This window comes from Bufo gargarizans, unplaced genomic scaffold, assembly GCF_014858855.1.
Source record: "Bufo gargarizans isolate SCDJY-AF-19 unplaced genomic scaffold, ASM1485885v1 fragScaff_scaffold_320_pilon:::fragment_2:::debris, whole genome shotgun sequence".
Lineage (NCBI taxonomy): Eukaryota > Metazoa > Chordata > Amphibia > Anura > Bufonidae > Bufo > Bufo gargarizans.
Window position 1 is genome coordinate 22,320 of NW_025334091.1, and position 72,089 is coordinate 94,408.

The window sequence follows — 72,089 nt, forward strand, 5'->3', positions numbered from 1 at the left end:
CTGCAATAAAATTGTTATCCACTGACAGCCTAATATACCTCCATCCCACATAATCATTTGTTCTTTTATGTAAGGTAAATGCTTAATTTTTGGGGCCTGTTCTTCCCTGGCCTATAGTAAAATTGTTATTCAGTGACCGCCTAATGTAGCTCCAACCACATAATCACTTGTTCATTTCTGTAATGTGAATGCATAATTTTTTGGGGCCTGTGCTCCAATGGCCTACAGTAAAAATGTTATTCAATGAACTCTTAATAAACCTCTAGCCACATAATCACTTGTTCTTTTCTGTTAGGTAAATGCATAATTTTTGAGGTCTGTACTCCACTGGCCTACAGTAAAATTGTTATTCAGTAAACTCCCAATGTACCTCCAGCCACATAATTACTTGCTCTTTTTTTGTCCAGTTAATGCCTACTGTTTGGGGACTGTATTGCACTGGCCTGCAGTAAAATTGTTACCAACTGACAGTCTAATATACCTCCAGCCACATATTCACTGGCTCTTTTCTGTCTATTGAATGCATAATTTTTGGGGCCTGTACTCCAATGGCCTGCAGTAAAATTGATATCCACTGACTGTCTAATATACCTCCAGTCACATAATCACTTGTTCTTTTCTGCCCGGTGAATGCTTAATGCTTGGGGCCTGTACTCCACTGGCCTGCAGTAAAATTCTTATCAATTATCCAGTAAATGCATACTTTTTGGGGCCTATCCACCATTGGACTACAGTAAAATTGTTGTCCACTAACCGTTTAATATACCTCCAGCCACATAATCACTTGTTCTTTTCTGTTAAATGAATGCATAATTTTTGGGTCCTGTACTCCACTGGCCTACAGTAAAATTGTTATCCTCTGACCGTCTAATATACCTCCAGCCACAAAATCACCTTTTCTTTTATGTCCGATGAATGCCTAATGTTTGGGGTCTTTACTCCACTGGACTACAGTAAAATTGTTATTCTATTAAGTCCTAATGAACCTCCAGCCACATAATCACTTGTTCTTTTTTGTCCAGTGAATGCCTAATGTTTGGGGACTGTACTCCATTGGCCTGCAGTAAAATTGTTGTTCACTGACCGCCTAATATACCTCCAGCCACATAATCACTTGTTCTTTTCTCACCGGTGAATGCTTAATGCTTGGGACCTGTACTCCACTTGCCTGCAGTAAAATTCTTATCCTCTGACCATCTAATTTACCTCCAGCCACATAATCACTTTTTCTTTTATGTTCGGTGAATACCTAATGTTTGGGGCCTTTACTCCACTGGCCTACATTAAAAATGTTTTTCAATGAACTACTATTGAACCTCCTACCACATAATCACTTGTTCTTTTCTGTCCGGTAAATGCCTAATGTTTGGCGCCTGTACTCCACTGACCGCCTAATATACCTCCAGCCACATAATCACTTGATATTTTCTGACATGGAATGCTTAATGGTTGGGGTCTGTACTCCACTGGCCTGCAGTAAAATTCTTATCCACTGATCATCTAATTTACCTCCAGCCACATAATCACTTGTTCTTTTCTGACGGTGAATGCCTAATGTTTGGCGCCTGTACTCCACTGGCCTGCAATAAAAATGTTTTCCACTGACAGCCTAATATATCTAAATCCACATAATCACTTGTTCTTTTCTCTCAGGTGAATGCTTAATTTTTTTACATTAAAATTGTTATTCAGTGACTGCCTAATGTACCTCCAGCCAGATAATCACTTGTTCTTATCTGTCAGGTTACATAGTACATAAGGCCTAAAAAAGACATTTGTCCATCCAGTTTGGCCTGCCATCCTGCAAGTTGAATGCATAATTTTTAAGGCCTTTACTCCACTGGCCTACAGTAAAATTGTTATTCAGTGAACGCCTAATGTACCTCCAGACACATAATTACTTGTTCTTTTCTGTCTGGTGAATGCCTAATGTTTGGGGCCTTTACTCCACTGGCCTGCAGTAAAATTGTTATCTACTGACCGTCTAATATACATGTACCTCCAGCCACATCATCACATGTTCTTTTTCTGTTGGGTGAATGCCTAATGTTTGGGACCTGTACTCCACTGGACTACAGTAAAATTGTTATCCACTGACCGTCTAATATACCTCCAGCCACATAATCACTTGTTCTTTTTCTGTCAAGTGATTGCATAATTTTTGTGGCCTCTACTCCACTGGCCTACAGTAAAATTGTTCTTCAGTGACCGCCTAATGTACCTCCAGCCACATAATCACTTGTTCTTTTTCTGTCAGGTGCATGTCTAATTTTTGGGGCCCGTACTCCATGGCATAAAATATTTTTTTCTAGGCTCCAGCAGGACACATTTTTGAGAGTTTCCCTTTAAGACCCATGTCACTGTCCATGTTGTGGGACTATTTGTGCACTTCTAGTAAGTATTTGGTGACTGCAAATATGACCTGAAGGTTTTTCAGGTTTGCCTGCCATTAAAGTGAAGGGCCCGCCGCTAACGTGCGGTTCGCGATCATTTGATCGTCCGTTACTATTGATTAACAACTTGTTCAAAAAATATATTTACAAGTGCCAGACTAGGCAGAAAACCTATCTTGACCCAGATATTAAAACTTCACTTTTATTAGATTAACTCTAAAAAGTGTATATGCGTCTTACAACCTTTGATTAGACTAAGACAAACCAAAGAGTGAAAAGTTAAAAATACAAAGCACCTCAAACTCAAGCAACAGTAGGAGCGTGCACTACATGAGGGAGAGAGAAAAACATGCACTATCTCTCACTGGATATCCCTGTAGGCTGAATGCTACTGTATCTGGAGGGGCTACACGCTGCCGTAACAGTGTCCATGGTTCACTACACACTAGGAGAGGTTGTCATAGCAACCTAGAGGGTGATGTAGAAACGGAGAGGGGCACAGCCCACTATGTATAGATATCGCAGGGAGCGTGTGATTTATTGACTGAGATGGTTAAATAACTGAAACCACGTCAGGGACTCAGTAGACAACAGCTAGTGCTCAGATTAACTAAGTGGTTGAATCACACCAGACACCATCGGCCATATAAACGTGAGGTTTAGGTAGCCAGTGAGGAGGTGCAATGCAGTTAAAAACTACTACTGCCCCCGACATGTTTCGCCAGATTTCTGGCTTCTTCAGGGACAAAATGGGCAGCAATGAATGGACCCGGACAAAAGGGATTTAAATCTTGTGATTTTATTGATTGACAAAATGACAGGCCAAACAAACCCACTACACATAACATAGCCAGCCAATCCGGGCCATAGACACTCCCCCACATTCGTCCCAATATTTCCATACTGAGAGAATGCAGGCGTATATTTAGATTGGGGTTTTAGAGTTGATAGTGGAGCTTCAACTGAATCCTGAGCATTCTTATCTAGAGTATCCAATGACTCTAGAATAGCTAGAGCTTCTTTTTCTCTAGCCTGTATATAATTTTTTTTTTGATGTGGGCTCAACAGCCTTGTTTGTGGGGACCTCTCACTTCACCCACGAATAGCAAACTCTCTCTCCTTAGTGTTAAGCTAGTCCTACGGCTGTTTGCAGCTAGACTCCACCTAGCATCACGGTTGACTATAGTCACATGGCAGGTTTTTTGTCTAACGTACCGCCATCTAGTTTCAACATCACAGAGGCAGCACAAGTTTTCTCCACTGGCTGTCTCCCCATCAACACCACTGACATACAAGTGGCCTTTAAAGAAATCTATAAGACCTATAAACAATATGTCAGAGCTCAGTGGGAAGTCACCAGCTTAGACACTTACCAGCAACAGGGTATGCGAGTCAACATTATTCCACACTCACATCAGGATGATGCCACCTTTATAAAGGGTTGGCAACAGTTACTAACAGAGATGCAGCAATATCTGTTGGATTATGAGAGGCTCTCACTGCTAAATACAGCCAAGCAGTTGGAGCAAGAAATATCACAGATCCAGAATTTTAGACATAGTCCGGACTTTGCTGCACAAGAGTTGCAGCTCCAGAAACATATTGAATCGTTTTTAAACTGAAATAAAAGAGAGGAAACATAACAAATACATCAGAGATAAGAGGGATTTTGACACTGGTCAGATCTATCATCAAAAATACAATTTTGGCAAGAGATATAATATCAACAAGCAAAGTGCCTCTCAATCCGATTTTTTGGAATCTGATTGGTCAGAGTCAGATACTCGCCCTATTAGAAATCCAGGGGGGTCTAAGCGTAGATACCGAGCTAGAGGTCAGTCTAGTCAAAGGAAGGTATCGGTCCCTCAGACAGGCGCTGTGATACAAACAGGGCAAACATGGCAAGGTACCCAGAGGTACAATCCCGTTTCAAATATCATTCCGCCAATGCCCATCTCAGCACCACCAGTCAATTCACAGCAGCAAGGACCATCCTTCCCATCTGGATTATCTGGTGCCTCATGTGCTCCATCCATGACAACGCCCGCTGTGACAGCATCGACGAGTCTTCCCTCTTTTTTAGGTCAGGGCCCTGCCCTGAGAGACAGGGAGAAATGGGCATGCAATGTCAAGACATAGATGACCCACTCAGAGTGATTAATCTCTCAAGTTTTCAGTTAGGTCCTGGGCATCTTCAGGTACTTAGAAAGGGTTTATCTTTTACACCAACACCAGCTTTCCAGTGTTTTAACTGTGTTAAGGATATAAACCTCTTCGCAAGAAAGCTGGCTCTCCATAAATCCTTTAACCAGCAGTCCAGGGACTTCCAGCGTACACAGGCTCTATCTATTCTAGAGTCATTGGATACTCTAGATAAGAATGCTCAGGATTCAGTTGAAGCTCCACTATCAACTCTAAAACCCCAATCTAAATATACGCCTGCATTCTCTCAGTATGGAAATATTGATACTTTTGTGCAATTAGTGACAGGCGATCTAAAAGCCCTGAGCACAAAAATATCGACCGCACAGTCTAATCTGGAGTTGGACGAACAACGGGCATTAGATGAACTTAGCCTAAATGACTAACTGGTAATCAAACCCTCGGACAAGGGCGGAAATGTCGTCCTAATGAATAAACCGGATTATAAAAAAATGGTTGATGCCCTGATTAGGCTACTTTCACACTTGCGCTTGATTGGATCCGTTCTGAACGGATCCGATCATATTAATGCAGACGGAGGCTCCGTTCAGTACGGATCCGTCTGCATTAATAACTTAGAAAAATTTCTACGTTCGCAAGTAGCCTGAGCGGATCCGTTCAGACTTTCAATGTAAAGTCAATGGGGGACGGATCCGCTTGAAGATTGAGCCATATGGGCTCATCTTCAAGCGGATCCGTTCCCATTGACTTACATTGTAAGTCTGAACGGATCCGCACGCCTCCGCACGGCCAGGCGGACAGCTGAACGCTGCAAGCAGCGTTCAGCTGTCCGCCTGTCCGTGCGGAGGCGAGCGGAGCGGAGGCTGAACGCCGCCAGACTGATGCAGTCTGAGCGGATCCGCTCCATTCAGACTGCATCAGGGCTGGACGGAGGCGTTCGCATCCGCTCGTGAGCTCCTTCAAACGGAGCTCACGAGCGGAATTGCGAACGCAAGTGTGAAAGTAGCCTTAAACAAACAGATACTTACCAGTTACTGGATCTCAATCCAACACATAGGTTCCTAGGAGAACTAAAAACAATACTCTCTGCAGCTAAGGAGGATAATCTTATCTCTAAAGAAGAATTTAAGTACCTCTTTAAGACACCCCACACATTGCCACCATTTATGCTATCCCCAAGGTGCATAAACAGAGACGACCAGTACCAGGAAGACCTATTATATCTGGCAATAACAGCCTGACTGAAAATATCAGACAGTATGTCAATGTATTTATAGCACCTTTTGTACCGAGTCTGCCCTCATATATTAAAGACACTAAGGATGTGGTCATCAGGCTCCAGGATAATCAGGTTACCTCAGATACCAAATTAGCCAGCCTTGATGTTGAGGCTCTATACACCAACATCAGACACAAATTAGGGATCAAGGCAGTTTCTTCATTTCTCTTCACCAAGAGCATTCAGTTCCGTGCACATAATGAGTTTCTCTTGACTCTCCTCACTTTTTTACTCACACACAATTATTTTCTTTTTGACGGACTGCAATGAGAAGTAAGTGTGCACCAAATTATGCAAATTTATTTTTAGGTTAGTGGGAGGACACTATTGTTTTTACACCTGATTATTTTGAGTTTACACAGAACATTCTATTCTGGGGCAGGTACATTGATGATGTACTACTAATTTGGGAAGGCCCCACCGATAAGTTTCACCAGTTTGTTTCAGCACTTAACCAGAACACTATAGGGATGGTTTTCACCTCCGAGATAAATGATAGCACTATCACTTTTTTTGGTCTTAAACTCACCCTGGACCCTGATGGCCACATCCAGTCTGAAATATACCGTAAGCCTACGGCTACGAATAGATTATTACAATGGGGTAGCTATCATCCCAAACCCCTGAAGATGGGAATTCCTGTAGGGCAATACATCAGGGCCCGCAGGAATTGCTCTGATGAGGAAACCTTTCTTAGAGAGTGTAACACTCTATATGATCGGTTTCGCGCTAGGGGGTACCCGAAAAAGGTTCTACATAAAGCCTAAGCCAGAGCAAAGAATACTGATAGGAGGGAACTGTTAAAGACCAGAACCAACGACCCCAAGACACCTTTGGTTAGGTGTATTGGCACATATGATGCCCAAAACAACCAGATTTTTTGAATACTAAAGAAACATTGGCATGTACTGTGGGCAGATAATGACCTAAGGACAGTCATTATGCATGGAGGAGATTACAAGGTACTAAAATTCTGGGGAATATGCAAGAAAACCCTGGGTGCTAGGAGAGGAGATCTTGACGCCATCCTACTGCAAGAAGAAACCAGGTGGATTTATCGACTGGACAGCCTGAGTCCAAAAGGGCTCAATGAAGGATTTGCCTTCACCGCATTTCTTGGATAATTAGGAGAGTTTGTAGCTTGCCATTCTGTGGTGCTCTGTTTAATTTTTTTTCATTTTTCTCATGTTATCTGTTACACGTTTTCTATTAAATATTTGACATTCTGCCAAAGAATTGATTTGTTTGGACCTTGACTATTTATTTTATTGTAATACATTCATGGCTACTATAGTACATGCTATCTGATCCACCATTGTGTTCTGCATATTTGGAACAGTTTTTGTGAGGACACAGTGTTGTCTGAGGTTGGCTATTCTATCACCACTGTGTAAAAATGTGCCTTTTATTGTATTATGACTAATATTCTTTATACCCTAATTTATCTTTCTCCCCCCTACGTCCAAGTTTGTGCGCACGTATGAGTAGCGCAGCGCACGCGCAGTTTCCCATAACCAGTTCCTTGAGTTAGGGAGCATGCGCCGTTAGGTCCCCCACCGATGACGAGACTAATGGGCGACGGATACATGCACATCACTACCTGGTATCGTGAACACAGCCCAAGTGTTTGCGCAGCCGCAGAGCTTCGCTTGTGACGCGTATGGTGGGCGGGATCGATGGTGCTCCAATGGGACGAATGTGGGGGAGTGTCTATGGCCCAGATTGGCTGGCTGTGTTATGTGTAGTGGGTTTGTTTGGCCTGTCATTGTGTCAATCAATAAAATCACAAGATTTAAATCCCTTTTGTCCGGGTCCATTCGTTGCTGTCCATTTTGCCCCTGAAGAAGCCAGAAATCTGGCGAAACATGTCGGGCCCCCCGTAGTAGTTTTTAACTGCATTGCACCTCCTCACTGGCTACCTAAACCTCACGTTTATATGGCCGATGGTGTCTGGTGTGATTCAACCACTTAGTTGATCTGAGCACTAGCTGTTGTCTACTGAGTCCCTGACGTGGTTTCAGTTATTTAACCATCTCAGTCAATAAATCACACGCTCCCTGCGATATCTATACATAGTGGGCTGTGCCCCCCTCCGTTTCTACATCACCCTCTAGGTTGCTATGACAACCTCTCCTAGTGTGTAGTGAACCGTGGACACTGTTACGGCAGCGTGTAGCCCCTCCAGATACAGTAGCATTCCGCCTATAGGGATATCCAGTGAGAGATAGTGCATGTTTTTCTCTCTCCCTCATGTAGTGCACGCTCCTACTGTTGCTTGAGTTTGAGGTGCTTTGTATTTTTAACTTTTCACTCTTTGGTTTGTCTTAGTCTAATCAAAGGTTGTAAGACGCATATACACCTTTTAGAGTTAATCTAATAAAAGTGAAGTTTTAATATCTGGGTCAAGATAGGTTTTCTGCCTAGTCTGGCACTTGTAAATATAGTAATAATAACCTTACCCAGGTTGGTCCTAAATATATATATATAAAAAAAAAATTCAAAAAATAAAAGTTTTGCCTGCAGCTGAGGGAACTTCAATTTGGGTTGCAAGATATTGTCTCCAATATATACCTCAAATCTGGATGTTTATGTCATCGTCAGCTAGCAAAGTGCAGATTGAGAAAGACTAGCTTTTGGCCTGTTACTAGAGTTTGAAGCTTGTAACAACTGTGAAAGTGCATCTTGTGTACCATCTTGCCAGTCCGAGCATAACTAGAATTGTCCTTCTCTGTTTACATTTGAATTTTTTTGTAAAATAAATGTTCTGCTGTGGAACTGTATCATTATTGTTTCCTGTACCACTATTGCACAGAAAAATGCAGGTGCCATGACTGACAGTCGAGACTCTGCCTTAAAACCTACATAATAAAGGGCACCTCAACCGTCATCAAACAAGAAAAGCCCTGAAAAGGAAGAAGGTGCATTCTTCCCACCACTGTACGCTGGTCAGAGGGGGTTTCAGAACTATGATTACAACTACTACTACACCCATTCGGCTACTTACAGTCATGGGTGCCCCTACTCCACTGTCGCTGCATTAGTGGTTTTCATTAAATCACTTATAAGAACAAATACTATACCTGGTCTTAACCAAAATGCTGAGAAATGGCCACATAGTTCTGAAATTCTGTTTCACAGAATTCAGGGATTCTAGGGGACTATGTATGCCAGTTGACATAGATTCTAAACGTGCTCAAGTACATGAGGTGCTACTCCACAAGGTCTCTTCATTAACAATATCTTTCTTTGATATTGTCCATTTAGTGTTTGCAATGCTACAGATCTGTGTGGTGGCAGAATTCAGTGAATAAGCAATGCTGATCTCTCAGAAGGTGTTAGTCACACCAAGTGCACCAATATAATAAAATTTACTACAGTAGTTGTATTCACTAGCAGTTCCATTTATAGTGGACTTGCCTATGAGGTTATACTTAAGGCAAATTTACACCGCAGAACTGTTAGGTCGATTATTGGGAATGAACATACCACCTGATAACTCCTGCTTGTTCCTGATAATAGCAGGGCCATCTTTAACAAGGGGGAAAAGGGGCAGCTGCCCGGGGCCCAGTTGCTCCTGGGGGGCCCAAGGCAGCTACCTCTTGAGCCCTGGTAGCCACTGCCACAGGTTTTAGGCTATCAGCTACACAGGCGGGTGCTGCCATGCCTGCCGGTGTTCTGCAAGATTTCTATACCTTGCCAGAACGCTATACCGGAAGTGTTGCGACCGCACCGGAAGTGACGCAGATGCACAGGAATCAGCTGAAAATTGCAGCGCTGCGGGATAAGGACTTCATGCGCATGTGCAAAACCGTACACCGCGCATAGCTCTGCTATGTGGTGACCTCGATATTCTGCACTCAGCTCTGAGGTAAGGATGAACTGCTCCTTATGATTTGTGCACGAGTGTGGTAGAGAGCTCTGATGAAACATTTTGTGCTGGAAAATCTACCTACCCCTAAGTGGTGTACGGTTTCGCGCATGAAGTCCTTTTTTTGCTAATCCAGTGGATGTGTGCTTGCGTAGCACCGCACACACCCTCCTCCAGCTGATTTCTGTGCGTCTGCGTCACTTCCAGTATAGCGTTCTGCAAACTGTGAGAGCTGTGATTCTCTTAAGAGAAAGGATCTTAGATGACATCATCACCATGTGACCAGTAACCTAGCAATATTGCTGGTCACATGGCTATGAGGTCATCAAAGGTCCTTTCTTTCTACCAGGAGTATTGCTACAGGAGAAGTTTGCCTTAACTGTGGAGTTTTTTGTGAAGATTACATCAGGAAAAGGTGACAGGGTCTGTTATACTAATATACTGTATGCTAATGTGTATTGTGGGGTGCTGTATACTGTGGGGTTCTATACTGCTCTACTGTATACTGTGGGGTGCTGTATACTGTGGGCTGCTATACTGCTCTACTGTATACTGTGGGGTGCTATACTGCTCTACTGTATACTGTGGGGTATTGTATACTGTGGGGGGCTGTATACTGTATTGTGGGGGTGCTTTATACTGTATACTGTGGGGTGCTTTATACTGTGGGGGGCTGTATATTTTGTGGTGCTTTATACTGTGGGGTGCGGTATTCTGTATAGTTTGGGGTGCTGTATACTGTGAGGTGCTGTATACCGTGAGGTGCTGTATACTGTGGGGTGCTGTATACTGTGGAGTGCTATACTGCTCTACTATATACTGTGGAGTACTGTATAGTTTGGGGTACTGTACAGGGGCGTACATAGAAATCATTGGGCCCCATAGCAAGAATTAAATTGGGCCCCCATGCCCGTTCCTAGTCCCTCCCACTATACGCCCTGGCTCCTCTCACTACCCTCCCTAACTTCTCGACCTGCCCCATCTCATGTAGCAGTATTTTGCTCTACAAAATTGCCGTAACCCAACAGACCCATTATAGTGAATGGGATCTGGTAGGTTCTGGCGGTTTTTAGCATATTTTGGTAAGAATCTGGGGCATTACATGATGTAATACCACCAAACTTTCCTGTTGTCCAGCATGGCCCATGCGCAGAGACATGAGAAAAGTGTGAGGAAGTGAGTGCTCTCCTTTCCCATCCTCTGTGTCATGCAGGACAGCTGGGAGACACTGACATTACTTGCTATTCTGCATGACACATGTGCAGAGACATGAGTCTCTGGGAAAGCTGAGTGAACCCCTCCTCCCTGCCTTTCCATGTTCTTATTATCTGCATGTATGCCTTGCAGGATAGCAGGAAATCTGAGTGACATTACATGATGTAATAGCACCCAGCTTTTCTGCTGTCCTGCATGGCACATGTGGAGAGACATGAGAATAGTCTGAGAAAGTTAAGTAACACAACTCCCACCTATCCTCATATTTTCTCATGCCTCTGCACTTGTGCCATGCAGGACATCAGGAAGCTGAGTCACATTACATAATAGCACCCAGCTTTCCTCCTGTTCTGAATGGCATATATGCAGAGGAATAACCTGGGAAAGCTGAGTGACCCCCCTTCCTCCACACACATACACCTCTGCACTGTCCCGACTCCTCACCTACAAGCCATCACTTACTTCATTACTGGTCGGGTTGTGGCAATCCAGAGGAATCAGACGGGAGGCAGAGCTAGGAGGTGGGAGGTGGGGCTAGCAGACAGGAGACAGTTAGGAAGATAGACAGGGGTGGGCATTCTCCTCCACTGCGGGCCCCTCTTCCTCATGGGCCCCATAACAGCTGCGTGGTCTGCCTATATGGTAGGTATGCCACTTGTGCTGTATAGTGTAGGGTGCTGTATAGTGTATAGTTTGGGGTGCTTGATACTGTGGGGTGCTGTATATTGTGGGGTGCTAGTATGCTCTACTGTATACTGTGGGGTGATATACTGCTCTACTATATACTGTCTGGTGCTGTATACTGTATACTGTGGGATGCTGTATACTGTGGGGTGTTATACTGCTCTACTGTATACTGTGGGGTGTTGTATACTGTGGGGTGCTGAATACTGTGGGGGCTGTATACTGTATTGTGGGGTGCTTTATACTGTGGGTACTGTACATTTTGAGGTGCTGTATACTGTGGGGTGATTTATACTGTGGGGGCTGTATATTTTAGGGTGCTGTATATTGTGGGGTGCTATACTGCTCTACTGTATACTGTGGGGTGCTGTATAGTGTGAGGTGCAGTATTCTATATAGTTTGGGCTGCTGTATACTGTATACTGTGAGGTGCTGTATACTGTGGGGTGCTATACTGCTCTACTATATACTGTGGGGTACTGTATAGTGTGGGGGGCTGTATAGTGTATAGTTTGGGGTGCTGTATACTGTGAGGTGCTGTATATTGTGGGGTGCTGTATATTGTGGGGTGCTATTCTGCTCTACTGTATACTGTGGGGTGCTATACTGCTCTACTATATACTGTGGGGTGCTGTATACTGTGCGGTGCTATACTGCATACTGTGGAGTGCTGTATACTATAGGGTGCTATACTGCATATTGTGGGGTTCTGTATATTGTGGGGTGCTATTCTGCTTTACTGTATACTGTGGGGTGCTATACTGCATACTGTGGGGTGCTGTATACTGTGGGGTGCTATACTGCTCTACTTTATACTGTGGGGTGCTGTATACTGTGGGGTGCTATACTGCTCTACTATATACTGTAGGGTGCTGTATACTGTATAGTGTGGGGTGCTGTATACTGTGGGGTGCTATACTGCATACTGTGGGGTGCTGCATACTGTGGGGTGCTGTATACTATAGGGTGCTATACTGCATACTGTGGGGTGCTGTATACTATACAGTGCTATACTGCATACTGTGGGGTGCTGGAGTGCACTGTAACGCTAGGGTGAGCCGAGCCCCAGGCTCCTTCCTGAAGTGCAGAGCGGTGCCCACTTCCAGCCCTGAGCTCAGCTGCCCAGAGCACTGATCCTGAGCCACTGGAGTCTTCATAACTGGAAGTATTTACAGTCAGTCATTCACTGTACTCTACCAGGTGTAAAAACATAAATAAACACCTATAAGTGTACAACACAGCCGTGTTCAAATGTAAAACATACCAAATCATACAAAACATAAAGATAAAAATGGCAATGAAGACACAGGACTAGCACTGAACTGCTGGTAATGTAGCAATATAATAAATCCAGTAAATCCATCTACCCCTGACAAGTGCCAAGTAGGTATCAAGTCAATAGGTAATAATAAAGTGCAAAGTGCATGAAAATGGGGATAAACGTGGTAAAAATAGCTGCTCAATAAATACAGACCAGTAAATCCTGACCCCGACACGTGTTTCGCTGTCGCTTCTTCAGGGGATAAAAAGTGTCAATCAATCTAAAATCAAAGGGGAAGATAAACAAAAGACAAAAAAGGGAGAAAGGGAGAAATCATGAATAACACAGAATATTATAGACATCAACATATAACCGTTAAAATTCTTGCTAGAGAGAGAAACACCTCCATGAAGTGTAATTAAAAAGGAATCAATTCATGACACGTTTAGCTATAGAACCAACCTAAGATGATGATGCTCCTAGATTTTAAGAAAGGGAGCAAAACTGAGACCCTCATTTAGGCCCAGTGGGGTGACTGTATTTAGTCTGAAAATCCACTTGGCTTCCCTCTGGGCCAATAGCTTTTTCCAATTCCAACTCTACCAGGTGTGTGGATTTTTTGTTGTGGTGGAGGCCTGCATGCTAGGGTGTGGAAAGGCGGGATTCAGGGGGCCCAAGTACATTTTTGCCCAGGGTCCAATCAATATTAAAGACAGCCCTGGATAATAGGTACTTTATGTAGGGGGTAATAATTCAATTAAGAATTATTAATTATGGTCATAAAAATAATTAACCATAAAAAAAATGTATAAAATTTGTCATAAATTCTTAAAATCATGACCTGGTGAATTGTAGACAAACTAATCGATACAATTCACATCTGAATCCGACTATTTCCTCAGATAATAAGTTCTTTTGACGTGAGATGAAGTTAATGATAAAAATGTAGTCCTGCATTATACAATAGTACACAGGCATAAAAATATGCAGGTTTATTGGTTACAAGGTTATAAACATATATAAGTAAATAAACACAATGATACATGCAAATGAATATATATATTGTTAATATAAAGCATTACAAGCTTAACAATACATGTGAGTGGAAATAACTTGTCACATTATAACAAAGCAATTATTAGGTTAGGATATCAAATAGGAACATAATTTATATACATTACTGCTGTTCAGAGAAAACCTCATGATATCAAGATGGGCATGTCTAATCCTACATATCAATATGGAATGCTAAATACATTCCGCCCCCCTCTAACCAACTACACATCACATGACTTCAAGATGGGCAAATCCATCCAAGGATATAGCTTAGAAGAGATAACTGTATTCTTCCACCCCATCCTGGACTATTTTCACACATATGACTTTGGTAAGACTATTAAGACAAATAACAGGGATATAGGATTTTTGCTAGACCATATCTTAAATGGTAAGGACTTTAAACAAGTCTTTCCTGTGGGAATCCATCACTTAGCTTGGCGAAGAATGTTCTATAAAAAAAAAAAAAAAATCATCATCCTCTTTATGCATGTTGAATTACTCCAAGCTGTATAGGCTCGAAAGCCTACTACCAATTAAGCATATTAGGTGATGTGCATCTCTGTAATGAGAAGGGGTGTGGTCTAATGACATCAACACCCTATAATAGGTGTGCATAATTATTAGGCAACTTCCTTTCCTTTGGCAAAATGGGTCAAAAGAAGGACTTGACAGGCTCAGAAAAGTCAAAAATAGTGAGATATCTTGCAGAGGGATGCAGCACTCTTAAAATTGCAAAGCTTCTGAAGCGTGATCATCGAACAATCAAGCGTTTCATTCAAAATAGTCAACAGGGTCGCAAGAAGCGTGTGAAAAAACCAAGGCGCAAAATAACTGCCCATGAACTGAGAAAAGTCAAGCGTGCAGCTGCCAAGATGCCACTTGTCACCAGTTTGGCCATATTTCAGAGCTGCAACATCACTGGAGTGCCCAAAAGCACAAGGTGTGCAATACTCAGAGACATGGCCAAGGTAAGAAAGGCTGAAAGACGACCACCACTGAACAAGACACACAAGCTGAAACGTCAAGACTGGGCCAAGAAATATCTCAAGACTGATTTTTCGAAGGTTTTATGGACTGATGAAATGAGAGTGAGTCTTGATGGGCCAGATGGATGGGCCCGTGGCTGGATTGGTAAAGGGCAGAGAGCTCCAGTCCGACTCAGACGCCAGCAAGGTGGAGGTGGAGTACTGGTTTGGGCTGGTATCATCAAAGATGAGCTTGTGGGGCCTTTTCGGGTTGAGGATGGAGTCAAGCTCAACTCCCAGTCCTACTGCCAGTTTCTGGAAGACACCTTCTTCAAGCAGTGGTACAGGAAGAAGTCTGCATCCTTCAAGAAAAACATGATTTTCATGCAGGACAATGCTCCATCACACGCGTCCAAGTACTCCACAGCGTGGCTGGCAAGAAAGGGTATAAAAGAAGAAAAACTAATGACATGGCCTCCTTGTTCACCTGATCTGAACCCCATTGAGAACCTGTGGTCCATCTTCAAATGTGAGATTTACAAGGAGGGAAAACAGTACACCTCTCTGAACAGTGTCTGGGAGGCTGTGGTTGCTGCTGCACGCAATATTGATGGTGAAAAGATCAAAACACTGACAGAATCCATGGATGGCAAAGAAAGGTGGCTATATTGGTCACTGATTTGTTTTTGTTTTGTTTTTGAATGTCAGAAATGTATATTTGTGAATGTTGAGATGTTATATTGGTTTCACTGGTAAAAATAAATAATTTAAATGGGTATATATTTGTTTTTTGTTAAGTTGCCTAATAATTATGCACAGTAATAGTCACCTGCACACACAGATATCCCCCTAAAATAGCTAAAACTATTTTCTTTGGGTTCATTGAGAACATGGTTGTTGTTCAATAATAAAATTAATCCTCAAAAATACAACTTGCCTAATAATTCTGCACTCCCTGTATATATATAATAAGCAATCATTTAATGTTTTGCTAAATTATGAGTCATGATTCTTCTGCAGGTAGAATGTAGCCTCACAATATCCTAAGACTACATCTCAATATGGAGATAATCAATTAATTAATGAATTAATTTATTTATTTACAAACCGGATTCCCAAAAAGTTGGGACACTATACAAATCGTGAATAAAAACTGAATGCAATGATGTGGAGGTGCCAAGTTCTAATATTTTATTCAGAATAGAACATAAATCACAGAACAAAAGTTTAAACTGAGAAAATGTACCATTGAATCATATGTTGAATCAGAATTTCATGGTGTCAACAAATCCCCAAAAAGTTGGGACAAGGCCATTTTCACCACTGTGTGGCATCTCCCCTTCTTCTTACAACACTCAACAGACGTCTGGGGACCGAGGAGACCAGTTTCTCAAGTTTAGAAATAGGAATGCTCTCCCATTCTTGTCTAATACAGACCTCTAACTGTTCAATCGTCTTGGGCCTTCTTTGTTGCACCTTCCTCTTTATGATGCGCCAAATGTTCTCTATAGGTGGGATGGGAGCATATGGGAGCATATGTTGTTCTAGAACCTGAATATGTTTTTCTGCATTGATGGTGCCTTTCCAGACATGCAAGCTGCCCATGCCACATGCACTCATGCAACCCCATACCATCAGAGATGCAGGCTTCTGAACTGAGCGTTGATAACAACTTGGGTTGTCCTTGTCCTCTTTGGTCCGGATGACATGGTTTCCCAGATTTCCAAAAAGAACTTTGAATCGTGACTCGTCTGATCACAGAACAGTCTTCCATTTTGCCACACTCCATTTTAAATGATCCATGGCCCAGTGAAAATGCCTGAGCTTGTGGATCTTGCTTAGAAATGGCTTCTTCTTTGCACTGTAGAGTTTCAGCTGGCAACGGCGGATGGCACGATGGATTATGTTCACTGACAATGGTTTCTGGAAGTATTCCTGAGCCCATTCTGTGATTTCCTTTACAGTAGCATTCCTGTTTGTGGTGCAGTGTCGTTTAAGGGCCCGGAGATCACGGGCATCCAGTATGGTTTTACGGCCTTGACCCTTATGCACAGAGATTGTTCCAGATTCTCTAAATCTTCGGATGATGTTATGCATAGTGATGATAGAGGCAAAGTCTTTTTTTCAATTTTTCGCTGGGTTGATATTGCTCCTCTATCTTTCTGCGCAACATTGTGGGAATTGGTGATCCTCTACCCATCTTGGCTTTTGAGATACACTGCCACTCTGAGAAGCTCTTTTTATACCCAATCATGTTGCCAACCCAATCAAATTTACTTTTTCCAGCCTCCTATTGCTACTTGTCCCAACTTTTTTGGGTTTTGTTGACACCGTGAAAATTTGAATCAACGTATTTTTCATTTAAAATGATACATTTACTCGGATTAAACGTTTGATCTGTCATCTACGTTCTATTACAAATAAAATACTGACATTTGCTATCTCCACATCATTGCATTCAGTTTTTATTCACAATTTGTTTAGTGTCCCAACTTTTTTGGAATCCGGTTTGTATTTATTCACCAATCTAGATGGTATAATTTCTCCCACACTATCAAATTAGTCTTAATAAAATTAAATATCATTCTCTGTGTCTCTTACCAAGTCCTAGTAGGAATCTCACTTCTGCTCCTAGCAAAGCTGGGTGGTCCATCATAGCGCATCTCACCATGGCTTTCACCTTGATAGACCCCTCTAGAGAGCTTTACTTGTCTCCTTTTTTTCTCCTCTTGTGTTTGGTTTATGATCACAAACTTATCAGTAAGGCACACCTTCCTAGTTTGGAGCTTTCCAATCATTGTCAGATGGGCGTGACCATTTATAAAAATATGACATCATAACCTTACCCAGAATGCACTTTTGCTACTGTTGTAATGTCACCTACTCATACCTAGGTGGCACTGCTGTGTAAGCTATTTGCATCATAGTATAAAGGGTTAACTTATGCAAGTCTGAATAAAACATATTCTATACATTTGACCTTAGAACAGTGGTTCTCAACCTTTCTAAAGCCGTGATCCCTTAATACGGTTCCTCATGTTGTGGTGACCACCAACCATTACATTTTTTTCCTTGCTACGTCATTTTGCTACTGTTATGAATTGTAATGTAAATATCTGATATGCAGGATGTATTTTTATTGCTACAAATTGAACATAATTAAAGCAGAGTAATTAATCACAAAGACAAAATGTTATATATTGTCAAATATTTATTTCTAATTACAAATAAATGAAATTTTGTATTGAAGCCCCCGTCCCCCCATCATCATCATGTGCCAGTATTTAGTCGCCCCCCCAATCATGTGCCAGTATAAAGTCGCCCCCCCCAATCATCATCATGTGCCAGTATAAAGTCCCCCCGCCCATCATCATCATGTGCCAGTCAGTATTAAGTCCCCCCATCATCATCATGTGCCAGCCAGTATTAAGTCCCCCCCATCATCATCATGTGCCAGCCAGTATTAAGTCCCCCCCATTATCATCATGTGCCAGCCAGTATTAAGTCCCCCCCATTATCATCATGTGCCAGCCAGTATTAAGTCCCCCCCATTATCATCATGTGCCAGCCAGTATAGGTCCCCCCCATCATCATAATCATGTGCCAGTATTGTAATAAAATAAAAAAAACACTTATACTTACCTCAGTGTCAGCGATGCGATGCAGGCCTCTTCTGGTTTGTGTCCTGTGCTGTAAGGCTCAGGCGGCGTGATGACGTCATCGCGCAGCCTGCGCCGGCCTCTGATAGGCTGCCGGCCTAGTGCGCAGGCAGCCTATCAGAGGAAGGGGAGGGGACACAACTTTCCCTCCCCTGCACCTCCGCAGCACAGGCAGATTACAAGGGAGATGAGCGCAATGGAAGCGCTCTTCTCCCTGTGCTTGACTGCGGCGGCAGCTCACTTGGGGGGCGGGAACGGGGGCATTTTAGTTGGGGGGACACATGGGGGGGCACAGCATGATGTAGGGGGGGCCGTGGCCCCCTCTGGCCCCCCCCTGGCAACGCCACTGCTCACGAGGTAGGGTAGTATAACGCTACACAGGCGCCCCACAATAGGAAGCCTCAGGCGACCCCCCGGAAAGTGCCCCTAGGTTGAGAACCGCTGCCTTAGAAGCTTTAATTCAAAGCTATAGGGATTAATTCTGACACTTGTAGCAATTAGAGACAGACCTCTAGGCGTCTCTCTAGAATGTTTCTCACACTGTTGAGTTATGGACCATGATGATATGAATGGCCTGATTTTCTCACAGAGATATCAGTAACTCCTGTCATACCAAAGATGTTATTAATTGTTATTAATTGTTACAAAACACACATCTTTACAGACACTCTTTTTGAGACGAATATTCTCCTAATGTGAAATAATGAGAAATATATATATAATATACTGGATACATTTTGTCTTCATAACATATAACAATATAATATAAAGTAATATATATAGAGATATATATATATATATATATATATATATCCTACTGATTGTCTTATCTTGTCTTAACGAATACATACATATTATATATTTTGCTTCAGGTAATTATCACCAGCTGCATAGAGCTTATCTTTACCTCCCGTCATAAATTTAGTAGACAAGGAGGATTCTTCTCAGACTGGTACATTCATGAGAAGAATAACACTAAAAAGTAGAAACCTTTGTACGACCTTACTTTGGCCTACTCAAGACATACAAAATTGTAAATATAGTCGAGCATGGCTCTTAAAGGCAATGAACATCCATCTTGACTAGAATGAATTGGATATCAATGCTTTTACCTATGAAAAGGCACAACAGTGTAGATGTGCCGCTGATCGAGAAAATTATTAGTTGATGCAGCACATTAAATTATCGTTTCTGGGTAGCAGATCCTGTGGTGTAAACAGCGATCTGCTGCCCAAAACCATGAATTTGTATGAAGATGAGCAACTACAGTAGACATCTCTTATCCCCATAAAGTGGAACGACTCCTGCATGAAAATGGAGCTCTTTCCTCCCCTAATGAGCAGGCAGTTATCAGAAAGGAACAGTTCCTTCCTGATAATGACCCACTTTCCAGGCAGTAAATGCACTTTTACACTTACTTTGTCATGTTCTAGCGAGGGTCCTACCGACCGCTAGAACATCTTAGGCAAATACACCAAAGCACACCTATATATGCCCACACTGATCTAACAAAGACCCTTGCTCTACAAATTATCACGAGCCACAGAAAAAAAGTAAAAATTTCATGTTTTTATTCGTACAAAATCTCAAATATTAAAAAATTGTGTTGCTGTATATTATTGAAGAAAACCCCAACAATGCAAAGTGCACACTAGCGGTGTGAGCTATTAGCATACTGTATACTCCAATGAAAAGAAGGCAAAAAGTGCATATACATAATCCAAATATACACGATTAATTATGACCAAAAAGTGCAACTTGATAATAGAAATATGAAAAATCTAAAACATGATTTTCACGTGAAATTAACTAATTACAATATATATGTGAACATGAAAAATATCCAAGTAATAAGTAAAAACTATGATTGCGATATACATTCATAAACAATTAAGAATATGTATAATAATTCATTATGAACATTGAGTGACAATATTTAAAGTGACATTGCTTAAAAAAATGGGAACAAGTTGCTTAATAGTCGCAAGAAAGCAAGCAGAGAAAAAGAACATGACAGTGAGCATAACCAAATACTTTAATAACAAGATACAAACATGGAAGAAAACTAGATCAGCAGGTAAAAGACCAGTGGCAGGAAATACCACTGGACCAAGTGCACCGGTTTTACTCAGGGCCAAACCCAGAGGGCAGAGACTAAGTGAGCTCCGTTCTTTACAGAGCCCCAGATGGTGGGGATGAACTTAGCTGAGGGCTTACTGGTCACACCTCCAAGATGGTACCCGTGCACTTGGCCACCAGCACACAAGTAGCTGCCTGGACCCCATATGGAATGGGTGCATGGCGGTCACAGACAGAGCTGCCCAAACAGGCAGACAAACAGATGCCTGGACCCCATGCAGAAAAACACATGGTGGTCTCAGGCAGAGCTGCCCAAACAGGTAGATAAGCAGATGCCTGGACCTCATACAGAACAGAGAACCCAGGAACGGGCTCTTTTGTTTACAATCACACACTGCCGGGCGGAAGCACTAAAGCCCGCCCATAGGTGGGACTTTTTCCTGTGTATATGAAAAAATAGATGTGTGGGTGATTTTTATTTTTTTAAGCTGGTGGTACTTCAGCTCACAGTAAGTGCTGGTAATGAGTTGTCATCAGTATATTGAGCTATAGGCCTGTATTATTTATAATGTTTATCATTCTTTATCATTTTCCAATTTGTAAAAATTACGGACTTTGCTTTTTGGATAAATTTTCAAGAGGAGAGAGAAACATTACAGTTGGCATCCCTGGTAATGCACATTCTAAGTTTAAATAAAATGGGTTGTCTGGTTTAGGAAACCCATTTTCAAGTTCAGAATTAGGGAATTATCATCAGGGGACACTTCTGCAGTGATCAAGTGGATCCCTGCTAAAGAATTAAAAATAGTGTTAAAGATACGATTGATAAATTTCTACTGTTTTATGGTTATACCTCCATTTCAGACTGCTTTATGCTGTTTATAAACCAGAAGGCTGGTTTGTGGAGTTAATTTTTTGTTCCTAAATATGGTTGCAAGGAAGGGGTGCGCTCTCCCGATCGAGAAGTTAGTCTAGCTGAGTCAGTTCCAGCAATGGTGGTAGTTACAGTTACATGGAGATCAGAGAATGCATTTATATTCAATCACGCATGAGTAAGGGGGCATGACCCCCGAGACGTTGCGCATGAACTAGTGTGATACAGCTCTGCGTCCTCTGAACAGAAAGTGCCTGTGAGCCATATATGTCTTTTATCAAGAAGAATAAAGTTACAAATATATTGAAGGTACTTCTGAAGCGTGAGTATCTTTTTCCTCATACGCTTGATCATAATACCAATGAATGGTGGCTGAATTGTATGTCAGAAACTGAAAGATCTAACAATACATACCAGGAAGTATTCTGAGTAGGGATGAGCGAACTCGAACTGTATAGTTCGGGTTCGTACCGAATTTTGGGGTGTCCGTGACACGGACCCGAACCCGGACATTTTCGTAAAAGTCCGGGTTCGGGTTCGGTGTTCGTCGCTTTCTTGGCGCTTTTGTGACGCTTTCTTGGCGCTTTTTGAAAGGCTGCAAAGCAGCCAATCAACAAGCGTCATACTACTTGCCCCAAGAGGCCATCACAGCCATGCCTACTATTGGCATGGCTGTGATTGGCCAGAGCACCATGTGACCCAGCCTCTATTTAAGCTGGAGTCACATAGCGCCGCCCGTCACTCTGCTCTGATTAGCGTAGGGAGAGGTTGCGGCTGCGACAGTAGGGCGAGATTAGGCAGATTAACTCCTCCAAAGGACTTGATTAACTGATCGATCTGCAGCTGTGGATCATTGAGCTGCTGATCCTCAATTGCTCACTGTTTTTAGGCTGCACAGACCGTTTGTCAGTCTCATTTTTCTGGGGTGATCGGCGGCCATTTTGTGTCTTGTGGTGCGCCAGCACAAGCTGCGACCAAGTGCATTTAACCCTCAATGGTGTGGTTGTTTTTTGGCTAAAGCCTACATCAGGGTGAAGCTGTCACACCAAGTGCATTTAACCAGCAATAGTCTGTTCATTTTTTGGCCATATACAAAATCAGGGGCAAGCTGCGCCTGTCACCAAGTGCATTTAACCCTCAATGGTGTGGTTGTTTTTTGGCTAAAGCCTACATCAGGGTGAAGCTGTGACACCAAGTGCATTTAACCAGCAATAGTCTGTTCATTTTTTGGCCATATACAAAATCAGGGGCAAGCTGCGCCTGTCACCAAGTGCATTTAACCCTCAATGGTGTGGTTGTTTTTTGGCTAAAGCCTACATCAGGGTGAAGCTGTCACACCAAGTGCATTTAACCAGCAATAGTCTGTTCATTTTTTGGCCATATACAAAATCAGGGGCAAGCTGCGCCGGTCACCAAGTGCATTTAACCCTCAATGGTGTGGTTGTTTTTTGGCTAAAGCCTACATCAGGGTGAAGCTGTCACACCAAGTGCATTTAACCAGCAATAGTCTGTTTATTTTTTGGCCATATCCCAGTCTAATTCTGTCACTAAATCCATACCGGTCACCCAGCGCCTAAATACTAGGCCTCAAATTTATATCCAGCTAAATCTGTCCCTAGTGCTGTAGCTGGGCGAGTTATTTAGTGTCCGTTCAAGCACATTTCTTGTTCTGGGTTGAAATACAATTCCCAATTTAGCAATTTCATAATTTAGTGGTTTCTGCTATATCAGAGCTATTTGAAATCTATCCCTAAAAGGGTATATAATATTCAAGGTGCACATTGGGTCATTCAGAATAACTTCACACACACCCGCTACTGTGTATTTCCAAGTCTAATTCTGTCACTAAACCCATACCTGTCACCCAGCGCCTAAATACTAGGCCTCAAATTTAAATCCCTCTAAATCTCTCGTTACCGCTGTACTGTTGTTGCTGGGCAAGATATTTAGTGTCCGTCAAAGCACATTTTTTGTTCTGGGTTGAAGTACAATTCCCAATTTAGCAATTTCATAATTTAGTGGTTCCTGCTATATCAGAGCTATTTGGAATCTATCCCTAAAAGGGTATATAATATTGAAGGTGCACATTGGGTCATTCAGAATAACTTCACACACACCCGCTACTGTGTATTTCCAAGTCTAATTCTGTCACTAAACCCATACCTGTCACCCAGCGCCTAAATACTAGGCCTCAAATTTAAATCCCTCTAAATCTCTCGTTACCGCTGTACTGTTGTTGCTGGGCAAGATATTTAGTGTCCGTCAAAGCACATTTTTTGTTCTGGGTTGAAGTACAATTCCCAATTTAGCAATTTCATAATTTAGTGGTTCCTGCTATATCAGAGCTATTTGGAATCTATCCCTAAAAGGGTATATAATATTGAAGGTGCACATTGGGTCATTCAGAATAACTTCACACACACCCGCTACTGTGTATTTCCAAGTCTAATTCTGTCACTAAACCCATACCTGTCACCCAGCGCCTAAATACTAGGCCTCAAATTTAAATCCCTCTAAATCTCTCGTTACCGCTGTACTGTTGTTGCTGGGCAAGATATTTAGTGTCCGTCAAAGCACATTTTTTGTTCTGGGTTGAAGTACAATTCCCAATTTAGCAATTTCATAATTTAGTGGTTCCTGCTATATCAGAGCTATTTGGAATCTATCCCTAAAAGGGTATATAATATTGAAGGTGCACATTGGGTCATTCAGAATAACTTCACACACACCCGCTACTGTGTATTTCCAAGTCTAATTCTGTCACTAAACCCATACCTGTCACCCAGCGCCTAAATACTAGGCCTCAAATTTAAATCCCTCTAAATCTCTCGTTACCGCTGTACTGTTGTTGCTGGGCAAGATATTTAGTGTCCGTCAAAGCACATTTTTTGTTCTGGGTTGAAGTACAATTCCCAATTTAGCAATTTCATAATTTAGTGGTTTCTGCTATATCAGAGCTATTTGAAATCTATCCCTAAAAGGGTATATAATATTGAAGGTGCACATAGGGTCATTCAGAATAACTTCACACACACGCTTCTGTGCATTTCCAAGTCTAATTCTGTCACTAAATCCATACCGGTGACCCAGCGCCTAAATACTAGGCCTCAAATTTAAATCCCTCTAAATCTCTCGTTACCCACCGCTGTACTGTTGTTGCTGGGCAAGATATTTAGTGTCCGTCAAAGCACATTTTTTGTTCTGGGTTGAAGTACAATTCCCAATTTAGCAATTTCATAATTTAGTGGTTTCTGCTATATCAGAGCTATTTGAAATCTATCCCTAAAAGGGTATATAATATTGAAGGTGCACATAGGGTCATTCAGAATAACTTCACACACACGCTTCTGTGCATTTCCAAGTCTAATTCTGTCACTAAATCCATACCGGTGACCCAGCGCCTAAATACTAGGCCTCAAATTTATATCCCGCTAAATCTCTCGTTACCGCTGTACTGTTGTTGCTGGGCAAGATATTTAGTGTCCGTCAAAGCACATTTTTTGTTCTGGGTTGAAGTACAATTCCCAATTTAGCAATTTCATAATTTAGTGGTTCCTGCTATATCAGAGCTATTTGAAATCTATCCCAAAAAGGGTATATAATATTGAAGGTGCACATTGGGTCATTCAGAATAACTTCACACACACCCGCTACTGTGTATTTCCAAGTCTAATTCTGTCACTAAACCCATACCTGTCACCCAGCGCCTAAATACTAGGCCTCAAATTTAAATCCCTCTAAATCTCTCGTTACCGCTGTCCTGTTGTAGCTGGGAAAGTTATTTAGTGCCCGTCAAAGCACATTTTTTGTTCTGGGTTGAAGTACAATTCCCAATTTAGCAATTTCATAATTTAGTGGTTCCTGCTATATCAGAGCTATTTGAAATCTATCCCAAAAAGGGTATATAATATTCAAGGTGCACATTGGGTCATTCAGAATAACTTCACACACACGCTTCTGTGCATTTCCAAGTCTAATTCTGTCACTAAATCCATACCGGTCACCCAGCGCCTAAATACTAGGCCTCAAATTTATATCCCGCTGAATTTGAATACAATACATTGGGCCAAATAATATATTTGTTGTTGTGGTGAACCATAACAATGAGAAAAACATCTAGTAAGGGACGCGGACGTGGACATGGTCGTGGTGGTGTTAGTGGACCCTCTGGTGCTGGGAGAGGACGTGGCCGTTCTGCCACATCCACACGTCCTAGTGTACCAACTACCTCAGGTCCCAGTAGCCGCCAGAATTTACAGCGATATATGGTGGGGCCCAATGCCGTTCTAAGGATGGTAAGGCCTGAGCAGGTACAGGCATTAGTCAATTGGGTGGCCGACAGTGGATCCAGCACGTTCACATTATCTCCCACCCAGTCTTCTGCAGAAAGCGCACAGATGGCGCCTGAAAACCAACCCCATCAGTCTGTCACATCACCCCCATGCATACCAGGGAAACTGTCTCAGCCTCAAGTTATGCAGCAGTCTCTTATGCTGTTTGAAGACTCCGCTGGCAGGGTTTCCCAAGGGCATCCACCTAGCCCTTCCCCAGCGGTGAAAGACATAGAATGCACTGACGCACAACCACTTATGTTTCCTGATGATGAGGACATGGGAATACCACCTCAGCATGTCTCTGATGATGACGAAACACAGGTGCCAACTGCTGCGTCTTTCTGCAGTGTGCAGACTGAACAGGAGGTCAGGGATCAAGACTGGGTGGAAGACGATGCAGGGGACGATGAGGTCCTAGACCCCACATGGAATGAAGGTCGTGCCACTGACTTTCACAGTTCGGAGGAAGAGGCAGTGGTGAGACCGAGCCAACAGCGTAGCAAAAGAGGGAGCAGTGGGCAAAAGCAGAACACCCGCCGCCAAGAGACTCCGCCTGCTACTGACCGCCGCCATCTGGGACCGAGCACCCCAAAGGCAGCTTCAAGGAGTTCCCTGGCATGGCACTTCTTCAAACAATGTGCTGACGACAAGACCCGAGTGGTTTGCACGCTGTGCCATCAGAGCCTGAAGCGAGGCATTAACGTTCTGAACCTGAGCACAACCTGCATGACCAGGCACCTGCATGCAAAGCATGAACTGCAGTGGAGTAAACACCTTAAAACCAAGGAAGTCACTCAGGCTCCCCCTGCTACCTCTTCTGCTGCTGCCGCCTCGGCCTATTCTGCTGCTGCCGCCTCGGCCTCTTCCTCCGCCTCTGGAGGAACGTTGGCACCTGCCGCCCAGCAAACAGGGGATGTACCACCAACACCACCACCACCACCTCCGTCACCAAGCGTCTCAACCATGTCACACGCCAGCGTTCAGCTCTCCATCTCACAAACATTTGATAGAAAGCGTAAATTCCCACCTAGCCACCCTCGATCCCTGGCCCTGAATGCCAGCATTTCTAAACTACTGGCCTATGAAATGCTGTCATTTAGGCTGGTGGACACAGACAGCTTCAAACAGCTCATGTCGCTTGCTGTCCCACAGTATGTTGTTCCCAGCCGGCACTACTTCTCCAAGAGAGCCGTGCCTTCCCTGCACAACCAAGTATCCGATAAAATCAAGTGTGCACTGCGCAACGCCATCTGTAGCAAGGTCCACCTAACCACAGATACGTGGACCAGTAAGCACGGCCAGGGACGCTATATCTCCCTAACTGCACACTGGGTAAATGTAGTGGCAGCTGGGCCCCAGGCGGAGAGCTGTTTGGCGCACGTCCTGCCGCCGCCAAGGATCGCAGGGCAACATTCTTTGCCTCCTGTTGCCACCTCCTCCTTCTCGGCTTCCTCCTCCTCTTCTTCCACCTGCTCATCCAGTCAGCCACACACCTTCACCACCAACTTCAGCACAGCCCGGGGTAAACGTCAGCAGGCCATTCTGAAACTCATATGTTTGGGGGACAGGCCCCACACCGCACAGGAGTTGTGGCGGGGTATTGAACAACAGACCGACGAGTGGTTGCTGCCGGTGAGCCTCAAGCCCGGCCTGGTGGTGTGTGATAATGGGCGAAATCTCGTTGCAGCTCTGGGACTAGCCAATTTGACGCACATCCCTTGCTTGGCGCATGTGCTGAATTTGGTGGTGCAGAAGTTCATTCACAACTACCCCGACATGTCAGAGCTGCTGCATAAAGTGCGGGCCGTCTGTTCGCGCTTCCGGCGTTCACATCCTGCCGCTGCTCGCCTGTCTGCGCTACAGCGTAACTTCGGCCTTCCCGCTCACCGCCTCATATGCGACGTGCCCACCAGGTGGAACTCCACCTTGCACATGCTGGACAGACTGTGCGAGCAGCAGCAGGCCATAGTGGAGTTTCAGCTGCAGCACGCACGGGTCAGTCGCACTACAGAACAGCACCACTTCACCACCAATGACTGGGCCTCCATGCGAGACCTGTGTGCCCTGTTGCGCTGTTTCGAGTACTCCACCAACATGGCCAGTGGCGATGACACCGTTATCAGCGTTACAATACCACTTCTATGTCTCCTTGAGAAAACACTTAGGGCGATGATGGAACAGGAGGTGGCCCAGGAGGAGGAGGAGGAGGATGAGGAAGAGGGGTCATTTTTAGCACTTTCAGGCCAGTCTCTTCGAAGTGACTCAGAGGGAGGTTTTTTGCAACAGCAGAGGCCAGGTACAAATGTGGCCAGCCAGGGCCCACTACTGGAGGACGAGGAGGACGAGGATGAGGAGGAGGTGGAGGAGGATGAGGATGAAGCATGGTCACAGCGGGGTGGCACCCAACGCAGCTCGGGTCCATCACTGGTGCGTGGCTGGGGGGAAAGGCAGGACGATGACGATACGCCTCCCACAGAGGACAGCTTGTCCTTACCCCTGGGCAGCCTGGCACACATGAGCGACTACATGCTGCAGTGCCTGCGCAACGACAGCAGAGTTGCCCACATTTTAACCTGTGCGGACTACTGGGTTGCCACCCTGCTGGATCCACGCTACAAAGACAATGTGCCCACCTTACTTCCTGCACTGGAGCGTGATAGGAAGATGCGCGAGTACAAGCGCACGTTGGTAGACGCGCTACTGAGAGCATTCCCAAATGTCACAGGGGAACAAGTGGAAGCCCAAGGCCAAGGCAGAGGAGGAGCAAGAGGTCGCCAAGGCAGCTGTGTCACGGCCAGCTCCTCTGAGGGCAGGGTTAGCATGGCAGAGATGTGGAAAACTTTTGTCAACACGCCACAGCTAACTGCACCACCACCTGATACGCAACGTGTTAGCAGGAGGCAACATTTCACTAACATGGTGGAACAGTACGTGTGCACACCCCTCCACGTACTGACTGATGGTTCGGCCCCATTCAACTTCTGGGTCTCTAAATTGTCCACGTGGCCAGAGCTAGCCTTTTATGCCTTGGAGGTGCTGGCCTGCCCGGCAGCCAGCGTTTTGTCTGAACGTGTATTCAGCACGGCAGGGGGCGTCATTACAGACAAACGCAGCCGCCTGTCTACAGCCAATGTGGACAAGCTGACGTTCATAAAAATGAACCAGGCATGGATCCCACAGGACCTGTCCGTCCCTTGTCCAGATTAGACATTAACTACCTCCCCATAACCATATATTATTGGACTCCAGGGCACTTCCTCATTCAATCCTATTTTTATTTTCATTTTACCATTATATTGCGATGCTACCCAAAGTTGAATGAACCTCTCCTCTGCCTGTGTGCTAGGCCTAAATATATGCCAATGGACTGTTGCAGTGGTGGCTGACATGAAGCCTGATTCTCTGCTATGACATGCAGACTAATTCTCTGCTGACATGAAGCCAGATTGTCTGTTACGGGACCTCTCTCCTCTGCCTGGGTGCTGGGCCTAAATTTATGACAATGGACTGTTGCAGTGGTGGCTGACGTGAAGCCTGATTCTCTGCTATGACATGCAGACTGATTCTCTGCTGACATGAAGCCAGATCCTCTGTTACGGGACCTCTCTCCTCTGCCTGGGTGCTGGGCCTAAATTTATGACAATGGACTGTTGCAGTGGTGGCTGACGTGAAGCCTGATTCTCTGCTATGACATGCAGACTGATTCTCTGCTGACATGAAGCCAGATCCTCTTTTACGGGACCTCTCTCCTCTGCCTGGGTGCTGGGCCTAAATTTATGACAATGGACTGTTGCAGTGGTGGCTGACGTGAAGCCTGATTCTCTGCTATGACATGCAGACTGATTCTCTGCTGTCATGAAGCCAGATTGTCTGCTACGGGACCTTTCTCCTCTACCTGGGTTCTGGGCCTAAATTTATGAAAATTGACTCTTACAGTGGTGGGTGACGTGAAGCCTGATTCTCTGCTATGATATGAAGACTGATTCTCTGCTGACATGAAGCCAGATTGTCTGTTACGGGACCTTTCTCCTCTGCCTGGGTTCTGGGCCTAAATTTATGAAAATTGACTCTTACAGTGGTGGGTGACGTGAAGCCTGATTCTCTGCTATGATATGAAGACTGATTCTCTGCTGACATGAAGCCAGATTGTCTGTTACGGGACCTTTCTCCTCTGCCTGGGTTCTGGGCCTAAATTTATGAAAATTGACTCTTACAGTGGTGGGTGACGTGAAGCCTGATTCTCTGCTATGATATGAAGACTGATTCTCTGCTGACATGAAGCCAGATTGTCTGTTACGGGACCTTTCTCCTCTGCCTGGGTTCTGGGCCTAAATTTATGAAAATTGACTCTTACAGTGGTGGGTGACGTGAAGCCTGATTCTCTGCTATGATATGAAGACTGATTCTCTGCTGACATGAAGCCAGATTGTCTGTTACGGGACCTTTCTCCTCTGCCTGGGTTCTGGGCCTAAATTTATGAAAATTGACTCTTACAGTGGTGGGTGACGTGAAGCCTGATTCTCTGCTATGATATGAAGACTGATTCTCTGCTGACATGAAGCCAGATTGTCTGTTACGGGACCTTTCTCCTCTGCCTGGGTTCTGGGCCTAAATTTATGAAAATTGACTCTTACAGTGGTGGGTGACGTGAAGCCTGATTCTCTGCTATGATATGAAGACTGATTCTCTGCTGACATGAAGCCAGATTCTCTGTTACGGGACCTCTCTCCTCTGCCTGGGTGCTGGGCCTAAATTTATGACAATGGACTGTTGCAGTGGTGGCTGACGTGAAGCCTGATTCTCTGCTATGACATGCAGACTGATTCTCTGCTGACATGAAGCCAGATTCTCTGTTACGGGACCTCTCTCCTCTGCCTGTGTGTGTGCTGGGCCTAAATATATGCCAATGGACTGTTGCAGTGGTGGCTGACGTGAAGCCTCATTCTCTGCTATGACATGCAGACTAATTCTCTGCTGACATGAAGACAGATTCTCTGTTACGGGACCTCTCTCCTCTGCCTGTGTGTGTGCTGGGCCTAAATATATGCCAATGGACTGTTGCAGTGGTGGCTGACGTGAAGCCTAATTCTCTGCTATGACATGCAGACTAATTCTCTGCTGACATGAAGACAGATTCTCTGTTACGGGACCTCCCTCCTCTGCCTGGGTGCTGGGCCTAAATATATGCCAATGGACTGTTGCAGTGGTGGCTGACGTGAAGCCTCATTCTCTGCTATGACATGCAGACTAATTCTCTGCTGACATGAAGACAGATTCTCTGTTACGGGACCTCTCTCCTCTGCCTGGGTGCCGGGGCCTAAATATCTGAGAATGGACTGTTCCAGTGGTGGGTGACGGGAAGCCAGATTCTCTGCTATGGAACCTCTCTCCAATTGATTTTGGTTAATTTTTATTTATTTAATTTTTATTTTAATTCATTTCCCTATCCACATTTGTTTGCAGGGGATTTACCTACATGTTGCTGCCTTTTGCAGCCCTCTAGCTCTTTCCTGGGCTGTTTTACAGCCTTTTTAGTGCCGAAAAGTTCGGGTCCCCATTGACTTCAATGGGGTTCGGGTTCGGGACGAAGTTCGGATCGGGTTCGGATCCCGAACCCGAACATTTCCGGGATGTTCGGCCGAACTTCTCGAACCCGAACATCCAGGTGTTCGCTCAACTCTAATTCTGAGTGATGAAGGTTTTATGAGGGTTATGGTTTTAGGCTCCCAGTCATACCCATGGCACAGTGTTTCATAATCATAATGTGTGCAACCTGCAGTTGTACATTGTACACAAAAATTTTAAGAGAATTGAATCCCTTCAGCTTAATTGGGACGTTATACTTTTTTGTATTTGAAAATGCCTCAGGGAACTCCTGGAATCACAACTACCATATAAATCAGCCTCAGGAAAGTTTGCCCTGTACCTCACTTTTCATGTGGAAGGTAACTTATGAACAAAGTTATTTCTTCTGTAAAAGTCTTGTTATTTGTTGAACTGCACCATTTAATTCCATTTCTGGCCTATGGCTTCTGCCTTGCACCTCACAAACTACATCAACATCAAGGACATCCCACCTTCCAACAGGTATAAAAAAAAAGGTCGCTACCAGGGTGAACAGTGGGGGAAATGGTGAGCCCTCTTTTCATTGTACATGGCCCAGGGAGTGCAGTAGCAGAACAAAAGTCACCGAAGACCTTCATCTGCCACTCCTACCACTGCCATCCTCCTCCCTATCATCTTCTGCCCAGGTGGCAGCAATTCTAAAACAAAGTTTTTTTCCATTGTGCATAATCCCTTTAGAATCAGGTTTGTTTGTCCATAATATGGTCCCCAAATGGTCACCCACCTAAGACATTCAGCCCTAAACATTTCCTGTCGGTTCCACAAGTTTTTGTTTTCAGCCTACAAAAGTAAAACAAAGTAAAGTTGAAGTTACATACGCTAAGCTACTGGAACAACATTTTTTTTCTTGCCTTGTTAGGTATTAGACGGAAAATCTTACTTGAATATATACTCGACAAGGCAATAATATGGTCTTTTATAGCTCTTACAGGTTTAGCTACCTAAATCCTTCGACATTTGGTAGAAAAAAGATATTTTTATGCTCTCTAAAAAAGTTACACATATTTTTCCTCCAGATAAGAGAAAGATTTTGTCGCTTTGGTCGCTTATGAATGGCATTGCCAAAAATAGAACTGCGGCTATAATGTTTCCTTTCCAACACATTTAGGAAAGAAAAAAAAAAGAATAAAATATGTTTGTCCCTTTAAAAGCTTTCTGTGTCTCTTCAAATAACAGGCTAGATTCTTCCCAGCTTTTCCATGCTCTCCCTCCCCCTTTGAGCTACACCACTATTAATCGAGGAGTTTCTTTGTTTCTTTCCTAATGAAGCTAACAGAACACATCTGTCAGGTGCTTGTATTCTTCACCCGTCTATGTAATAGCCCAGCTGGAGACTATAATGCTACACAATACCCTTGGCCGTTATAACAACTATTTATTCCTGGGCTTTTCCTCAGATAGGGATTTAGTAGAAAGAACATGAAAGAAAAAAAAAAACAGTTTTACATTTAGGCCTAATTGCTATGTACACATTGATAGGCACCTGTTCTAGCTGTGACACTGGCTTATGAATCCTACACCTGAGACCTCACAGTGAAGAAGACATTTTTGGCAGATGAATATCACAGATATAAATATACAGTTTTTCATAAACTGGATAATAATGACTTTCTATTCAATGAATACCAAAAATGATGATCCAAAAGGGTGCGTGATAGTGACATAAGGGTCTGTGTGTTATTCCCCTTTGAAACAAGTTTGAAACGCATCCTTTAGATGAAGTCTATATTAAAAAGGAAAGCAAATGATATAATAATGTAATAAACCAAACTCAAGCATTTAATCTCGATTTGTAACATGAACTTAGACCATGACAGGTGGCATGACAATTGTGTGCTATACATGATTTTATTTTAATAGATAGGCTGCCATTGCTCTATAGAGAGCTGAAACCCCTTTGGCATTGGAGTTTTCTGCTAGTTTGCATGAATCTTTACATATCTATATATATATTAGAGATGAGTGAATCGAAGCTGACAAAGTGGAATTTGATCCGAATTTCCAGAATTATTCGATTCGCACCAAATCCGAATTTCCTTGCGCTTCTTCGTAACGAATTGCATTTTTTTCCTAAAATGGCTGCTGCACATGTTAGGACATGGAGCAAGAAACTTTGGGAATGAGGGATCGCCCACAATGCCTTGCATGTAGCCAGTTAGCAGCCAGCCCCGTGATGTCACAACCCTATAAATAGCCTCAGCCATCTAGGATTCAGCCATTTTCCAGTGTACTTAGTGCAGAGAGAGACATTAGCAGGCCCTAGGGACAGGGCTAGGAAAGACTTGAAAACTTATATTTTGCTCAATAGGAGTTCAGGTAAAGAGCAATTAATTAATTTGCCGTTCATGGCCACATATATGTTCTAAAACCTTTTTTTGGCGTATATTAGTGGGGGAAAAAGGGGCTGATTAGCTGTTGTGTGGTGAAGTGATAAAACGAAAGCCCTTTCTGGCATGTATTAGTGACAAAAAAAAACTATTTGCCGTTCACGACCGCAGTTATATGTTCTAAAGCCTTCTTTTGGCGTGTTTTAGTAGGGAAAAGGGTCTTTTTAGCTGTTGTGTGGTGAAGTGATAAAATTAAATCCCTTTTTGGTGTGTGTTAGTGGGGAAAAAAAGGGGCTTATTAGCCGTTGTGTGGTGAAATTCGAAAATTATAGCCCTTTTTGGCATATATTAATTTCCTTTTTATTTACTCATTTGATCTAACAGTATGTCAGCTAGCGGTCATGTCTTGACCAGCAACCCAGCGGTTCTTAAATGGTTGACTTGATCTTCGACTTCGTCGCAAATGACATCAGACAGCACCAGCCAATAGTCAGTGGGTTCATCAGACACACCCCTCAGTTGGGATTGTCTGGGAGCAGGCCCTGTGCCCTCACCTGTCCTCAACCTGCCTCTGTCCTTTTCTGTTCCCTCAGCCAGAGAAGTACTATATGCTGTTGGCTCAGCTCCACTATACAGCGAGGACGAGCTACTAGAGGACAGACAGCAGCTACTGGCCAGCCAAGATTGGAAGGAGACATTCACCGTTTCCTCCGGTAGGCAGGCAAGTAGTGATAAGGAGAGTCGCATGGGAGCTGGTGTTGCTAGTGTTCAGGGTCCTTGCTCAGAGACCATTGAGGAGGACATCAGTGACGTGCAGACAGTACTCGATGATGATGTAGCCGATCGCAATTGGGAGTCGGGTGACCAAGGGGCTTCATTATCATCGGGAGAAGAGGGTGACAGCTTGCGCATGAGGCAGCAGCAGAGCCAGCAAATCGGTAGCATGGTCGGGAGTCAGCAGGGTCGCAGCAGTAGGAAGTTGGGAGCCAAACATGCCCGGGGTATACAACCCGCATCCCAGGAGCCTACCGGCCCAGAAAGTAGTGGTGCAGGGGTTCACAGAGGCAGTGGCAGTAGCAGTAGCAGTCAGTCAGTGCGGAGTGTTGGGGATAAAATAACCTATTTAGTGGTGAGGCAGTTTTTTGCTAAGCCACCTCCCCCGGTGAACATGGCCATTTGTCGAATCTGTGGGCAGAAGGTGAAGCGTGGCCAGGGTACTAATGTTGGCACCATGGCCCTGTGTCAACATATGAAGCATTACCATAAAGTGACCTGGGAGAAATGTGGCTTCAATGTGGTGGTCCAACCTGCAGGAACCGCTGCATCACCTAGTGGCACACACTCGATTTCAGGCAGTCAAGGCTCCACCACCTCAGCCGAAGGCAGCTGTCTGTCCTTCCCATCATTTGCTGGTCCTGATGTTCCTGCTCCTCCTCCTCCTAGTTAGTCATTCCATCAGCAATTGATCACTGAAGCGATTGCCAAGAGACAACAGTATGCGTGCACTCGTCCAATAGCGCAAAAGCTGAACGTGATCCTGGCCAAGTCGCTGGTACTGCGTGGCAGTGCTGACGTGTGGAGCTATAACTATGGTCATGGACAATATATGTCCTTTACGGCCCACTGGGTAAATGTGGTTCTTTCCTAGCCAAACCATCAACTTGGCCAGGTGATGCCCCTTCCGCCTTCATGTTCTCAAGCTGTTGATCCTGCAACAATATCCGCCTCTGCCTTCTCATCCTCCACCATGGCCTCAGTCTCCAATGCAGGGACAATTCATGGTGCCTGACCAGCATACAACATGTGCAGGGCACAGCGGTGTCACACTGTTCTGCACCTGGTTTGCCTGCGTGAACCGAGTCACACAGGGGAGGAACTGCACTGCGTCTTTCATTAAGAAATTGAATTCTGTCTTTCTCCGCAACAACTCAACTTTGGAACCATGGTCATGGTCAATCTGGTTGTCAAGCAGTTCCTGAAGTCTTCTACCCATCTGCAAAACATCCTTAAAATGGCCAGGAAACTTTGCATGCAGTTCAGCCACTCGTACACCGCCAAGCACACCCTTCTTGAGCTACAGCGGCATAACAGCGTCTCACTACATAGGCTGAATGTGACGTTTCCACCCGTTGGAATTCCACCCTTCATATGTTGGACCAACTGTATGAACAGAGAAAGGCCATAAATGATTTCTTGATGATACAGGCGGACAGAGGTACTCCAATGTGTAACTTCGATGTTAGCCAGTGGCAGCTCATGCGTGACACCTGTCATTTTCTGGTGCCCTTTGAGGAGGCCACTTTATTTGTCAGTCACCAGGACTACGGGATGAATAACGTCATTACACTGATTCATATCCTGGAAAAGATGCTGGTAAATCTGGCTGGTCAGGGGACTGGAGACGTGGCGCATACATCTCAAGGCCAAATGAGCCCTGTGGGGGCTGAACTGGACGAGGAGGAGGACATTGGAGCACAAGCAATGTGTAGCGAAATAGATGGTTTTTCTACATAGGTGACAGGAGAGGAGGAGCAGGAGCAGCCGGAGAAGCAAGAGAGAGATGAGGAAGATGAGGCAGATGACCCAGACACACCGTGACAGTATGCAGTGGAGATGGAGGCAGGGAGTTCCTCTGCGTCACTTGCACAAATGGCCCGATGCATGCTCACAGGCGTAGATCAGCCAGGATTTCCACCCACCAATGCCTGTTGCATCAGATTAGATCATCCGTGATGCCTCACCCAAATCTTGAGAAAAGAGACTGGTTTCTTCTGGCTACCTGCCTCAGCTACTATTCTGATACTGCCACCCGCCTGATGCCGCACATGTGATACCAAGTGCTCCTTCTTACACCCAACATTGTCAGCGGGTACTGTTAGTGCCACCCACCTCCCCACTCTGTCACCGGTTCACTCTGTGGTCTCCTGATGCTTCTGCTGCCACCTCCACACTATATCACCTTGCCACTCTGTGGTCTCCTGATGCTTCTGCCACCTCCACACTATATCACCTTGCTACTCTGTGGTCTACTGATGCTGCTGCAACCTCCACACTATGTAACCTTGCAACTCTGTGGTCTACTGATGCTGCTGCTACCTCAACACTATGTCACTTTGCCACTCTGTGGCCTCATCATGCTGTTGCTGCCACCTCCACACAATGTCACCTTCCCGCTCTGTGGTCTCCTGATGCTACTGCTACCCCCACACTATGTCACCTTGCCACTCTGTGGTCTCTTGATGCTGCTGCCACCTCCACACTATGTCACTGTCATGTTCCCTCCTGTGACAGATGTCAGGAGATCAAGGAGACTGGCAGAGCGTGGAGGAATCTAACAGCCTCTTTGATTATTCTTGATTCAGTGTTGTTGTTGTTTATGACCACATCCCTTGTTTCAGGTGTAGCTTAGTAGTCATTACTTCTACCCTATTTCATCTTACCACACCGTTCTGACTGTGTGGTAAGATAGCTTTATTTGGTTTTGGAACAGCTGGTATATTGTCCTCTCTGAAGTTCCTGCTCATCCATCTCACTACAGAAGTTAAGTGTCAACGCTAGGGAAAGGAAAAGGTCACCTCCTAGAGAACACTACTCCTGGCCCTGACTTCTAACCTTGAAGGTAGGAATGCCATACCCTAGAACAGGTATGTCCAAACTGCGGCCCTCCAGCTGTTGCTGTAAGCTATCCAGGCATGCTGGGAGTTGTAGTTTTGCAACAGCTGGAGGGCCGCAGTTTGGACATACCTGTTCTAGGGTATGGCATTCCTACCTTCAAGGTTAGAAGTCAGGGCCAGGAGTAGTGTTCTCTAGGAGGTGACCTTTTCCTTTCCCTAGCGTTGAGGCCTAGTGGCTTTTCCTTTTACTCCTGGTTGTCAGTGTGGTGTCTCCTATTATACCTCATCCGTGACAGTCACCTTGCCACTTTGTGGTCTTCTGATGCTGCTGCCACCTCCACACTTTTTCACCTTGCCACTCTGTGGTCCCTTATGCTGCTGCTGCCACCTACACGCTCTGTCATTGTGCCACTCTGTGGCCTCCTCATGCTGCTGCTGCCACCTCCACACTATGTCAACTTGCCACTCTGTGGTCTCCTGATGCTGCTGCCACCTCCACACTATGTCATTGGGCCACTCTGTAGACCTCTCATGCTGTTCCAACCCTCCCCACTTCATGACTGGGCCACTATTTTGCCTTTTTGGCCTGGTTGACATAATCATTTATTTAACCATTCTTTTTATCTGTCAGAAAGAAGGAAACATTTGACACACAACAAATCCAGTCTGTGTAGCAGCTGTAAGGCCTGTATGGTCCCATCAGAATTGGCTTATGATTTGATAGCAGGAGTGGGTACAAAACACAGAAGACATGCAAATATTATATTCACATGTCATCTTTGTTTTTTTTTTTGGGCATTAGCAATACTGATGGATTACTGACCAAATGCTGACCGAGTGAAGGCAGATGCTCAACAGACAGGATCCATTTTTTGGGGAGTTATTGTTCTGACGGATCAGAGGAAGGGCAAAATAATCAGTGACGTCAACACAAACTTACTGCTGACACCCTCTCCACTCTGTCGGGGGGGCTCTACTTGTACAAGCGTTTAATAGAACAGGTTCTGTAGACATCTATGTGGAATCAGCTGACGATGGTGTGAAAGAAGTGCGCTCTTTCACGCTATAGTAGGATCTTGGGCCTCTTCATGGTTCTTTATACCTGACGCTAACATCGACCTGTAAGGCTGAGTACACACTTGAGTAGTTTGGTCAATTTTCACCCTGTAACTGCCCAAAGAAGTTAAGTGTGCAGTGATTCTAAGAGCGACGCCTGTCATCTGCGTGTATTGTTACACTACCACAGCAGACTAACCTTGTGTGTTGCTGCAAGGCACTGTGTTCTACACCACTATACAGGCTCTTTGCAGCCAGGAAATAGCTGTTTTTTTAATGCGATTCACCACAAATTAATTTGGATTGAAAATTTGACGATCCGACTGAATCGAATTTTTAAGAAATTTGCTCATCTCTCTCTCAAATAGTGACATATATATATATATATATATATATATATATATATATATATTTATATATAGATAAAAAAAATCAACCTACAAATCATGTGATCCAATCCAGCCGGTGGGTGTGCACCAATAAAAACACAATGCAATAGAAAAAAGTGCATACAATGTATACAAAGTACAATATGTAATAAGGACATGGTCATATATATCAATCGTGATACATATTATATTAATCTTGTGACCCAAAAAAATATTAATCATATACAGAACTGACCATGCCAGGTGATGAATAATGACCTAAAATACAGGGGGAGGAGCAAAAGAAAAGATAGCGCAGACATACCAATCGGTAAAGGCACACAACTCATGTAACATTCCCCTTGGATAGCCGCGTGACTTGTGGTGGTCCTTGGGATTTTACCCTGAGCAGTAGGGTGGGGTCCCTGTGATGGGGAGTATCCCTTCCTTTCGGCGGTGTTATACTCAGTAATAGAGCTGGTTTTAGGGAGTAGCAGTGTGGACTCACAGAGAAAGGGCGGTTTTCCATCAACTAAGATGGCGCGTGTGTGCCTGGATTTCACCGGGCATGCGCGGAATATTCAATACAGCTAAGCTGATCATTGGTGGGGTAGCTAGGGAACGTGCATGCGTTGGCAATTGCCCATGACGCATGACATCCGCAGCTGCTTGAGCTCCCTGATTGGCGCTCTTCTGAGCAGGCGCAGTAGGATATACACAACGCCGAGATGTTACATGGGTTGTGGGCCTTACCCGATTGGTATGTCTGCGCTATCTTTTCTTTTGCTCCTCCCCCTGTACTTTAGGTCATTATTCATCACCTGGCACGGTCAGTTCTGTATATGATTAATATGTTTTTTTGTCACAAGATTAATATAATATGTATCACGATTGATATATAGGACCATGTCCTTATTACATATTGTACTTTGTATACATTGTATGCACTTTTTTCTATTGTATTGTGTTTTAATTGGTGCACACCCACCGGCTGGATTGGATCACATGATTTGTAGGTTGATTTTTTTATCTATATATACGTCACTATTTGAATGAGTTCTCTGCTTGAAAAAGGCTCTAGTATTGAGCTGAAACGTTGTACCGCACGGGTGATTAAAGAAGTAATTTGTTCATGATTTACTGGAGTGCTGTTTCTTTTTCTGGACTGTTCATTGGGGTAAGAAGCCTATTCCCTTAAGAGTGTGCACCCAACTTTTCATCACTTGCCAGTGCCGCCATTTTTCTTAGATATACAGTATATATATATATATATATATATATATATATATATATAGCAAAGAAAATCCGCAGCACTCCTTGAAGTACAGGGAGTGCAGAATTATTAGGCAAGTTGTATTTTTGAGGATTAATTTTATTATTGAACAACAACCATGTTCTCAATGTACCCAAAAAACTCATTAATATCAAAGCTGAATATTTTTGGAAGTAGTTTTTAGTTTGTTTTTAGTTTTAGCTATTTTAGGGGGGTATCTGTGTGTGCAGGTGACTATTACTGTGCATAATTATTAGGCAACTTAACAAAAAACAAATATATACCCATTTCAATTATTTATTTTTACCAGTGAAACCAATATAACATCTCAACATTCACAAATATACATTTCTGACATTCAAAAACAAAACAAAAACAAATCAATGACCAATATAGCCACCTTTCTTTGCAAGGACACTCAAAAGCCTGCCATCCATGGATTCTGTCAGTGTTTTGATCTGTTCACCATCAACATTGCGTGCAGCAGCAACCACAGCCTCCCAGACACTGTTCAGAGAGGTGTACTGTTTTCCCTCCTTGTAAATCTCACATTTGATGATTGACCACAGGTTTCAATGGGGTTCAGATCAGGTGAACAAGGAGGCCAGGTCATTAGATTTTCTTCTTTTATACCCTTTCTTGCCAGCCACGCTGTGGAGTACTTGGACGCGTGTGATGGAGCATTGTCCTGCATGAAAATCATGTTTTTCTTGAAGGATGCAGACTTCTTCCTGTACCACTGCTTGAAGAAGGCGTCTTCCAGAAACTGGCAGTAGGACTGGGAGTTGAGCTTGACTCCATCCTCAACCCGAAAAGGCCCCACAAGCTCATCTTTGATGATACCAGCCCAAACCAGTACTCCACCTCCACCTTGCTGGTGTCTGAGTCGGACTGGAGCTCTCTGCCCTTTACCAATCCAGCCACGGGCCCATCCATCTGGCCCATCAAGACTCACTCTCATTTTATCAGTCCATAAAACCTTTGAAAAATCAGTCTTGAGATATTTCTTGGCCCAGTCTTGACGTTTCAGCTTGTGTGTCTTGTTCAGTGGTGGTCGTCTTTCAGCCTTTCTTACCTTGGCCATGTCTCTGAGTATTGCACACCTTGTGCTTTTGGGCACTCCAGTGATGTTGCAGCTCTGAAATATGGCCAAACTGGTTGCAAGTGGCATCTTGGCAGCTGCACGCTTGACTTTTCTCAGTTCATGGGCAGTTATTTTGCGCCTTGGTTTTTCAACACGCTTCTTGTGACCCTGTTGACTATTTTGAATGAAACGCTTGATTGTTCGATGATCACGCTTCAGAAGCTTTGCAATTTTAAGAGTGCTGCATCCCTCTGCAAGATATCTCACTATTTTTGACTTTTCTGAGCCTGTTAAGTCCTTCTTTTGACCCATTTTGCCAAAGGAAAGGAAGTTGCCTAAAAATTATGCACATCTGATATAGGGTGTTGATGTCATTAGACCACACCCCTTCTCATTACAGAGATGCACATCACCTAATATGCTTAATTGGTAGTAGGCTTTCAAGCCTATACAGCTTGGAGTAAGACAACATGCATAAAGAGGATGATGTGGTCAAAATACGCATTTGCCTAATAATTCTGCACTCCCTGTATATCGCACCTTTACTTCTGCAGTTGACAAAGTCTCTCATCTTAAATACCTGTTTAGTAACGGAACAAGTGATAGTCTTAGATGTAGAGATGAAGTCACACGCTTTGCAGGAACCACATTTAAACATCCCAATAGGTCTACGGTCCAACCACGTGCCCACCTTAACAGGGGGTGGAAAATGGCTGTGGACCAGGCGTTCCTTAATACTTTTCCCATGGCGATAGGTTACACTAGGATGGTCTGTTAGAACATCAGATAGAACAGGATCCATAAGTAATATTGGCCAATACCTCCTCAAAACTGTCAACACCTGATGATTGGCTACAACAAAGGTAGAGATTATCCACAGAGGCTGATGTTGGTTCTCAATTTTTTGCCTTGGGACTAGGAGATCTGCCCGTTTCTGTTGTTGGGCATTCTTAAAGGCCCCCCTCAGAGTCCTCTGCGGATAACCTCTATTTCTAAACCTTTCCTGTCGTTTTCTAGCCTTACCTAAGAAAGATTTACCACCGAACAGTGATCTCTCTTACTGTCTTCACTTTGACCCAATTGGGGATAACTAGCTGATCAGTAGGGGGTCTAACCTCTGAGACCACCATGGAACCAGAGAACAGGGGTCCCATTCCTTCATCTTCATAGAACCACAAGTTGACCAGCCTGTCAATCTCCAGCAGTCCCAAAGAGAACGAATGTTCAGTGTGCATGTTCAACCTGCTTCTCCAATCAGATGGGGGAATGGAATACCCAAGTCTCTAGATCAGTGGATCCCAGTAGTCAGGCCCCCACTGATCATAGGTCACAGGTTTAAGTACTCAAACATTTTTATTCATTAGGCTTTCTGCATTCTTAGGCCCCATGCACACGGCCGTTGTTCACAGCCGTGTGCGGGCCGTGGAACCGCGGCCTGGATCCCTCCTGAGAGCAGGAGCGCACGGCGTCACTGGTTGCTATGACGCCGTGCGCCCCCTGCTGCCGGCACAGTACAGTAATACACTGGTATAGATCGTACCAGTGTATTACTGTACTGTGCCGGCAGCAGGGAGCGCACGGCGTCATAGCAACCAGTGACGCCGTGCGCTCCTGCTCTCAGGAGGGATCCAGGCCGCGGTTCCACGGCCCGCACACGGCTGTGAACAACGGCCGTGTGCATGGGGCCTTAGGGTGAATTTACACATGGGGAGTTTGGTACAGTTTTTAGTTGCTAATACCCAAAGAGGATCCAAAAGAAAGGAAAAATTTGAAAAGTAACTTCTGGGCACTGAATTAGCTGGAAGTGATAAGGTTATATTAGGCCAAACAGTAATACATTTATAATGTAATGTCCGTTTTACAGTGTTGATCACTATTTTTGACTTTTCTGAGCCTGTCAAGTCATTCTTTTGACCCATTTTGCCAAAGGAAAGGAAGTTGCCTAATAATTATGCACACCTGATATAGGGTGTTGATGTCATTAGACCACACCCCTTCTCATTACAGAGATGCACATCACCTAATATGCTTAATTGGTAGTAGGCTTTCGAGCCTATACAGCTTGGAGTAAGACAACATGCATAAAGAGGATGACGTGGTCAAAATACTCATTTGCCTAATAATTCTGCACTCCCTGTATAAAAAATGTGTAGTTTTATTCACACATGTCAAAAATAAGACAACTTTTCGGTTCTCTCACAGAACCTTTCTCAAGTCAACTTTGACTTGAGAAAGGCTCTGTGAGAGAACCGAAACGTTGTCTTATTTTTGACATGTGTGAATAAAACTACACATTTTTTTATACTTCAAGGAGTGCTGCGGATTTTCTTTGCTGTTTCAAGTCCTGAATCGAGGGACCACAGCTGGCACCACACAGCTACAGCTGTATAATGACAGGAGTGCTGCCTGACTTTTTCTATGGATATATATATATATATATATATATACACACACACACACACACACACATATATAATGTGGGTGTATATAGAGGTTACTTCACTAATATGAATAGATTACTGATTCAATGTAAACATTTGGTATTAGCTATTTTTTTTACATACTATAGACATGTCAGAAAATAGCATTCATCAGCACCAGCAACATGAGAAGATTAAAGGGTTCCTCCCACCAAAAAAAATATTCTGCAGTTTCCAAATCCGCACCTGGATCTCAAAACTATTATAATTGCATGTAAATAAACAATTATTAGTGCTTCTGACTTGCTGAGTTATTCAATTAATTATATCTGTATAGTACCACCTGCAGTTTGCCCTTTTTCTAATTTCTCTGTCCTGCTCACTGACACAGAAGCACATGCTCAGTTCCATCCTTCAGCTGCCACTAGCTGCAGCAGTAAGAATACGCCATTTGAGTAAGGACACACCCTCCTAAGCTGCCAGTTTGAAATAAATCTAGCAGAGCAATTGGAGCAATGAATGGGGAGATCTCTGGATCCATATGGGGTACAGAGCTAGTTCTAGCTTTTTGAGAAAGAGGTTCATGTACTAAAAATTTATTTACATTTTTTCATTGGATAACCTTTTAACAAGCTGTAAGCTATAGGACTATGACTATGAGAAGTGAGCCACCCCCTTTATTCTATTTCTAGATGAGGGTCCAAGCTTCTCACAGTCAGGGTCCATAAATATTGGGACATCAACACAATTCTAACATTTTTGGCTCTATACATCACCACAATGGATTTGAAATGAAACGAACAAGATCTGCTTTAACTGTAGACTGTTAGCTTTAATTTGAGGGTATTTACATCCAAATCAGGTGAACGGTGTAGGAATTACTACAGTTTGCATATGTACCTCCCACTTGTTAAGGGACGAAAAGTAATGGGACAGAAAAATAATCATAAATCAAACTTTCACTTTTTAATACTTGGTTGCAAATCCTTTGCAGTCAATTACAGCCTGAAGTCTGGAGCGCATAGACATCACCAGATGCTGGGTTTTATCCCTGGTGATGCTCTGCCAGGCCTCTACTGCAACTGTCTTCGGTTCCTGCTTGTTCTTGGGGCATTTTCCCTTCAATTTTGTCTTCAGCAAGTAAAATGTATGCTCAATCGGATTCAGGTCAGGTGATTGACTTGGCCATTGCATAACATTACACTTCTTTCCCATAAAAAACTATTTGTTTGCTTTTCCCGTATGCTTTGGGTCATTGTCCATCTGCACTATGAAGAGCCGTTCAATGAGTTCTGAAGCATTTGGCTGAATATGAGCAGATAATATTGCCTGAAACACTTCAAAATTCATCCTGCTGCTTTTGTCAGCAGTCACATCATCAATAAATACAAGAGTTCCATTGGCAGCCATACCTGCCCACGCCATGACACTACCACCACCATGCTTGACTGATGAGGTGGTATGCTTAGGATCATGATCAGTTCCTTTCCTTCTACATACTCTTCTCTTCCCATCACTCTGGTACAAGTTGATCTTGGTCTCATCTGTCCATAGGATGTTGTTCCAGAACTGTGAAGGCTTTTTTAGATGTCGTTAGGCAAACTCTAATCTGGCCTTCCTGTTTTTGAGACTCACCAATGGTTTACATCTTGTGGGGGACCCTCTGTATTCACTCTGGTGAAGTCTTCTCTTGATTGTTGACTTTGACACACAAACACCTACCTCCTGGAGAGTGTTCTTGATCTGGCCAACTGTTGTGAAGGGTGTTTTCTTCACCAGGGAAAGAATTGTTTGGTCATCCACCACAGTTGTTTTCCGTGGTCTTCCAGTTCTTTTGGTGTCGCTGAGCTCACAAATGTGTTCCTTCTTTTTAAGGATGTTCCAAACAGTTGTTTGTGCCACACCTAATGTTTTTGCTATCTCTCTGATGGGTTTGTTTTGTTTTTTCAGCCTAATGATGGCTTGCTTCACTGATAGTGACAGCTCTTTGTATCTCATCTTGAGAGTTGACAGCAACAGATTCCAAATGTAAATAGCACACTTGAAATGAACTCTGGACCTTTTATCTGCTCATTGTAATTGGAATAATGAGGGAATAACTCACACCTGGTCATGGAACAGCTGAGAAGCCAATTGTCCCATTACTTTTGGTTCCTTAACAAGTGGGAGACACACATGCAAACTGTTGTAATTCCTACACCGTTCACCTGATTTGGATGTAAATACCCTCAAATTAAAGCTGACCGTCTGCAGTTAAAGCACATCTTGTTAGTTTCATTTCAAATCTATTGTGGTGGTGTATAGAGCCCAAAAAAATTGAATTATGTCGATTTCCCAATATTTATGGACCTGACTGTACATGTCTCCATATCTGTGGACATCTTTAAATATATTAAAAATAAGTATTTCTGGCAAGGAACAAATTGTCTGTGAATTTGTTCATGCATTTAGTTTCGAATAATATTATTGGGGAAAAACAAAATTCCAAATGGCAACCAATTTTATTTTTTTATCCTGATATGTCATATGCTTGTCATAATCGAAAGTAAGGTAGCGAAAGATGTGTCAAATTTCTTAATAAATTTGGTGCATTTGTGGAAAGTCCATGTGTTAGAATACAAAATTTATGCCTACGATAATAATTGTCTGGTATGGTATCATAACACGTAGTATCAGTAAATCAACTGCACTGGTCCTGCCTCTGTGAACAATCTCCACCAGCAACTAGAGTTCCTGTTATTTCACTATTTTCTTTGCAATCTCATTTTTACGAACGTGATTCCCACCACTGTGGTCATCATGCAGAGCACTGGTGGGGAAATTGTTATTTTCAATAGGCACTTAGCTGTATTGTACATGCAATGTCCTGTAGCAGAGGTACTGTGAAGTTTGGAAATTTGTGGACATTTGCCTATTACCCCTATGCAAAGTTTAAACTACTTACTTTATTTCACTTGAAAGTGTTAATGTGCACTGTTTAATATCATGTAACTGCATTTTATATGGATGTTGTGGTTTATATATCCTGTTCATTTGCACTGTACTTGCGAGGCTCTGTGGAAAGGGTTAATGAATACTGAAAGACTTTTGGGATTTGAATGAGAAGCTGGTAATTTTCCACAACTGCCCTAGGGTTTAAAGAATAGCATGTTTTGGAGGGAAAATCCAGACTTCTTCACCACCAAAACCAGACAGACTGACCTTTTTTAAATGTCTGGTTTAGCTATGCTGTTATGTCTGGAAACTAGTTTTTTTTTGTCTGGAAAAACTACTGTGTCATTGCCATTAAGTATCATTGAAGCTCTAAAGTCTATGACAGATGGGAGTGGTAACTTTGTAATTTTTGTGCTGAGTTTCTCCACTCCATCCCTCCCACTAGAAAGTTCCAGTCTAGCTAGAAATGGTATATAAGGAGAGCATTCAGAGCTACATTTTGGGACCGGTGCTTGGAGGGGAAGAGTAATGCCAGTCTGCATGAGTTACCAGAAAAAGACGTTAGGGGTCTGCCTTTATGTAAAGTCCGGTCTAAAGCCCACACTCAGCGAAGATATAAGTGAGGGACATGAACATGTGGAGTCAGTGTGGGTAGAGATACATGGAGCTAAAAACAACAATAAATTACTAATAGGAGTTTACTATAAACCACCTAATATACCAGAGTCCACAGAAAATCTATTACTAAACGAGATAGACGAGGCGGCAAATCATAATGAGGTGGTTATTATGGGGGACTTCAACTACCCAGATATAGACTGGGAAACTGAAACTTGTATATCTCATAAAGGAAACAGGTTCTTGGCAATAACCAAAGACAATTACCTCTCCCAACTGGTTCAGGACCCGACTAGAGGGACGGCCATACTGGACTTAGTATTAACCAATAGGCCGGACAGAACAACAGACGTGCAGGTTGGGGGACACCTGGGAAATAGTGACCACAAAGTAATAACCTTCCAATTATCATTCAAAAGAGCGTTTCTACAGGGAGGAACAAAAATACCAAACTTCAAAAAAGCTAAATTTAGCCAACTAAGAGAGGCCATAGGCCAAACTTACTGGGACAAAGTCCTCAAAAATAAAAATACAGCCACAAAATGGGATATCTTTAAAAACATCCTAAAATCTCATTGTGAGAGGTACATACCGTATGGTAATAAAAGGTTAAGGAACAAAAAGTAACCAATGTGGATAAATAGAACTGTAACGAAAGCAATAAATGACAAAAAGAAAGCATATCATTCACTGAAACAGGAGGGGAGCACGGAAGCACTGAAAAACTATAAGGAAAAAAATAGAACATGTAAAAAACTAATAAAAGCGGCCAAACTAGAGACCGAGAGATTAATTGCCAAAGAGAGTAAAACTAACCCTAAAATGTTCTTCAATTATATAAATGTTAAAAAGTATAAATCTGAAGGTGTCGGCCCTTTAAAGAGTAATGAGGGGGAAGTCGCAGAGAGCGATGAGGAGAAAGCAAAGCTGTTAAATATTTCTTTCTCCAGTGTATTCACTGAGGAAAATAAATTGTCAGATGACATGCAGAATGCAAAAATAAATTCCCCATTAAAAGTGTCCTGTCTGACCCAGGAAGAAGTACATCAGCGACTTAAAAAGATTAAAATAGACAAATCGCCAGGAGCGGATGACATACACCCCCGTATCCTAAAGGAATTAAGTAATGTCATAGCCAGACCCTTATTTCTGATATTTGCAGACTCTATACTGACAGGGAATGTCCCACAGGATTGGCGCATGGCATATGTGGTGCCAATATTCAAAAAGGGGCCAAAAACAGAGCCTGGAAACTATAGGCCGGTAAGTTTAACATCTGTTGTGGGTAAACTGTTTGAAGGTTTTCTGAGAGATGCTATATTAGAGCATCTCAACAGAAATAAGCAAATAACGCCATAGTCAGCATGGCTTCGTGAGGGATCGGTCATGTCAGACTAATTTAATCAGTTTCTATGAGGAGGTAAGTTCTAGACTTGACAGCGGCGAATCAATGGATGTCGTATATCTGGACTTCTCCAAAGCATTTGACACTGTACCACATAAAAGGTTAGTATATAAAATGAGAATGCTCGGACTGGGAGAAAACATCTGTATGTGGGTAAGTAACTGGCTCAGTGATAGAAAACAGAGGGTGGTTATTAACGGTACACACTCAGATTGGGTCACTGTCACTAGTGGGGTACCTCAGGGGTCAGTATTGGGCCCTATTCTCTTCAATATATTTATTAATGATCTTGTAGAAGGCTTGCATAGTAAAGTATCAATTTTCGCAGATGACACTAAACTGTGTAAAGTAATTTACACTGATGAGGACAGTATACTACTACAGAGGGATCTGGATAGATTGGAGGCTTGGGCAGATAAGTGGCAGATGGGGTTTAACACTGATAAATGTAAAGTTATGCACATGGGAAGGAAAAATGCAAGTCACCCGTACATACTAAATGGTAAAACACTCGGTAACACTGACATGGAAAAGGATCTAGGAATTTTAATAAACAGCAAACTAAGCTGCAAAAACCAGTGTCAGGCAGCTGCTGCCAAGGCCAACAAGATAATGGGTTGCATCAGAAGGGGCATAGATTCCCGTGATAAGAACATAGTCCTACCACTTTACAAATCGCTAGTCAGACCACACATGGAGTACTGTGTACAGTTCTGGGCTCCTGTAAACAAGGCAGACATAGCAGAGCTGGAGAAGGTCCAGAGGAGGGCATCTAAAGTAATAACTGGAATGGGGCAACTACAGTACCCTGAAAGATTATCAAAATTAGGGTTATTCACTTTAGAAAAAAGACGACTGAGGGGAGATCTAATTAATATGTATAAATATATCAGGGGTCAGTACAGAGATCTATCCCATCAGCTATTTATCCCCAGGACTGTGACTGTGACGAGGGGACATCCTCTGCGTCTGGAGGAAAGAAGGTTTGTACACAAACATAGAAAAGGATTCTTTACGGTAAGAGCAGTGAGAATATGGAACTCTCTGCCTGAGGAGGTGGTGATGGTGAGTACAATAAAGGAATTCAAGAGGGCCCTGGACGTATTTCTGGAGCTTAATAATATTACAGGCTATAGCTACTAGAGAGGGGTCGTTGATCCAGGGAGTTATTCTGATGGCCTGATTGGAGTCGGGAAGGAAGTTTATAGTCCCCTAAAGTGGAGAAAATTGGCTTCTACCTCACAGGGTTTTTTTTTTGTTTTTTTTTGCCTTCCTCTGGATCAACTTGCGGGATAACAGGCCGAACTGGATGGACAAATGTCTTTTTTCGGCCTTATGTACTATGTTACTATGTTACTATGTTAGATGGGGACACTGATCTGCAGACCATGGTGGGTCACCAGCCTTGTGACCAAGAAGCCACCCGGTTTTGTACCTAAATTCCTCCAGTAAAGAAGCACACTGGTTTACTGCAGATCCTGCCTCTCTTGACTTATTCCCATTGGGGTTCACCACACCGTATCATCCCTTCTGGAGAGCAGTAACACGTGATGACACCTTGAGGGTGTCCGGGGGACCCAGCGTAGCGTTGAGGCCACCCTAAACCCAGGCACTGAAATTTAGCATCGTGAACAGGATACATCCAGTGCCACTGCAATTTGGCGTCATGAACAGGATATGGTCCAGCACCAACAGGGTAAGTCATTATGAAAGCAGCCCCAGTGGATCAAGACAGCCAATGGCATCTACAAGAATGCCCCAGCCTGCATCTGAGGTGAACCAGCATCTGTGACTGTAAGTGTTACCATTGTGAAGACTGCCACAAGCAAGTGACTGTGCTAATAAGACTGTATCCTGCATTACTACTGTATCCTGCATTAATAGCCAAATAATTGTTATTGAAGAATGGAAGAAAAGTCTTAGGGAAGTTTAGGAGGTTCTGCTAGGATGCTGTTCTTTGTTGCTGATGATGCTAAAGTGTATGTATCCTTTGAAAAAATATTGTCTTGCTCTGAGCTATTTAAAAGACCATGTACTGGTCAAATGCAATGCAAATGTGTTCTGGTCAGTTCTATAGACGGTTACGTACGTGAAAAAGGGTCGAAATGATGCTTGAAATAATGACCACATTGAGAAGAGGCTTTCTCATGTACACTGTGTATATTGTGCATGATGACTATGTTGGTGATACTGTTTGACTGGCAAATAATTAATTCAGTCCAGTTACCAATGTCCTTTTGAGACTCAAAGGGACATTGGTATCTGGACCGAACCAATTATTTGACTGGCAAACAGTACCACCAACATAGTCATCATATACAATATACACGGGAAAGCCCCTTCTCAATGTGGTCATTATTTTAAGCATCATTTTGACCCTTTTCACTGACCATAACGCTTTTGCATTTTATCACAGCTGGCAATATAACAGACTTCCTCACTGAATTTCAGAAGTACATAGCCTTTTACATACTGTACCTCGCAGCAAGACATTGTTTTTTCCAAAGGATACATAGATATTCAGCATCATCAGCAAAAATGGACAGCATCCTAGAAAAACCTTCAACATTTTCAAGATTTACAAGATTTTTCTTTATAACAGCCATTCTTCACTAGCAATTCTCTGACTAGTAATGCAGGATGCAGTATAAATGCAAGGTACAGTAGCAATGCAGGATACAGTCTTATTAGCACAGTCAATTGTCTTGTGGCAGACCCCATAAGAGTAATACAGTCACAGATGCTTTCATGGGGCTGGTTCACCAAAGATACAGGCTGGGGTGTTCCTGTAGATCAATTAGTGTAATACGTTTTCAATCCTAGGCTGACTCAGAGTCTAACTTTGACTCAGCGTTCACAATCTTCATATACAGTCATGGCCAAAAGTTTTGAGAATTACACAAATATTAGTTTTCACAAAGTTTGCTGCTAAACTGCTTTTAGATCTTTGTTTCAGTTGTTTCTGTGATGTAGTGAAATATAATTACACACACTTCATACGTTTCAAAGGCTTTTATCGACAATTACATGACATTTATGCAAAGAGTCAGTATTTGCAGTGTTGGCCCTTCTTTTTCAGGACCTCTGCAATTCAACTGGGCATGTTCTCCATCAACTTCTGGGCCAATTCCTGACTGATAGCAACCCATTATTTTATAATGACTTCTTGGAGTTTGTCAGAATTAGTGTTTTTTTGTTTGTCCACCCGCCTCTTGAGGATTGACCACAAGTTCTCAATGGGATTAAGATCTGTGGAGTTTCCAGGCCATGGACCCAAAATGTCAACGTTTTGGTCCCCGAGCCACTTAGTTATCACTTTTGCCTTATGGCACGGTGCTCCATCGTGCTGGAAAATGCATTGTTCTTCACCAAACTGTTGTTGGATTGTTGGAAGAAGTTGCTGTTGGAGGGTGTTTTAGTACCATTCTTTCTTCATGGCTGTGTTTTTGGGCAAAATTGTGAGTGAGCCCACTCCCTTGGATGAGAAGAAACCCCACACAAGAATGGTCTCAGGATGCTTTACTGTTGGCATGACACAGGACTGATGGTAGCGCTCACCTTTTCTTCTCTGGACAAGCCTTTTTCCTGATGTCCCAAACAATTGGAAAGAGGCTTCATCGGAAAATATGACTTTGCCCCAGTCCTCAGCTGTCCATTCACCATATTTTCTGCAGAAGATCAATCTGTCCCTGATGTTTTTTTTGGAGAGAAGTGGCTTCTTTGCTGCCCTTCTTGACACCAGGCCATCTTCCAAAGTCTTCACCTCACTGTGGGTGCAGATGCGCTCACTCCTGCCTACTGCCATTCCTGAGCAAGCTGAATCCTCTTTAGGAGACGATCCTGGCACTTGCTGGACTTTCTTGGACACCCTGAAGCCTTCTTAACAAGAATTGAACCTCTTTCCTTGAAGTTCTTGATGATCCTATAAATTGTTGATTGAGGTGCAATCTTAGTAGCCACAATATCCTTGCCTGTGAAGCCATTTTTATGCAACGCAATGATGGCTGCACGCGTTTCTTTGCAGGTCGCTATGGTTAACAATGGAAGAACAATGATTTCAAGCACCACCCTCCTTTTAACAGGTCAAGTCTGCCATTTAAACCCAATCTCCAGCCTTGTGTTCGTCAACATTCTCACCTGAGTTAACAAGATGATTACTGAAATGATCTCAGCAGGTCGTTTAATGACAGCAATGAAATGCGGTGGAAAGTTTTTTTGGGGATTAAGTAAATTTTCATGGCAAAGAAGGACTATGCAATTCATCTGATCACTCTTCATAACATTCTGGAGTATATGCAAATTGCTATTATAAAAACTTAAGCAGCAACTTTTCCAATTTCCAATATTTATGTAATTCTCAAAACTTTTGGCCACGACTGTACAATTCAGCCATATATCAGTTAGAGCATACTTTGATAGATGAAGAAAGTATTACTCAGACTTCTGAAGAACCATCGGTACTTTCGTAACTTTATTCTTCAAAATTAAAAATGTTGCATGGCTCGCAGGCCCATATTTTCATAGAACGCCAAGTAGTAACGGGGTCACGCCCCCTTAATCATGCTTGAAGATCAGGTGTAACCAACAACCTTAAATATTCAATAATATGGGCGTGATCTGTTTCAAGTTTCTATTCTAAAAACAATCAATTAGTTACACAGTGACCATATCACAAAAATACTTTAAAATAACAAATGTCATTTAACCCCTTTGGTTTTAATGTTTCCATTTTTGTAATCCACCTTGTTTTATGCTGCAATAATTCACGTTTATTATCTTCAGGAGTCATCCCGGGTTTAATGTACTCTAGTATCACCCATTTTTTTTCATTCCATTTATGTTTTCTTTCCTGACAATGTTGCAACAATCTGGTCTCTTAGTACTTATATTTTTTGTCTTCTTTTTTGCTGTCTGTAGATTCAATATATCTCTTTATGTTTGACTTATGCTCATTGAGTCTTGTTCGTATCTCTCTTAGAGTTGGTCACACCGGATCTTCACGCATGAGTAAGGGAGCGTGACCCCCGAAACATCACGCTTGAATGTGCTACAACTTGGCGTTCTCTGAATATATGGGCCTGCGAGCCATGCAACCTTTTTAATTTTGAAGAATAAAGTTGTGACAGTACCGATGGCTCTTCAGACGTGTGAGTAATACTCTCTTCATCTATCAAAGTATGCTCTAAATGTTCCTGTAGATGACATTGGCTGTCTTAATCCACTGGGGCTAGATCCACGCTGACTTACTCTGTTAGTACTTGACCATATCCTATTCATGACGCCAAATTGCAGTGGCACTGGACTGTATCCTATTCATAATGCCAAATTGCATCGAGGTGTCACCATGTGTTTCTGCTCTCTTGAAGGGATGGTAAGGAGTGGTGCATCCAAATAGAAATTAAATCCAGAGAGTCAGGGTCTGCAGTAAACAAGTATATTTCTTTACTGGAGGAATTCAGGCAGGGCCGGTTTTAGCCAAAGTGTGGCCCTGAGCAAAATTTTAAGTGGGACCCCAAAAGAAATATTGCACAAACAACACATTCACACATAGCCTTCTGCATGCACTGATTGCGGATTACACATGTTTTTTCTACGCAGATTCTCATGCAGAGAAACTGCAGTGTAATACAGTACCAGCAAGGTGTATAAGATTATCTTTAGGATAGGTAATAAATATCAGATCGGCTGGTGTCCTTCTCCCGGGACACCTGCCAATCAACTGTTGGGAGGCCAGTGATGTCACTGTATAACAGTCACATGGCCTAGTTGCAGTTCAGTCCCATTTAAGTGAAAGGAGATGAGCTGCAATACCAAGCATCGCTGCTGTTTACTGTACACCGCTGTGCTTGGTAAACTATAAAGAGACCACAGTGCTCATCGGAGCTCTTGTGAGCACACTGGCCTCTTCAAATAGCTGATCAGCAAGGGTTTCAGGAGTCGGATCCCCACTGATCTGATACTTATGACCTATCCTGGGGATAGATTTTCCATATCAAATTCTCAGGTAAACCTTTTAACTGGAAAAAAAAAAAAAACACGAAGCAGGTTGGAAAGGCAAACAAATATAGCCTTTAAAGTGTAACTCTCCTTTAAAAAAAAATTTTATACGTGTCATAGTGACCAGCTCTTACATCCAGGGACATCTCCTGTCATGTAGACCTTCTATTTCTATTACCCCACACCGCCCCACACAGTAGTTTACCCCACACTGCCCCCACACAGTAGTTTCCCTCACACTGCTCCCACACAGTAGTTTCCCAGACACTGCCCCCGCACAGTAGTTTCCCCCACATTGCCCCATATAATAATTTGCCCCCCACACAGTAATCCCACCATAATATTTTTCCCCACATAGTAATTTGCCCCCATACTGCAATTTTCCCAATGTACTGTCTCTTCAAATATCCTTCTGTGTGTCCCCCCCATGTTCCCCAAAGTTGGAACAGGAAAAAAAAAATAAAAAAAAATATGTCCAGGCGTGCAATGGCAGGCGCGCACACTTCACTGTGCTGCGTCCCGACACAGGCGCGTGTGATGATGTCATCACACGTCTGTGCCAGGATTTCACTGCCACATAGGCCTCAGAAGCCTACTGCGGTGGGGCAGGGAACTATGTGGTCCCATGCCCCGCCGCAGTATGTTTTGGGTCGGCGTTGGGACCCCCAGAGGTGCTGGGCCCGGGGATACCGACCCGAATGTCCCTATTGTAATCTGCCACTGACTGGAAGGGGGCCCCTTTGGTAATGGGGGCCCAGGGCAATTGCCCAGTTTGCCCCCTCTAACGCCGGCCCTGAATTGAGGTACAAAACAAGAAGAAGGGTTTGATGCTGAGGAAAGGCCTGAGCTAGCTGTCTCCCTCTCTCTCAGAAGGCTGGTACCCTAGTCAAGGGCCCACGGTCTGTAGCTCAGTAGTCCGGGTGGCTCCTTGGTCACAGGGTTGGTGACCTATGTGTGTCTCAGCGCCCAATATCTGCGCCTTCTTCTGGTTACTCATGAAGACTGGCATGAGTCTCCCCCTCCAAGCACTGGAACCTTCTAGTGGGACGGGTGGAGTGGAGAAACTCAGCATAAACAATTACAAAGTTACCACTCCCATCTGGCATAGACTTACATCAGAGTTTCAATTATACTCAATGGCAATGACACAGCAGTTTTTACAGACAAAAACAAGTTTCCAGACATAACAACATAGCTAAAACCAGACATTCAAAAGGTCAGTCTGTCTGGTTTTGGTGGTAAACAAGTCTTGCTTTTCCCTCCAAAATATGCTCTTCTTTAACCACTTTGCTACCAGCGCCGTACATGTACGTATACAGAGCTAAAAAAAAAAAAAATTCGGAGCTTTGCCTTCTCTTCTCCCTGTCATCATTTAGGTGCTCTACATGTTCCAACCTTTTGTTTTTTGTTTGTTTTTTCCATTTATGTATTTGAATGATGTTTTGGAGTTGGTCTTACGTTCTTTGGCCACCTGTATTTTAGCTGATTTTATTACCCCCTTACTTAATATATTTAGTTCTTTATTCTTTTTAAAGGCTACAGCTGACCCCTCAGATTTGTATTTTTTAAAGGACCTCTTTTTGTCATTTAATACCCTTTTTACACTATTTGTAAGCCATGTGGGGTTTAATTTTATTTGCTTTTACTTGTTACCGCTATGAATGTAATTGAACATATACTTATCCAAAGTAGATTTAAAGCACTCCTATTTAGCATTAGTGTTATTATGTGAGAATAGTTGCTCCCAGTCTATGTCCTGAAATGCAGCCCTCAACCCTAGAAAATGTGTTTATTTAAAATTAAGTGTTTTTTCCCTACTGACCTGAGTTTGTTTTTTACAGTTTAGTTGGAACATAATTATATTGTGGTCACTGTTGCCAAGGTTTTCATGGACAGTGACATTTCCCACAAAGCTCTGCATTGTTAGAAATGACTAGATCCAGCAAAGCATCACCTCTAGTAGGATCTTGTACAAACTGGCCCATAAAATACATATTTTTCACCCTATAAGATGCACCTCCCCTCCCAAAGTGGGGGGAAAATGTCACTGTGTGGGGCGAATACTAATGAGCGAATTATAGAAGCGAACATTAGTATCGGAGGACCTGGCCACTTCCTGGTCCTCAGCTGTCAGCTGTGCTGTGGCTGCGCACAGCATGAGGGTGCTTTGTGACCTCATGCTGTTTTCATTGGGTCACAGCACAGTCAGTGGCAGGAAAAAGAGAGAGAGCGCTGGAGGTGAGGAGCGTCTGCATCCGGTGCAGGAGAGGTAAGTGTTTATTTTATTTTATTTGCTTTGTGGCATGGGGGCTGATAAATGGCATGGGGAGTTGATAAATGGCATGGGGGGTTGATAAATGGCATGGGGAGCTGATAAATGGCATGGGGGGCTGATAAATGGCATGGGTGCTGATAAATTGCATGGGGCTGATAAATGGCATGGGGTCAATAAATGGCATAGGGGCTGATAAATGGCATAGTGGGGTTGATATATGGCATGGGGGGCTGATATAAGGCATGGGGGGCTGATATAATGCATGGGGAGCTGATCTGAAGCCTGTGGGGCTGATATGAGGCATGGGGGCTGATCTAAGGTATGGAGGTCTCATTTGAGGTGTGATATGAGATCAGATTTAGGGTCTTATTAACATTGTGGGTCTGATTGGGGCCGTCAGCTGAGGTCTGATTAACATTGGGGTCTGATTGCTGATCTGATGTCTAATGAAAACATTTTCTTATTGTCCTCCTCTAAAACGTAGGTGTGTCTTATGGTTGAGTGAAATGCTGACAAATATTCTCCCTTTTGCAGCAGAGGCAGAACCATGTTCACAATCTATGTTTAGATAGTTAAAATCTCCCATTTTCCCCACTGTGCCAGCCTGCGCTGCTCACTCCATTTGCGTATACAGTTGATATTCTGTCTCCTCAGTTATATTGGGGGGGTGTATAGATCACACCAATAATTTATTTTCTTCCCTCTGTGACTCCACCCACAAGGTTTATTGCGTACTAGTAGAAGGACCCGGCTTCGGGTACATTTCATTTAATGTTTGTGTGTCGTTAAGATATCGACATTATCAACTATAACAGTGACATCTACAGTACCTCGCCCCTTTAACAGTGACCTCCACTGCGGCCTGCCCCCTTAACAGTAAAATACACAGCGCCCTTCCCTTTAACAGTGACCTCCACAGCTGCTGCCTCTTGTTAACAGTGATTTCTACAATAACCCGCCCCATTTACAGTGACCTCCACAGAGCTCCATTCCCTAAAAATGTAACCTCCACAACCCCCTGTCCCCTTAATAGTGACCTCTACAGCACCCCACCCCTTAACACTGACCTTCACAGTTCACTGTCCCCTTAACAGAGACCTCCACAGCGCCCGTTCCTTTTAACAGTGACCTCCACAGCATCCCACCCCCTTATCAGTGACCTCCACAGCAGACAGCAGCCCGCCCCTTTAACAGTGACCTCCATAGCAGCCGCCCCTTTATTAGTGACCTCCATAGTACCCCATCTATTCCATTTGGGAATATCTCAGTAACGGTACGTGCTAGAGAGCTGAGACCCGGTCTAAAACCCTTCCAGACACCTGATATACCTGTGTGCCAAATTTTGTAATTGTAAATGCGACAGTGCGGAATCCTTTAGTGGACATACATACACACACACACACATACATACACTTTATATATTAGATACATTTTTTAAGTCACCCCATGTATTCTACTTTCTGTCCTGGCTCTTAAACTTCCTCTTTGTTTGGAATTTTAGCTTAACCTTCCCAGTCAGACCATCTATGCAACCACAGAAGTAAGTATCACAAACTGCACAAATCAATGCACGCAATGCTCTTCTGTGGGCATCTTTATTTAGGCCTCTAAAGAGAACAATAGAGCTGTAATGATTATCCCAATTATACACCTACAAGTATGAGGACTACATGGCAGATTTTCACCTCAGAGAAGCAGTAACCATAGCAGCGGTTTTAATCATTTATCTTGACTGCTATAGTAGAAAATATTTTATATTTAAAGTGACGGACTGAATAGTCACTGGGGCTGATGGAGAAGCCTGAGGGCCGGCCTCCTTCCTACGGACTATGGACCCAGAACTATGGAGACCCCCTAAGTAGAGTTGAGCGAACACCTGGATGTTCGGGTTCGAGAAGTTCGGCCGAACTTCCCGAAAATGTTCGGGTTCGGGATCCGAACCCGATCCGAACTTCGTCCCGAACCCGAACCCCATTGAAGTCAATGGGGACCCGAACTTTTCGGCACTAAAAAGGCTGTAAAACAGCCCAGGAAAGGGCTAGAGGGCTGCAAAAGGCAGCAACATGTAGGTAAATCCCCTGCAAACAAATGTGGATAGGGAAATGAATTAAAATAAAAATTAAATAAATAAAAATCAACCAAAATCAATTGGAGAGAGGTCCCATAGCAGAGAATCTGGCTTCCCGTCACCCACCACTGGAACAGTCCATTCTCAGATATTTAGGCCACGGAACCCAGGCAGAGGAGAGAGGTCCCGTAACAGAGAATCTGTCTTCATGTCAGCAGAGAATTAGTCTGCATGTCATAGCAGAGAATGAGGCTTCACGTCAGCCACCACTGCAACAGTTCATTGGCATATATTTAGGCCCAGCACCCAGGCAGAGGAGAGAGGTCCCGTAACAGACAATCTGGCTTCATGTCAGCAGAGAATCAGTCTGCATGTCATAGCAGAGAATCAGGCTTCACGTCACCCAACATTGGAACAGTCCATTGGCATATATTTAGGCCCCGGCACCCAGACAGAGGAGAGGTTCATTCAACTTTGGGTAGCCTCGCAATATAATGGTAAAATGAAAATAAAAATAGGATTGAATGAGGAAGTGCCCTGGAGTCCAATAATATATGGTTAAGGGGAGGTAGTTAATGTCTAATCTGGACAAGGGACGGACAGATCCTGTGGGATCCATGCCTGGTTCATTTTTATGAACGTCAGCTTGTCCACATCGTCGTTTGTCTGTAATGACGCCCCCTGCCGTGCTGAATACACGTTCAGACAAAACGCTGGCCGCCGGGCAGGCCAGCACCTCCAAGGCATAAAAGGCTAGCTCTGGCCACGTGGACAATTTAGAGACCCAGAAGTTGAATGGGGCCGAACCATCAGTCAGTACGTGGAGGGGTGTGCACATGTACTGTTCCACCATGTTAGTGAAATGTTGCCTCCTGCTAACACGTTGCGTATCAGGTGGTGGTGCAGTTAGCTGTGGCGTGTTGACAAAAGTTTTCCACATCTCTGCCATGCTAACCCTGCCCTCAGAGGAGCTGGCATTGACACAGCTGCCTTGGCGACCTCTTGCTCCTCCTCTGCCTTGGCCTTGGGCTTCCACTTGTTCCCCTGTGACATTTGGGAATGCTCTCAGTAGCGCGTCTACCAACGTGCGCTTGTACTCGCGCATCTTCCTATCACGCTCCAGTGCAGGAAGTAAGGTGGGCACATTGTCTTTGTAGCGTGGATCCAGCAGGGTGGCAACCCAGTAGTCCGCACAGGTTAAAATGTGGGCAACTCTGCTGTCGTTGCGCAGGCACTGCAGCATGTAGTCGCTCATGTGTGCCAGGCTGCCCAGGAGTAAGGACAAGCTGTCCTCTGTGGGAGGCGTATCGTCATCGTCCTGCCTTTCCCCCCAGCCACGCACCAGTGATGGACCCGAGCTGCGTTGGGTGCCACCCCGCTGTGACCATGCTTCATCCTTATCCTCCTCCACCTCCTCGTCCTCCAGTAGTGGGCCCTGTCTGGCCACATTTGTACCTGGCCTCTGCTGTTGCCAAAAACCTCCCTCTGAGTCACTTCGAAGAGACTGGCCTGAAAGTGCTAAAAATGACCCCTCTTCCTCCTCCTCCTCCTCCTGGGCCACCTCCTCTTCCATCATCGCCCTAAGTGTTTTCTCAAGGAGACATAGAAGTGGTATTGTAACGCTGATAACGGCGTCATCGCCACTAGCCATGTTGGTGGAGTACTTGAAACAGCGCAACAGGGCACACAGGTCTCGCATGGAGGCCCAGTCATTGGTGGTGAAGTGGTGCTGTTCTGTAGTGCGACTGACCCGTGCGTGCTGCAGCTGAAACTCCACTATGGCCTGCTGCTGCTCGCACAGTCTGTCCAGCATGTGCAAGGTGGAGTTCCACCTGGTGGGCACGTCGCATATGAGGCGGTGAGCGGGAAGGCCGAAGTTACGCTGTAGCGCAGACAGGCGAGCAGCAGCAGGATGTGAACGCCGGAAGCGCGAGCAGACGGCCCGCACTTTATGCAGCAGCTCTGACATGTCGGTGTAGTTGTGTATGAACTTCTGCACCACCAAATTCAGCACATGCGCCAAGCAAGGGATGTGCGTCAAATTGGCTAGTCCCAGAGCTGCAACGAGATTTCGCCCATTATCACACACCACCAGGCCGGGCTTGAGGCTCACCGGCAGCAACCACTCGTCGGTCTGTTGTTCTATACCCCGCCACAACTCCTGTGCGGTGTGGGGCCTGTCCCCCAAACATATGAGTTTCAGAATGGCCTGCTGACGTTTACCCCGGGCTGTGCTGAAGTTGGTGGTGAAGGTGTGTGGCTGACTGGATGAGCAGGTGGAAGAAGAGGAGGAGGAAGCCGAGAAGGAGGAGGTGGCAACAGGAGGCAAAGAATGTTGCCCTGCGATCCTTGGCGGCGGAAGGACGTGCGCCAAACAGCTCTCCGCCTGGGGCCCAGTTGCCACTACATTTACCCAGTGTGCAGTTAGGGAGATATAGCGTCCCTGGCCGTGCTTACTGGTCCACGTATCTGTGGTTAGGTGGACCTTGCTACAGATGGCGTTGCGCAGTGCACTCTTGATTTTATCGGATACTTGGTTGTGCAGGGAAGGCACAGCTCTCTTGGAGAAGTAGTGGCGGCTGGGAACAACATACTGTGGGACAGCAAGCGACATGAGCTGTTTGAAGCTGTCTGTGTCCACCAGCCTAAATGACAGCATTTCATAGGCCAGTAGTTTAAAAATGCTGGCATTCAGGGCCAGGGATCGAGGGTGGCTAGGTGGGAATTTACGCTTTCTCTCAAATGTTTGTGAGATGGAGAGCTGAACGCTGGCGTGTGACATGGTTGAGACGCTTGGTGACGGAGGTGGTGGTGGTGGTGTTGGTGGTACATCCCCTGTTTGCTGGGCGGCAGGTGCCAACGTTCCTCCAGAGGCGGAGGAAGAGGCCGAGGCGGCAGCCACAGAAGAGGCCGAGGCGGCAGCAGCAAAAGAGGTAGCAGGGGGAGCCTGAGTGACTTCCTTGGTTTTAAGGTGTTTACTCCACTGCAGTTCATGCTTTGCATGCAGGTGCCTGGTAATGCAGGTTGTGCTCAGGTTCAGAACGTTAATGCCTCGCTTCAGGCTCTGATGGCACAGCGTGCAAACCACTCGGGTCTTGTCGTCAGCACATTGTTTGAAGAAGTGCCATGCCAGGGAACTCCTTGAAGCTGCCTTTGGGGTGCTCGGTCCCAGATGGCGGCGGTCAGTAGCAGGCGGAGTCTCTTGGCGGCGGGTGTTCTGCTTTTGCCCACTGCTCCCTCTTTTGCTGTTGGCTCGGTCTCACCACTGCCTCTTCCTCCGAACTGTGAAAGTCAGTGGCACGACCTTCATTCCATGTGGGGTCTAGGACCTCATCGTCCCCTGCATCGTCTTCCACCCAGTCTTGATCCCTGACCTCCTGTTCAGTCTGCACACTGCAGAAAGACGCAGCAGTTGGCACCTGTGTTTCGTCATCATCAGAGACATGCTGAGGTGGTATTCCCATGTCCTCATCATCAGGAAACATAAGTGGTTGTGCGTCAGTGCATTCTATGTCTTTCACCGCTGGGGAAGGGCTAGGTGGATGCCCTTGGGAAACCCTGCCAGCGGAATCTTCAAACAGCATAAGAGACTGCTGCATAACTTGAGGCTGAGACAGTTTCCCTGGTATGCATGGGGGTGATGTGACAGACTGATGGGGTTGGTTTTCAGGTGTCATCTGTGCGCTTTCTGCAGAAGACTGGGTGGGAGATAATGTGAACGTGCTGGATCCACTGTCGGCCACCCAATTGACTAATGCCTGTACCTGCTCAGGCCTTACCATCCTTAGAACGGCATTGGACCCCACCATATATCGCTGTACATTCTGGCGGCTACTGGGACCTGAGGTAGTTGGTACACTAGGACGTGTGGATGTGGCAGAACAGCCACGTCCTCTCCCAGCACCAGAGGGTCCACTAACACCACCACGACCATGTCCACGTCCGCGTCCCTTACTAGATGTTTTCCTCATTGTTATGGTTCACCACAACAACAAAAATATTATTTGGCCCAATGTATTGTATTCAAATTCAGCGGGATATAAATTTGAGGCCTAGTATTTAGGCGCTGGGTGACCGGTATGGATTTACTAACAGAATTAGACTTGGAAATGCACAGTAGCGTGTGTGTGAAGTTATTCTGAATGACCCTATGTGCACCTTGAATATTATATACCCTTTTAGGGATAGATTTCAAATAGCTCTGATATAGCAGGAACCACTAAATTATGAAATTGCTAAATTGGGAATTGTATTTCAACCCAGAACAAAAAATGTGCTATGACGGACACTAAATAACTTTCCCAGCCACAACAGGACAGCGGTAACGAGAGATTTAGCGGGATATAAATTTGAGGCCTAGTATTTAGGCGCTGGGTGACCGGTATGGATTTAGTGACAGAATTAGACTTGGAAATGCACAGTAGCGTGTGTGTGAAGTTATTCTGAATGACCCTATGTGCACCTTGAATATTATATACCCTTTTAGGGATAGATTTCAAATAGCTCTGATATAGCAGGAACCACTAAATTATGAAATTGCTAAATTGGGAATTGTATTTCAACCCAGAACAAAAAATGTGCTTTGACGGACACTAAATAACTTTCCCAGCCACAACAGGACAGCGGTAACGAGAGATTTAGCGGGATATAAATTTGAGGCCTAGTATTTAGGCGCTGGGTGACCGGTATGGATTTAGTGACAGAATTAGACTGGGATATGGCCAAAAAATAACCACACTATTGCTGGTTAAATGCACTTGGTGACGGGCGCAGCTTGCCCCTGATTTAGTATATGGCCAAAAAATGAACAGACTATTGCTGGTTAAATGCACTTGGTGTGATAGCTTGACCAACCACACTACTGAGGGTTAAATGCACTTGGTGATGGGCGCAGCTTGCCCCTGATGTAGTATATGGCCAAAAAATGAACAGACTATTGCTGGTTAAATGCACTTGGTGTCACAGCTTGACCAACCACACTACTGAGGGTTAAATGCACTTGGTGACGGGCGCAGCTTGCCCCTGATGTAGTATATGGCCAAAAATTGAACAGACTATTGCTGGTTAAATGCACTTGGTGACAGGCGCAGCTTGCCCCTGATTTAGTATATGGCCAAAAAATGAACAGACTATTGCTGGTTAAATGCACTTGGTGTGATAGCTTGACCAACCACACTACTGAGGGTTAAATGCACTTGGTGACGGGCGCAGCTTGCCCCTGATGTAGTATATGGCCAAAAAATGAACAGACTATTGCTGGTTAAATGCACTTGGTGTCACAGCTTGACCAACCACACTACTGAGGGTTAAATGCACTTGGTGACGGGCACAGCTTGCCCCTGATGTAGTATATGGCCAAAAAATAAACAGACTATTGCTGGTTAAATGCACTTGGTGTCACAGCTTGACCAACCACACTACTGAGGGTTAAATGCACTTGGTGACGGGCGCAGCTTGCCCCATATGTAGTATATGGCCAAAAAATAAACAGACTATTGCTGGTTAAATGCACTTGGTGTGACAGCTTCACCCTGATGTAGGCTTTAGCCAAAAAACAACCACACCATTGAGGGTTAAATGCACTTGGTCGCAAGTTGTGCTGGCGCACCACAAGACACAAAATGGCCGCCGATCACCCCAGAAAAATGTGACTGACAAACGGTCTGGGCAGCCTAAAAACAGTGAGCAATTGAGTATCAGCAGCTCAATGACCCACAGCTGCAGATCGATCAATAATCAAGTCCTTTGGAGGAGTTAATCTGCTTAATCTCGCCCTACTGTCGCAGCCGCAACCTCTCCCTACGCTAATCAGAGCAGAGTGACGGGCGTCGCTATGTGACTCCAGCTTAAATAGAGGCTGGGTCACATGGTGCTCTGGCCAATCACAGCCATGCCAATAGTAGGCATGGCTGTGATGGCCTCTTGGGGCAAGTAGTATGACGCTTGTTGATTGGCTGCTTTGCAGCCTTTCAAAAAGCGCCAAGAAAGAGTCACAAAAGCGCCAAGAAAGCGACGAACACCGAACCCGAACCCGGACTTTTACGAAAATGTCCGGGTTCGGGTCCGTGTCACGGACACCCCAAAATTCGGTACGAACCCGAACTATACAGTTCGAGTTCGCTCATCCCTACCCCTAAGACATTTTGGGGTTACAAGGAACTATGAACCCTGATTTATGTGTAGAGGTTATATGCCACATATTTCCTATTGACTACTAAAGGTGCAGGGTGTGAATTCAGCAACACAAAAAGGGTTAACTCTGCACTAAGACTCCCACTGATTGTGTTAGTGATGGGATTAAGATGGCTGGCTCTAGGAGTAGCCGACTCCAGTGAAGATGAGTAGATCACCCTATGATACACTCAGGAGATAATCCCATCACATGTGTCTCCAGGGGTGGACACAGACAGCAGAGGGCCCCTGTGCAAGGAATGTACCGCCGCCTACCCCCCCCCCCCCCCCCAAACCACAGATACAAATATAAATTTATACATGCAAATAAAAAACATCTTGTGAATATGGATCAATATGTTTACATTTATATATATTTGTTTTTCATACTAGGTCACCCTCTGCCCCCACATAGTAATTATTCCCCCTTTGTGCCTGTACATAGTAGTAATGCCTACACTGTGCCCCTTCACAGTAGATATGCCCAGAGATGCCCACTTCACAGTAGTTTTGCCCAAATATGTGCACCCTCACAGTAGTTATGTCCAGATATGTGCCCCCTCACAGTAGTTATGTCTAGATATGTGCGTTTTCACAGTAGTTATGTCCAGATATGTGCCCTCATTGCTGAGAAAAAGGTTTTATTATATGCAAAAGGGGCGTTACGATTGCTCCTAGAGGCTTTGCTCTCTCTGTAACTGCTGCACCCTCTGCACTTTGACACGGCTAGTTGTAATGACATTTTCACTGGCAGGACCTGTCAAATTAGACAGGGAGCAGCAGTTGCAAAGAAAACGGAGCTTCTAGGTGTAATATCAACGCCCCCGTTGCTCCTACAGGCTCATTTGCATAAATTAAAACATCATTCTTCTCAGCAATGCGGGCACATATGAACATGGGACCAACACAGATGTCTTAAGCTTGCTGAGCTCATATGTAACATGTCAACCAGTGTCATAGGTACAGAACTGTTGACAGATGCCCTTTAACCACTTTAACCCCGCTAGCTAAAACCCCCTTAATGACCAGGCCACTTTTTACACTTCTGCACTACACTACTTTCACCGTTTATTGCTCGGACATGCAACTTACCACCCAAATGAATTTTACCTCCTTTTCTTCTCACTAATAGAGCTTTCATTTGGTGGTATTTTATTGCTGCTGACATTTTTACTTTATTTGTTATTAATCGAAATTTAACGATTTTTTGGCAAAAAAATGTCATTTTTCACTTTCAGCTGTAAAATTTTGCAAAAAAAACGACATTCATATATAACTTTTTCGCTAAATTTATTGTTCTACATGTCTTTGATTAAAAAAAAAATGAATTTTTTATTTTTTGTCACAAGTTAGCGGAAAATTATGATTTTTTTTTTTTCTTACAAAGTCTCATATTCCACTAACTTGCGACAAAAAATAAAAAATTCTAGGAACTCGCCGTGCCCCTCACGGAATACCTTGGGGTGTCTTCTTTCCAAAATGGGGTCACTTGTGGCGTAGTTATACTGCCCTGGCAATTTAGGGGCCCAAATGTGTGAGAAGTAGTTTGCAATAAAAATCTGTAAAAAATGACCGGTGAAATCCGAAAGGTGCACTTTGGAATGTGGGTCCCTTTGCCCACCTAGGCTGCAAAAAAGTGTCACACATGTGGTATCTCCGTACTCAGGAGAAGTTGGGGAATGTGTTTTGGGGTGTCATTTTACATATAACCATGCTGGGTGAGAAAAATATCTTGGTAAAAGACAACTTTTCCCATTTTTTTATACAAAGTTGGCATTTGACCAAGATATTTATCTCACCCAGCATGGGTATATGTAAAATGACACCCCAAAACACATTTCCCAACTTCTCCTGAGTACGGAGATACCACATGTATGACACTTTTTTGCAGCCTAGATGCGCAAAGGTGCCCAAATTCCTTTTAGGAGGGCATTTTTAGACATTTGGATGCCAGACTTCTTCTGGCTCTTTAGGGCCACTAAAAAGCCAGGGCAGTATAAATACCCCACATGTGACCCCCCTTTGGAAAGAAGACACCCCAAGGTATTCAATGAGGGGCCTGGCGAGTTCATCAAATTTTTTTTTTTGCCATAAATTAGCGGAAATTGATTTTTTTTTGTTTTTTTCTCACAAAGTCTCACTTTCCGCTAACTTGGGACAAAAATTTTAATCTTTCATGGACTCAATATGCTCCTCAGCGAATACCTTGGGGTGTCTTCTTTCCAAAATGGGGTCAGTTGTGGGGTGTTTGTACTGCCCTGGCATTTGAGGGTCTCCGTAATCATTACATGTATGGCCAGCATTAGGAGTTTCTGCTATTCTCCTTATATTGAGCATACAGGTAATGAGATTTTTTTTTCCGTTCAGCCTCTGGGCTGAAAGAAAAAAAATGAGCGGCACAGATTTCTTCATTCGCATCGATCAATGTGGATGAAAAAATCTCTGCCCAAAAAAAAAAAAAGGAGGGGAAAGGCGTCTGCCAGGACATAGGAGCTCCGCCCAACATCCATACCCACTTAGCTCGTATGCCCTGGCAAACCAGATTTCTCCATTCACATCAATCGATGTGGATGAATGAATCATTGCCGGGATTTTTATTTTATTTTTTTATATACAAAGTGTTTGCCAAAGCCGCCTCCTCCTCAGCTCGTATGCCTTGGCAAACGTATCTTTTACTGCAGAGTAGAAATCTCGTCTACACCGACTTGCGTGTAATCTGACAGCAGCGCAATGCTTCGGTCAGAATGCACATCAGTGCTGCAGCTAGTCGATCGGTTGGTCCACCTGGAAGGTAAAAAAAAAAAAAACAGGCCGCAACGCAATAATTTTATTAACTTTGGAACAGAACATATAAACTTTAACTTTTTGAACTAAACATTAACCTTTTTGCTTACTGGTGTTTTTTTTTTTTTTTTTTACCTTTATAGAACAAACCTCTCCTTCCCCATGGGTCAATGTGCAAAGCGCAAATCGCCCAAAGATGTGGCAAAGTGCGTTATGCACTTTGTCCCAGGTGAAAGGAGATGTTTGCAGCAGCTGTGTGAGTGAATGGGCCCTAATAGCCCTGTGTGCCTGTCCTGGTGAGATGTGATCCCTATGCTAGGTGTACCTGTGTGTGGTACTTCCGGAAACACTCCCCTAAGCATAGAGCAGGGTGGTCAGGACAGTCAGGACAGAAATAGCGGGTGTCACGCCTTATTCCACTCCTGCTACAGACACAACATCTTTTTCGGGGTGACGGGTGGGTTGAGGTACCGGCAACGACATTGGGGAAATGTCGCTCGTGTAGACGGCTAACTACACTGGTGGATGGGGCCACGGAACCTCCTGGGTACAGGAGGCTCTCGATGATCTCTTCCTGAATTTGAGGAAGGATCGTGTTCTCCCAGCCTTACTGTAGAGAACAAAACTATTATACAGAGCCAATTGAATCGAATATACAGACACCTTCTTATACCAGCGTCTGGTTCTGTGGGAAACTAAATACGGAGACAACATCTGGTCATTGAAGTCCACCCCTCCCATGTGAAGGTTATAGTCGTGGACTGAGAGGGGCTTTTCAATGACACGGGTTGCTCGCTCAATGTGTATTGTCGTGTCTGTGTGAATGGAGGAGAGCATGTAAACGTCACGCTTGTCTCTCCATTTCACCGCGAGCAGTTCTTCGTTACACAAGGCAGCCCTCTGCCCCCTTGCAAAATGGGTGCTAACGAGCCGTTGGAGAAGCCCGCGCGACTAGTTCGCGCGGTGCCACAGGCGCCAATCCGTTCTAGAAACAAATGCCTAAAGAGGGCCACACTTGTGTAGAAATTGTCCACATAAAGATGGTACCCCTTGCCAAATAAGGGTGACACCAAGTCCCAGACTGTCTTCCCACTGCTCCCCAGGTAGTCAGGGCAACCGACCGGCTCCAGGGTCTGATCTTTTCCCTCATAGACACGAAATTTGTGGGTATAGCCTGTGGCCCTTTCACAGAGCTTATACAATTTGACCCCATACCGGGCGCACTTGCTTGGGATGTATTGTTTGAAGCCAAGGCGCCCGGTAAAATGTATTAGGGACTCGTCTACGCAGATGTTTTGCTCTGGGGTATACAAATCTGCAAATTTCTGGTTGAAATGGTCTATGAGGGGCCGAATTTTGTGGAGCCGGTCAAAAGCTGGGTGGCCTGTGGGACTGGAGGTGGTGTTGTCACTAAAGTGCAGGAAACGCAGGATGGTCTCAAATCGTGTCCTGGACATAGCAGCAGAGAACATGGGCATGTGATGAATTGGGTTTGTGGACCAATATGACCGCAATTCATGCTTTTTAGTTAGACCCATGTTGAGGAGAAGGCCCAAAAAAAAAATTTATTTCGGAAACTTGGACTGGTTTCCACCGGAAAGGCTGGGCATGAAAGCTTCCCTGGTTGGCGGTTATAAATTGTGTGGCATACCGATTTGTTTCTGCCACAACTAAGTCTAAGAGCTCCGCAGTCAAGAACAGCTCAAAAAATCCCAGGGCCGAACCGATCTGAGCTGTCTCAACCCGAACTCCAGACTGGGCGGTGAAAGGGGGAACTACAGGTGCGGCTGAAGTTGGGGACTGCCAATCAGGGTTTGCCAGCACCTCAGGGATTCTAGGGGCTCTACGGGCACGTCTTTGCGGTGGCTGCGACGGGGTAACTACTGCACGTGCCACCGTACCAGCTTCCACTGCCCTTCTGGTGCTCGCTACTTCACCATGTTCTACGGCAGTGCTGGTACTAGGTCCAGGAAGGGCTGCGCTGCTGGTGTATGCCTCACCATGTAATCCGACAGCACCAGCCCCACTCTGCTGCTCTTGAAGCGGATCCTGCGCAACCTGCGGTCTAGCGACATGGGGCCGGGTACGCCTGGTGCTATCAGGGACCTCAGCCTCCTCGTCCGAACTTTGGGTCAGAGAGCCACTGCTTTCTACAGGTTCATATTCTGACCCGCTAGATTCATCAGATGAGGGTTCCCATTCCTTATCCGACTGGGTCAGAAGCCTATAGGCCTCTTCAGAAGAATACCCCCTGTTTGACATTTGGGCAACTAAATTTAGGGGTATTCCCTGAGACTACCCAAGAAAAAAAGCAAGCCTGTCTTACAAAGGGGAGGCTAGCGAAGTACCAGAGGCCGCTGCGGTTGATAAAAAATATCAAAACAGATTTTTTTATCGCCGCAGCGCGTGTAAAGTGAATGTGCAGTGATCAAAAAAAAAAAAATTTTTGTCACTGCGGTGGGGCGGGCGTGGGCGAACGCACGTGTGGGCGACCGATCAGGCCTGATCGGGCAAACACTGCGTTTTGGGTGGAGGGCGAACTAAAGTGACACTAATACTATTATAGATCTGACCGTGATCAGTTTTGATCACTTCCAGATACTATAAAAGTACAAATGCTGATTAGCGATACGCTAATCGGCGAATAAGGGACTGCGGTGCGGTGGGCTGGGCGCTAACTGATCCCTAAACTACCTAACCAAGGGGCCTAAACTATCCTAAAACCTAACAGTCAATACCAGTGAAAAAAAAAAGTGACAGTTTGCACTGATCACTTTTTTCCTTTCACTAGTGATTGACAGGGGCGAACAAAGGGGTGATCAAAGGGTTAATTGGGGTGCAGGGGGGTGATCTGGGGCTAAAGTGTAGTGTTTGGTGTACTCACTGTGAAGCCTGCTCCTCTGCTGGATCCAACCGACGAAAAGGACCAGCAGAGGAGCAGGGCAGCCATATAACAGATCATATTTACTAATATGATCTGCTATGTGGCTTCTGATTGGATTTTTTTAAAATCAGCAACCTGCCAGCCGCGATCATTGGCTGGCAGGTTGCTGACGAAATACTCCTTTAACTTTTGCCGGCCCGCGATGCGCATGAGCGGGCCGGCTGTGACCGAAATCTCGCGTCTCGCGAGATGACGCACGGATGCGTCCAGGAGGAATGAATCAACCACCTTCCGGACGCATCCGTGCGTTAGGCGGTCCGGAGGTGGTTAAAGCAGTTGTCTGGGTTCAGAGCTGACCCGGACATATCCCCTTCTCCCCCCACTCAGCCCTTCTTACATTTCATACTCTGATGCTCTCACTTGGCCTGCATTGTAAGGCAAGGGTTGTTTTGTTTACAGCCCTAGCAGTGTTCCCGGTGACTGATGGGCGGCTTTACAGACTAAGGCAGCGCTAAAGCCTGTTTATTAGTTCCGGTGATGTCACTGGGAACACTGCTAGGCAGAAAAGTACCCCTACAGTGCCCTCAGTACCAAAAAGGCACCACTAATAGAAATAAGGCCAATTCTTAAGGCACTCCTATGGATCCCTCAGTAGTAATGCCACCATCACTGCCCACAGTATTGATAATGTTCCCTGCAGTGCCCCCTGTAATTATAATACCTCCTGCCGTACCCCCTGGAGTTATAATCTTCATTGTAGTGCCCCCATACATTATAATGCGTGTCCTCTCCCTCCAGTCTTCTATACAATACAGTTCTATGTAAATAACATCACTCCTCTTCCTTCAGTCTTCTATATGATACAGTGCCATGTAAATAACACCAGTCCTCTCCCACCAGCCTTCTATATGATACAGTCCCATGTAAATAACCTCTCTTCCTTACACTCTTGTATAACATACAGTCCCATGTAAATAAATCCCCTCCTTCAGCCCCTCCAACACATAGTCCCATATAAATAACATCACTCTATGATATCCAGTCCCATGTAAATAACACCAGTCATCTCCCCCCAATCTTCTGTAACATACAGTCCCATGTAAGTAACAGCCATCTCCTCCCTTCAGCCCTTCTAACCTACAGTCCCAGTTAAATAACATATTTCCCTCCCACTAAGCAGGGAGGAGGTATAATGGGGAGAACCACAACTCCCAGCATTTCTCTAGCACTTACATTCATTCCATGGCATCACAGGTCTCCACTGCTGAGCGCTGCCTTTTTCTGCACTAGTCACATGATGGTGACCTCATCACAGGTCTTACCACCACTTCCTGTGATATGAGCACCATTGAT